At 45.3% G+C, this 67,140-nt stretch overlaps 4 protein-coding genes across 4 annotated transcripts; all 4 read left to right on the forward strand.

Moving 5' to 3' along the window:
• Positions 1-5,735: 5,735 nt before the first annotated feature.
• Positions 5,736-7,263, forward strand: F5J12DRAFT_899130 (uncharacterized protein; the record flags this gene model as incomplete). Its single annotated transcript, XM_051748152.1, has 4 exons — positions 5,736-6,080; positions 6,133-6,234; positions 6,695-6,825; positions 6,858-7,263. The coding sequence occupies 4 exons, from the start codon at positions 5,736-5,738 to the stop codon at positions 7,261-7,263; spliced, it is 984 nt and encodes a 327-aa protein (XP_051594274.1).
• Positions 7,264-20,039: 12,776 nt separating this feature from the next.
• Positions 20,040-21,821, forward strand: F5J12DRAFT_899133 (uncharacterized protein; the record flags this gene model as incomplete). Its single annotated transcript, XM_051748153.1, has 5 exons — positions 20,040-20,238; positions 20,876-21,027; positions 21,083-21,301; positions 21,366-21,554; positions 21,621-21,821. 5 exons carry the CDS (start codon positions 20,040-20,042, stop codon positions 21,819-21,821), a joined length of 960 nt encoding a protein of 319 aa, XP_051594275.1.
• Positions 21,822-38,522: 16,701 nt separating this feature from the next.
• On the forward strand, positions 38,523-40,392 carry F5J12DRAFT_787486 (uncharacterized protein; the record flags this gene model as incomplete). The annotated part of the gene is made up of 7 exons (XM_051743652.1): positions 38,523-38,558; positions 38,599-38,648; positions 38,821-39,003; positions 39,058-39,345; positions 39,386-39,611; positions 39,972-40,016; positions 40,180-40,392. The coding sequence occupies 7 exons, from the start codon at positions 38,523-38,525 to the stop codon at positions 40,390-40,392; spliced, it is 1,041 nt and encodes a 346-aa protein (XP_051594276.1).
• Positions 40,393-60,099: 19,707 nt separating this feature from the next.
• F5J12DRAFT_899139 (uncharacterized protein) lies at positions 60,100-60,681 on the forward strand (the record flags this gene model as incomplete). The annotated part of the gene is made up of 1 exon (XM_051748154.1): positions 60,100-60,681. The coding sequence occupies one exon, from the start codon at positions 60,100-60,102 to the stop codon at positions 60,679-60,681; it is 582 nt and encodes a 193-aa protein (XP_051594277.1).
• Between the last annotated feature and the right edge of the window lie 6,459 nt (positions 60,682-67,140).

A 67,140-nucleotide genomic window follows, 5' to 3' on the forward strand; every position in this document is an offset into this window, starting at 1 on the left:
TGGTTGTTTTGGTCTCCCTGGTTGATGAAGCATATGGATCATTCCTCCCTGCTCCCTGCACCATCTTTATTCCAATCTTGTCCATCATTCTTCCCACATTGCGACAGCTGCAGCATAGTCTATTGTTCTCCAGCCTCCCTGATCACATTCATGACAAGTATGACATGCATCTTGCCTTCTTACTGCAAGATCCAGCAGAAGACATCCCCCCTTCTCCTCTGTCAGAGCCTCATTCATGAAGCTTTTGTTAACTTCACTGAGAGGATGAAAGGGTGGGAGATGCAATTGCTTATGCTCCCATTGCCACACAGACCCCCAATGCCCTAGCCCCTTTGATGCCTGACTCATGCCCTTCAATTCTGGAATTAATACTTCCCTATCTGGAAACACTGTCCATCTGTCATGCCATCTTCAGATCTAGAGATGTCTCCACTGAGATCTGACTTGCATTGCCACCCCCTAATGTGATATCAGTGTGCTTACTTGGTTTCTGACTCCATTTGACTCATTCTATGATATTTTGACTATCCTTGACTTGTTTATTGCCAATACTTACCAATCTTCTTTGCTTGCTTACTTTTCATTTCTTGCTTACTCATCATGATTACTCAGTCCTTACTCATTACTTACCAAGTGTTTGTGCCATGTTTGTCACAAGCTGTGCTCCCCCCACAGTATATAAACCCCCCATGTACTTAGCTACAACCCCCAAGCAATTCACAAGCAATCAAGAAGCAGTCCAGAAGTCAGTTCAGTGCATATCTTGTTGTCAACAGTTGAGGCTCATTCGGAAGAGTCTAACCATCCCCATTCATCATCCTAGGTAGTTGAGGCTCCATAAAGGGTCTATCTACCTTCATTCACTATCTGAAGTATCATCTGTGCTTTGTCAGCACACCTGCTTAGTCATCCATCCACTCCTGCATAACTCAATGTTGACTTGTGCCAGGAGCACATCCTAAAGATCATCATGCCAGAGTACTTTTGGCCAAACACCTTCAGTCTGTTCAGCATCCCCCATTTAGTCATCACTCATTCATCTGCTCTTGTGTAACTCATCATCAACTTGTGCTAGGAGCACCTGCCATTGAAATTCCCCCACACTAGATCTCTTCTGCTCTCCAGGTTCCACAGAGGTACACCACCACTTGCCCATTATTTGTCTTTGGTGTTGGTTTTGGTTGGTTTATACCACCTTTCCACACTTTGACTCACAGCAGGCAGTGGTCTGCAAATTGTACCAAGGCCAAATACAGGAGAAGCTTGCAAAAATGTAAGTAGAAGAAGGCAATACCCATGGAAGCAAGCAGATCCAACAGTATCAGAATGCATTGATGGTGTTTATTCAGGGTGACCTGACAGAGGAACAATTGGCTGCAGCTGAAGATATAGCAGAAAGGTGGAATGGGTGGGAAGGCCCCATGCCAGAGACAAAAGCAAGGTGTGATTGTATGAGGTCAACTTCCCAGTCTTCAATTTATCCTGGTTCCCAGGAATGCAGCCAAGTATGGGTACAAGTATGTCTGAAACTTTGTGATGGAGATGTGGAGGTATTGTGGAATGTGCATAGTGTGTATGGCTGGGTGGAAAAATGAGGAGGGAACTATACAGGCATGCATGTGAGTCCACCATATTCTCCTCTAGGCCTAGGTAAGACTCATGCCATGCCAGTATGGACTTCAATAATGAAATCATGGATGGGAGCCCCTTCAATGATGTCCACACACTGGAAGGAAGCTGAGGAGAGTACCTTGGGGAAACATTTGAGGAACCAGGAACACTGCCCAAGCATGATGTCAAGTCAAGTCCCAAATGTGCTCAGAAAAAGATAGCAGCCAAAGCAATGAGGATGGGCATGGTTGACTCCATGAAATTGGTGAAATATGCCAATGGAAAGATTTGGATAGGAGAAATTGTGGGCCTTAGCCAGGACCAACTACAAAAAATGGTTCATGGATTTGTGACTGCACACTACCATGAGTGGCCAGAGTATTTAGTGTCCTCAATCTCTGACAAGTGCTATCAGGATTAGCATGTGGGAATCCCTTGTCAGCAGTGCTGTTCAAGAATTTTGGTCATTGTCAAGCAGAAATGATAGCAGCCTGCCATCTTCCTGAAGGATTTACCTTCAACCATGACCCAAGTCACATGTGGATGACAACAGCTACCCAGCTGCTGTCCTTTTGGCACAAGTGACAGGAATCCCATCCAAATGATGTTTTTGGATTTCAGAAATGGATCAATTGATCTGGTGAGCTGCAGCCACCAGTGGATAGAACTTTGGTACCCCTCCAGGTCATGAGGCAGCAGAAATACCAAAAGGAACCAGCCCCCAAATGCAAAAAGAATCCTGGAAGGGAAAATGTCAAGGGCAAGGATAAAGCACAGGAAGAGGGAGTAGCAGATGACAGTGTGGATGATAGTGCAGATGATAGTGCAGATGACAGTGTGGATGACAGTTCAGATGATCACAGCAAGGCTGAGGTGAGTGATGTTGGAACAGATGATCCCTCCCCTAAAAAGGTGCACCATGTGTGATATTCATGTGTGACAGATCAGTGCTAGTGCAATTCCAGTCTTCAGGTATCTGGTGGGAGGCAAAACCATGCCAAGACACCATTCCCTTCTCATTCCCACTCAAATCCCCCACCAGCTGATGGTTCCAATAGTAAGCAGCTCTCTGCACCTCCAGCCCATGCAAAGACCCCAGTGCAGCATCCATGAAATAAAGCACTAACTGACAATAATGGGAGGGAAAGCAATGGCCATGATTCTGATGATGAAGCTGATGAAGATGCTTATTTGCCCACCCTATCCAATTCAAAGAAATCAGCAACATCCCTGAATAGTGAGCTTCCTGCTGTAACTTGTATCTGCAGCAAACCCTGATCTGCACTCAGGGAGTGAGTACACAAGTGAACTATGGGACCACTCAGAATATGCAGATGAAGATGGATTGGAGAGCATTCCTTTCACTGACCACCCAACTGAGGGGTTAATGAGCAGAAAAAAAGGCAGAAAGCTGAAATCCACCCTGAAGTGCACACACAAGGCAAGTTCAGACATGTTGAATCAGCTGTTATGGCTAACAAGTTTGTGCTGTGTGTTAAGCAGGCTCTGTTGGATTCGAGTGAGCCAGAAATGAATCAACATTGACCTGGGGCCAAATACTCATCCAAGTCCAACAATAACGGATCCATGACCACCAATGCAGCATCTGCAAATGTGAAACAGGGTGTCCCTTCGGGCACCTGGAAGTCACCTCATGTCAGAAAGGCCCCTGCAAGGCCAGATGCAGATGTTCCATCTCCTGATGCAATGAGATCATGGAAGCAAACAGGCAGCAATTGGAAGCAGGAGTAGTTGTTGAATCCCTCAAACAGTCAGAGTGGAAATATTTTTTGGAACTCATGTATGGTCTATAGAGGGCTTGGCCTAGTTTTACACTTACAATACAAGTGTATGGCATGTATGGTAGCTCATGACACCATGATGGTTGTGAGAGGCATCTTTGATATCAGGAGAGGGATAGTTAAGTGGGAGGGTTGAGTGGGACAATTGAGCAGAGAGCTGAGTGGGACAGGTGTACATATTGGCCATGTGGAAGTGACTGGTAGCTATCTACGTAGGGAGATATTGCTGCTCATCTCCTGTGTATTGCTGTTACCCAAAATTTGGCTATGTCTGCCATTGTCCAACCTTGCTTCCCACGGTGTGAATGATATTCTCACCATTGTTCCTACAAGTTTAAATCTTGATTGATCATCAAGCTATCAGTGAACCCATTGTCATCAAATATGTCCACTGAACAGTCCCACCAAGTTCATTTCTGCTGTCAAGGTGAGGTTGTCTTCATTGTTGGATCCAGCAACCTAAGCCATCCACAGCAAATGTAAGACCAATTGAGCCAAGGCAATCTAGCTCCCATGTGAAATGGTCCAAAAATCTGGAGGAGATGCTAGTACAACTGCATGAGTTGCATGAGCCAACCCCTCCACCAATTGTCTCAAGTGGAAAGGCAGATATGGTGGGGTCAAACATGGATATCACAGCTGGTGAGTGGGCATGATTTCTCTCCAAGCTCAACCACAAACATATTTTTGCTATAGATTCATGCAAAAGCTTGCTGGATCAGTTCCTGCTGGAAAGGGAGCCAACTGCTCTGGCAGAGGACAGAATCATGGGTGGTGAGTTGGCATGATTTCCCTTCAAGCTAACAAACAAACAAATTTTCTATTAATAGATCAACATGACAACTTGGTGAATTGGTTCCTGAATGAACAGGAACCAACTGCTCCCCCAGTGGATGGTATGAATGTGGATCTACTTGCACAATTGCTGAATGCATGGGAACCATCATCACTGCCAGTCACAGATGAGAAATTAAATAGGATGGATGGGTCTTCAACACCTGCACAAGACATTACTATGCAGGTCAATTTTCTGGCAGACTTGCACAATGCATGGGAACCATCTCCTCTGCCCATCACCTGCGAATCATCAAATCCAAGGGACCAATCTCCTTGACCTGATTCTCCAACTAACCTGCTTGTTCAATTGCAGGATATGAGGGAACCAACACCTCCCCCACTCATTCCAAATGTACCTGTTGAATCTTTTGACTTGGCAGTGGATGAAGACAACAGGGTAAATCCTTTGACTTTTGGCATGCCTGAGAAATCAGAGATGAGGGATCCCTTGGAAGAAATATGCAATGGCAAGTATTTATTTCATGTGTTCCATTCATGTGATCAGTGATATCCATCAATTACAGTGGCTCACAAAATTGTCCCAATGTTTGCATGTTTTTCATTAATCATGGTGTAGCAGTGAAATATCATTATTGAGTCCAAGGTGTTGGTGGATGGATCAAAGCAGCTGGTCATGGCTCTCTGATGAGCCATTACATAATATTTGGATAGAAACTGATGACAGAATACCCAAATGAAAATGAGAGCTCATTGGGACAATTATGTAACTTTGTGATATACTGGGGATGTAGTCCTTGGGAACACATATAAAACATGGTGAGATGCTCACCAATGCTTACATAATGTATCATATGGTCTACTGAATGATTTTTCAACAAACAAACAATGCCAAACAGTGATTTTGCACCACTAAGCCTCCTTGTTGTAACACAAGTCAAGAAATCACCATTCTGGCTCATCAGGGACATTCCCTCAGGGCAACCTCAGCAAATTCTGTTGTACACTATAGTATAATCAATAGAATATGCTATCAGCACCATTGATCAATTCAGAAACCTGCTGGCAGTCATCTCCTGCACTGTTTCCCCACCAATGCTCCATGTGTCCTGGAACTAATCAGTACTGTGAAAGCTGAAAATGATGTGGAGGTCCAATCTGGCATTCATCCTATCATGAACAAGCCAATTATTATGTAATATGGCTCATCAGAGAGCCATGACCAGCTGCTTTGATCCATCCACCAACACCTTGGACTCAATAATGATAGTTCACTTGCTACACCATGATTAATGAAAAACATGCAAACATTGGGACAATTTTGTGAGCCACTGTATGTAGGTGAACTTCCATCCAAACAGCAATCTCTTCAAATGGAACAGTGGGGATTGGCACCTGTTCCACATTGCAATCAAGGTATGGGCATGAGCTTACTCTGATACACCATTGACATTGATAATTTTAGTCCTGCTGTGCACCTTACATGCTGCAGTATCTTGCTACCATGGAAATGCTGCTCCCAGCACCATGCTGTTTGATCCCACCCTCAATAGGCACCTTGTGTGGGCTGTGAATGCCATTGCAAGAGAATTGGGCACAGCTGCAAGGGACCAGTATGGTGCTGCCTCTCAGGGCCTTCAACTTGTCAATATGCTCGATTTGATGGAAGTCATTCGATATCCACATTCCACCTTTGAAAATTGTCCTGAGCCATTCATTGCCAGCCAATCACACCCATCTTGCCAGTCTGTGGTAGAGATGGGTATCCTCTACTTGGCATACCAGATTGAGGTGGCCTCTGTACATCTGAAGCAGACTGCCAATATCACAGGATGGCCTGCACATTGGTTTGCAAACCTAGCAATGGACTTGGTAGGTTTTACATCAATTTTTCACAATGCAGGACTGATACATATTCCTTCAGAATCAGCTTAATAGCTTGATTCTGGTGACAGTGTCACATGCCAGTTATACTCCTCCCCTCCCAGTGTGCTACCATGCATACCTCAGACACCAAGATGATGAGGTTAGCTTCCATGATCAAATGCAGCTAATTCCCCTTAGTGCATTTTGCATAATCTAACAATATCAGTGCCATTGTCCCACTGTAGGGAATGCAAACCTTTTCTCTATGAGAAGTCACACTTCTGTTGGGTCAAAGGGAAGGTTTGAGGGTGAAGAGTGTAAGAGAGAGTCAAGGAGGATTCAGGCTTAGGGGTTGTGGCTGAAAAGGATTTGGTGTTCAAAAATAGAGAGCTGACTAAGCATGTAGGGTGGTCACAGCACATGCCATGTACACTTAGAAACTATGGTACAGCACAGACAAGAATACAGTGCTAGTCATCACCATCTACTCTGTGTCTTGCTTTGGAGAGCAAAATTCACTACTTCAGCTCCTTTCTGCCAAGGTTCTTCTTTAGAGTCAAGAAATATTTTGTCAGGCAAGTTCCCTTTGCATTCATCTAAAGTACTTACCCTGCATCCAGACTGAGGCCCCTTCAGGGTCAACCCAACTTGAGCAGAACCTACCTCTTCCAGAGTTGGAGTTCTTGGCCATCAGAAAACACTTTCTTACACTTGGAGCCCACCATGAGGGGCTTCAACAGACAAACAGGAAGTAAAGTACAACCTTAGGTGAACAGCAGCTAGGGTTGCCCACAAGGACAGACATAAGAAAGTGAAAGAGGTGCTCAAAGCAAGGAAGAAAGCAACACCTCCCCATTTAGCTAAGTCATCTCTTGGGAAGCTCCCCACTGAAGTTCCTCTTCCAGAATCCCCAGAACCGGAAGAGCCAAAACAGAACCAAGAACCCAGCTTTACAGAATACCAAACACTGGTGCCAGTTATCAGATCAAACTCAGAAACATCCTTCAGTTCAACAGAAGAAGCCATGAAACTCCTACAAGAACCACCTTCACTGCTCACAGAATTACCCCTCACAGTATTCATAGAGGAGCCCAAAGACATTCCATTTTCCATTCCTATGTTTACAGGAGTGAAAGTCGACACTACTGGCTTAGAAGACATGTATGAAGTGATCTGGGACAATGGGTGACCAGCAAGCTTGTCGAAGTTTGTGATGCCTAAGAAGGAAAAGGAAGAAGCATTACTGCTGCTTACAACTTACTGGGACAAAGGAAAGGAAAGGGCGACAGAGCAGCCACCAGATAGAATCTATGTCAATGACCCAAATGTTGCAGTCCACCAAGGGTGGACTAGAGAAAGGTCACCCTTGAGGACAAGGACGAGGGTGAGGTCAAGACATAGGTTGGGACATAGGGAGAGGTTGTCCTCAAGGTCGAGGTCCAGACATAGGTCAGGATGTAGGGAGAGGTCATCCTTGAGGTCAAGGTTGAGACATAGGTTGGGACATGGGGAGAGGTCATCCTCAAGGTCAAGGTCAAGACACAAGCACAGGTACAGATCAACTTCCAGGTCAAGTTACAGAACAAGGCACAGGTCAAAGTCCTGTCACCATGGACATAGAAGATCAGACAAGTTGAGAAGTAGACACCATAGGAGGTCCTACTCCACGGACAGTTCATTGAGTGACTGGAGCGAGGAAGAGGAAAGAAGAAGGTATTACAGGTGCAAGGAGAAAAGGCATGAGAAAGAATGTCACTCGAGGTATAGATCTCCATCTATGGAAGTATGGGAGCCAAGGAGGAGAGTGGCCCAGCCAGAAGAACTATTTGAAGGGCAACATATCCTTAGGCTTCTTGGACAAGGTGCCCTCTCATCTGACAAACCCAAGCCACTTGAGAAAATGCACTCTAGGTCTTTGGACAAATTTCCCAAGTTCTCCAGGAAAACAGCTGATCTGGTTCATTATCTGGAAGAAATTCATCACCTGTGTAAGAAGGCAGGGTGTATGGACAAGTATGAGTGGCCAAAGTGGGCTATATGGTACTTGGACAATGATATGGCAAACTTGTGGACACAACTTGTGGAAGAGACAACAGGTAGATGGGACAAGTTTGTGGAAGTACTGGTGAATGTGTACCCAGGTGCAGGAGAATGAGAGAAGAGATACATTAAAGTGGACCTGGTTGATCTCAGTTTGAGCACAGTCCAGGAAGATTATACCGATGGAAGAGGACCTTGGAGAGTACCTTTGGCAGTATGAGACCATTGCAGGCTATCTCAACAGATGCTACAAGCTCACCCAAGAAGACTACAACAGTTACTTCTGGGAGGGCTTAGACCTGGAACTTCAGAAAGATACACTTGAGAATTTGAAATTTAGAAATGGTTTATGTGATTCAGATGACCCCTGGCCTATGAACAAGGTCATATGAGAAATAAAAGAGTTGCTGAGGCACAGGTACCATATGATGAGAAGCCATGCTGCAAGGAGGGGCATCATTCAGTTATTGCCCAGGAAGGAAGCCAGGAGGATAGCAGTGCAAGTTAGTCCAGAGGCAGCCTCAGGTTCAGGTGGATGCACAGGCCCAATGAAGGGCAATGCCTGTACCAGCCAGAAATGTTGTCAAAGGAGCACATGAGCTGCCTCAAGAAATAATCTGCTTTGTATGTTTCCTTCAAGGACACTGCACAAGGACTTGTTGCATGTTGGATAGGTATCACACAGCTAACAGGTGTATCATCTAAGATGATAGGGCAAAGTTCAACGATGGCACACATGTTCCTCAAATGAATGAGCCAATGTACCAGCTGATAGATGAGTGGATGGCAAGAGACAGGAGGAGGAGAGAAGAGCAGCAAGCACCCATTGTTCATATCAAGTGTGAAGAAGAACCTCCAACAAATGCAAATATGTTCATAGCAGTGCACAATGCCTTCCAATACATCGAGAGAGCTAGGATTGAAGAGTATGCTTCAGAAGAAGAGGACATGGCTGAAGAGGTCATTTTGGAAACAGAGTATGAAGCACAAATGGCTGAAGTGGAGCAAGTGTTTGCAATAGCATGAAGGGAAGAAAATAAGCTGCAGCAAAAGGCCCCAAAGTTTGATGGAGTAGCTGTACCTGGAAAAGAGAGACGTACAGCAACCATGACAGCAGAGCAGGCAGTACCTAGTCAGTCTGGTTCAACAGATGCTCCCAAAGCAAGTTCGAAGGATAAAGGAAAGCAACTGGACAGAAGTGCTGGTGGGTCACAAGGACCTACCTCCATACCAAAGTCCCAACAGCATGGCACAGAAGATCATGACATGGGAAAGAAAGGTTACTGGTACACAAGCCTGTTTGAAGACCCTGCAGTGGCAGTGAGGGCATTCAACAGGTACCTGGACCTATTGGTCACTGTTTCAGGAAGGGAACTACTCACCATAAGGCCCAGACATACAGAGGGAGTTCAAAGACCAAGCAATGACGAAACGAGTAGTGCTTGGTGTTACCTTCTCAGGCATGTTGGGAATGCTGGAAGGGTCAGCACAGTCAAATGATGTGAGGGCTTTAGAGTGTGGTATAGGAGAAGAGAGGTTCATGCAGACAGATTCGATGCCACTTACGATGGTAGAGGTCAAGCTGGCCAGGAAGGTCATGCTAGAAGGGATCCTTGACAGTGGTTCGCAGATAGTGGTTTTGCAACAGGAAATAGCTGAAGTTCTGCATCTTCCCATCAAGAGAGATAGCCAAATCATTATGGAAGCCATGAACCAGTTGAAGGACAAAATGCTGGGCCTGGTGCAAGATGCTTTGCTCAGGATTGGTCCAGCAGAAGTGCAAGTGCTGATTCAAGTAGTCAAGTCAGCCCCCTTTGATATCCTCCTGGGCAGGCCATTCCTATGCATGATTCAGGCTAGGATGGCAGCAGACTCTTGAGTTTATGGATCCAGAGACAGACAAGAGAATCCAAATCTCACTGAGACCTAGAAGGTCCCTCACACAGTTCCCTCAGTTTAGGGATGCAGTTTTGCAGAAGGAGTATGTTCATTTAGATCGAGCACGAATAATGCACTGACTTTTCCTGCAGGTATAAAAATTGAATCACAAGATGTTTGTCATAGAGACACAGGACAGTATCAAGGAGATGAACCTTTTCATAAGGGACATGAAGAAGGAGGAATGGATTGAAGCATCAAGGAAGAAGGTTGAAGTGAAGAAACAGAGATTGAATGCCCAGGGGCAAAACCAAAAGGTTACAAGATGATATTCACAATGACAGAGGAGGACTTCAAGTCCTTGGGTTTACATTTTGAATCTTATTTGGTAGAGAGTCTGACCACCAAGCTACAGGATGAGGAAGAATGGATACAGCAAGTGATGAAGTACAAACCCATGGTGAAGAAGGTTTGGTTGGTAGTGACAGAGACACCAGCAGAGTTTAGAGTTGAGAGGAGGGAAGTGGGGGACCCATTGGCTAACCTCCCCCAGATACCAGTTAACCCCCCAGAGTTCACACCTGGGAAACGTCTTACCCAGGAGTGAGCAGACAAGTTTGAATGGAACCCAGGTGGATTTTTATGGCCCAAAGAACTTAAACTAGTCAAGTGGCTAGTGTGAATCCATGAGAAGGCTTTTGCTTGGGACACAAGTGAAAGGGGGATGTTCAGAGAGGATATGTTCCCACCTCTTAAGATTCCAACAGTCCTGCACAAACCACAGGTATATTGGAATATTCCCATTCCACTGGTAATCTATGGGGATGTCATGCAAATAATCAAGGAGAAGATCATGGCAGGAGTTTATGAACTGTTGACTTCATCTTATCAATCGAGATGGTTTTGTACAGTGAAGAAGGATGGGAAATCGCTGCAGCTGGTCCATGACTTACAGCCACTCAATGCAGTCTCAATTCAGGATTCAGGAGTTCCCCCACACATAGACAGTATTGCCGAAGAATTTGCAGGACATGCAGTATATAGCATGTACAACCTTATGGTTGGTTATGACCACCGAGTGATCCATGAAGACTATTGCAACCTTATGACCTTTCAAATGCCAATCAGCATGTTCAGGTTGACCAAACTCCCCATGGGCTATATGAGCACAGTACAAGTGTTCCATGGGGATGTGTCATTTACACTCAGGGAGGAAATGCCAGAAGTAACCATGCCATTTATTGACAACATACCAGTAAAAGGACCACGATTGAGGCACATGCAAGAAGATGGAACATATGAAACAATTGAAGGGAATTCAGGAATCAGGAGGTTTGTATGGGAGCACCTTGTCAATACTAATTGAGTTCTACAGTGCCTTGAGCATGTCAGAGTGACTGTCTCTGCAAAGAAATTTGCAGTGGCAGTCCCATCTATCACTGTAGTGGGACACAAGGTTTCATACAAAGGCCAAATACCTGATGAATCCAAAGTACAGAAGATTCGAGATTGGCCCTACTGCAAGAACATCACAGAAGTGTGAGGCTTATTAGGCCTCTGCAGCTACTGTCACATCTTCATCTGAGACTATGCAAAAAGGGTGAAACCATTGATTGAATTGACCAAGAAGGGAGTAGTCTTCAGATTCAACAAGGTACACAAAGCAGCGACAGATGACTTGAAGGAAGTGCTTGCCAACTTGCCAGTGTTAAAACCAATAGGTTACAAGTTGGGATGGCAAGTGGTTCTGGCTGTTGATACCTTGCACATGGCAGTAGGCTACCTGCTTTTACAGGTTGGAGAAGATTCAAAGCATTATCCATCAAGGTTTGGATTGATTGCATTCAATGAAAGGGAAAGTCATTATAGCCAGGTGAAGCTAGAGTTGTTCGGGCTATTTCATGCACTTCAGGATGTATGCAACTACATATTTGGAGTTAAAGATTTAGCTGTGGAAGTTGACACCAAGTACATCAAGGGTATGATCAATAACCCTGACCTGCAACTGAATGCAACCATCAATCAATGAATTGCTGGTATACTCCTCTTCAAGTTTGAACTGATACACATACTGGCAGAGAAGCATAGAGGCCCAGATGGGTTATTGAGGAGACCTCAAGTGAATGAGGATCTGGAACTGGAAGATGATTATGAAGATTGGATCAATGAGGTAGGATTGTTCGCAGTTGAGCTCCTCAACCCTCAGCAAGGCAAACGAGAAGAAGCTTTCTTCTGAAGTCAAAAGGTAGTCAGGCTGAAACAGGGATGGATCCCCTATGTTGGAGACCAGAGATCAGAGAGGTCAAGCAAAGCGACCAAGACCCAGGTTGTTTTATCACAGGTGTCAGGGATGGATGCTACTGCTGATATAGAAATCCCTAGGACAGAAAAAGGGAAGTGGCAAGATGAACAGTTGGAGGTATTTCATAAGTTCCTTGAAGATCAGCAGCAACTGCATGGAATGTCAGACTTAGATCTGAACTTGTTAATCAAATATGCAGCAAGATTCTCCTTGAAGAATGGAGAACTGTGGCACCAGGAACTGAGGGGACAGCATCAAGTAGCACCCATGTACAAGAGACACCTGGAGTTGATGAAGCATGTGCATGATGATTTGGGCCACAAGGGAGTGTTTCCCACTAAGTTGAGATTACTGATCTGCTTTTGGTGGCCATCACTAGAATGAGACATACAATGGTTCCTCTGTACCTGCCATGAGTGTCAAATTTGACATATGGACAAGATCCATATCCCACCTGTCATAGCCATGCCTGAGCCTCTGTTTTACAAGGCATACATGGATTCAATGGTGATGCCAAAGTCAAATGGATTCCAGTACATAGTACAAGCGAGGTGTTCTCTGACTTTGTATCCTGAATGGCAGATGCTGCGTGCAGAAACAGGACAAACCTTAGGATGATTCATATTTGAACAGATCTTGTGTCGGTGGGGTGCCATAAGAGAGATTGTCACAGACAATGGCTCTGTGTTCAAACAGGCCCTCACCTACCTCACAAAGAAGTATGATATCAGGCATATAAAGATTTTGGCATACAATTCTCAGGCCAATAGAGTTGTCGACAGAAGACATCTAACTGTTCGAGAAGCCCTCGTCAAGACTTGTAAAGGCAAAGTAGGCAAATGGTCATCATACACACTGTCAGTGTTCTGGGCCAAAAGGGTGATGACACAAAAGTTGATGAAACTTTTGCCATATCAGATAGTCCATGGGATCAAGCCAAGATTGCTGTTTGACTTTGCCAAAGCAACTTTTCTGATGAATTGGGACAAGGATAAGTATTTGATTGAAGAACTGATATTGTATAGGTGCCACCAGCTGCAGCAAAGACAGGAAGACTTACAGCAGGTTTGTCAACAGGTATACAAGGCACAGTGCCAGACAGCAAAGGAGTTTCAGCAGAGGGTGAAGGGGTCAATATGAAGCTATGAGTTTGAACCTGGAGCACTAGTCTTAGCTCGCAATATGAGAATTGAGACAGATCTTGACCACAAGACAAAGCCAAGATACTTAGGCCCTATGGTAGTCATCAGGTGAACTGAAGGGGGTTCATACCTATTAGCAGAGCTTGATGGCTTGATTTCCCAACCTCAATATGCTGCTTTTTGCTTACTCCCTTATTATTCTAGGGAATGAATCTCAATAGTGATAGAGGAACTCATGAACCAAAGTGAAGAAGAGCTGTGTAGGCTCGAAGAGGAATCGATAGAGGATGAATCGATCTCCAAAGCCAAAGACATCTTATGAGAAGAGGCTGTCGAAGAGAGTGAGTCAGGTGAGAGTATCTGAGACCTCCAGTTGTAGATATTGGTGTGCTCATTCAACTGAGGCACTTCGACTATTGGCTCAAATTCGAGCATAATTTGGTGCGACTTGTACACTGACTTGTACATTCTGATCAAAGAAAAAAAAAAGTGGATCAACAGAGGACAAATGTCCAAGGTCAAGCAAGGGCCCAAATTCACACCCATTGGGGTCGAAGACCTATCTTCAAAGCAGAATTGAGAGGCTACAAGTTCAAGGTGAAGTGTTCTATTGTTGTTTGAATGTATACTACATTGAAATGTTGTGTTTTCAGCATTGAAAAAGGTGGAAAGTGGTGTTGGAGGAAGAGGGGGTTGAGTGTGGGGTAGAAGGTGACATGAGGTACAGCAAGTGAGGGGAAGGCTAGGAGGGTCAGAGGGTAAGGGTGCGAAGGAGAGGTTGGCAAGGGTGGGTACAAAGCTGAGGACATCTATGCAAGGAAGGGGGATGACCAAGGATGGTTGGCATCTAAACCCCCCCTCAGATGTAGGGAATGTGAACCTTTTCCCTACAAGAAGTCACACTTCTGTTGGGTCAAAGGGAAGGCTTGAGGGTGAAGAGTGTAAGAGAGAGTTGAGGAGGATTCAGGCTTAGGGGTTGTGGCTGAAAAGGACTTTGTGTCAAAAAATAGAGAGCTGACTAAGTGCACAGGTGGTCATGGCATGTGCCACATCACTTAGAAACTTTGGTACAGCATGGATTAAACAGTCAACCTCCACCCATGGTGCTCCTGTCCTCTTTGTTAAAAAGAAAGAAGGCTCACTCTGCCTCTGTGTGGATTACTGAGGACTCAACAAAATCACCAAGAAAGACTGCTACCCACTCCCTCTCATCTCTGACTTGCTCAATTCTCCAAGCCATGCTAAAATCTATAGTAAAATTGACCTCCACCAGGCCTACCACTTAGTCTGAATCAGTGCCAGTGACAAATGGAAAACCACCTTTCACACTTGCTATGGTTCCTATGAATGGTTGGTTATGCCCTTTGGTCTTACTAATGCATCAGCAGCTTTCCAGCAGTTTATTAACAGCATCTTCACTGACATGCTCGATGGCTGTGTTGTTGTTTACCTTGATGACATCCTCATCTACTCCCACAATGAGGAGTTGCACCACCAACACATAAAAGAGGTCCTCTGCCAGCATAACCTCTTTGCTAAGCTGGAAAAGTGTGAGTTCCACCAAGACTCTGTCAAGTACCTCAGCTATGTCCTCTCCCCATCTGGTCTGACCATGTCCACTGGTAAAGTCCAGTCCATTCATGATTGGCCTGAACTGCACAAGGTTAAAGACATCCAATCCTTTCTTGGGTTTGTGAACTTCTACTGTCAGTTCATTGGTAACTACTCTGACATAGTTGTTCCACTCACCTGCCTCACTCAGAAGGGTGCTCCTTGGAGCTTCTCTGAAGAGTGCTGCTCCACTTTCCTCTGCCTTAAGACTGCCTTCACCTCTGCTCTGATCCTTACTCACTGGGTGCCTGATGCCCCTGTCACAGTTGAGACCAATGCATCAGACTATGCCATCATAGGTATCCTCTCAATTACCTGCTCTGATGGTGAACTCCACCCTGTTGCTTTTTACTCCCACACACTCACTGCTCCAGAGCTCAACTATGACACTCATGATAAGGAGTTGTTGGCAATTTTTGAGGGCTTCTGCCACTGGCAACATTACTTGGAAGGCTCTGCTAACCCACCATCAGGCTTGTTGGTCAGAGTACCTCTCCCAGTTCAATCTGGCCATCCGCTTCCACCCTGGCCACCTTGGAGCCAAGCCTGATGCACTTGCCTGCCACTGGGATGTTTACCCAAAAGCAGGGGATAAGGACTACACACAGGTAAACCCTCATAACCTCTGCCCTGTGTTTACCCAGGAACAGTTCACTTCATCCCTCCATACTACCCACCTCTTGGCCCCTGTGCTCCAAGCTGCCATGATCTTTGATGTTGAGCAGCTCCAGGCCAACATCATCTCTGCACTGCCCTCCAACCCCATCTCCACTTCCCATCTCCCAACTCTGACAGACCTCTGCTGGTCATTAGACCATGAGGGTCTCCTCCACCTCGATGGCCACATCTTTGTCCCTGACATTGATGGCCTCTGCCTCTGAGTGCTTTGGTTTGAACATGACCATCTGCTTGCAGGTCACTTTGGGCAGAGCTGCACTGTAGAGCTTGTTCGCTGCAAGTACATATGGCCTAACCTCCACACTGATGTAAAGAACTATGTCAGGTCCTGCACCACTTGTGGTCACAGCAAGGTCCCACATCACCACCCCTTCAGCCTACTGAAGCAGCTTCCCATCCCTGAGAAGCCATGGAACTCCATCTCCATGGATTTCATCAAGCATCTCCCCAACTCTGCAGGCTACTCCACCATCTTGGTTGTTGTAGACTGCCTTTCTAAACAGACCATGTTCATTCCAACCCATGACTCCATCACCTCCACTGACCTAGCAAAACTCTTCCTTACCCATGTCTTTTCCAAGCATGGAGTGCCTGCTCATGTCACCTCCAACAGGGGTCCAGAATTCATGTCACACCTCTTCCACTCCCTTGGAAGGGCCTTAGACATGCGCCTTCATTTTACATCAGGCTACCACACAGAAGGTGATGGCCAAACAGAGCACATGAATCAGACCCTTGAGCAGTACCTCCACACCTACTGCAACTATCAGCAAGATGATTGGTCAGAGTTACTCCCACTAGTGGAGTTCACTTGTAATAATGTGCTGAGTGCTATGTCACAAAAAGTTTTGGCATCATTGTAATGAAGCCAAATGATAACGTGATGTCCCTGAATTATTATGTGCATTGAAAGAGTCATTATGATGGTGTGCGAAACCTGATTATGGCATGCTAATGTAATCGGGAAGTGCCGCCAGAAACCTTGCTTGTCCAGCCATGCACAATGCACACATGTGATTTCAACAAGCCCCTCAGACCCTTAAAGAACATTCACTATATTTGTATGCATTTGCTTTGCATGGCCTGAGATGCTGTCACCACTCGCAATGTTGTGGCTTTGAAGAATTGTTGGGTGAGTCTGGCGGCCCTGGTCCATAAGTCGTTTTGTCGCCATCTTGCATTGCTGCAAATATGCTGACCTTTTGCAGTCAGGTGCGCTGCTTCCACTCATTGCAAGTCGATGTTGCCGCTGCCAATAGTGCTGTTCACCTCACCATTTCATTTTCCAGCCCTACCACTAGCTTCCTCAACCTTGACACTTGCCACGAAGTCCTCGCTTCTGCCTATCACCTCAACCATTCCTCAAAGGCAATCTTTATGTTCTGCATGTCCTGGGCTTCGATCAGCGTGTTTCGCAGTGTGTGCACATCGTTTCCATCAATGTTAATGTGTTTCTGTCCTTCGGGGTGCTTGGCCATTTCAATTTCGAGCTCTAAAGGTGAGTTTTGGGTCCTTGGCTTGTTCTGACTTTTCTGCTGGCATTTTTAGCAGTTTTCAGGTTGTTCCCATTGCTCTGCACGTCCATCCGTGCAGCTGACACATCCGCATGTTTCCCCAAGCCATCCACTTTGCCAGCTCTTTGTGCCAATGAGTGAGTTGGGCAGTTTCGGCTCGTTCTGACATCTTTGGGTTCTTGCAGCCATTTTCGCATCGATTTGAGCGCACTGTGCCTGTGTGTGTGTGCCCGATGCATCCATGTGGTTCCTGTGCCTGTGTGGCACCTCTAGGTGTGGTTCTGGGGCTGATGTGTTCTGATTTGTTTTCAGGCCTTCGTGGGTCACTCACAATGCTCTGCATGCGTGCATGCGTTCCATGCATCCATTCAGTTTTTGAGCCTTTCTGGCTCCCCTATGCATGATACTGTGCCTCTGGCAGGTACGTCGGGGGTTGCTAACGAGTTTGCAGCTGTTCACGAGTCATTTTCAATGCTCTGTGTGTGTGTGCACGCATCCGATGCATCCGTTTGACTTCTCAGCCTTTCTGGCTCGCCCGTGTGCAGTTTTGTGCCTCTGGCAGGTAACCCCAGGGCTTCTGACACTTTGCAGATTTGCATCGCTGTGTGGGTATATGCGCATGGTTAGTAACCTGGCCCTTCCACCATCTCCCTGTTCTACAACACTGTTGAGTGTGCTCATGGATGCCCACTTGCTGGCTGCCCTCTACCATGACGGTTGCAGCATTGGGAGTCGCAACCATAAATTCATTTCTGCCTGCCAAGGTGCTAACCATATCCTTTCATTACCTGTTGTGAAGGGGTAAGCTACTTGGTTACAATACTCATTGGATTCTGCAAGATCATCTGGAATAACAATGTCATATGCTCACTGTGCTTGTCCTCCAACAACTGACATGGAATTTGTTTGGATTTAACCATTTAATATGCAGGGAATTGCTCGTATTGGTGTGATGAGCTTCATCGAGAAGGACGCTGATTTGTTAGATGCTGCTTTCGTCTCGCTTTTGTGTCATTCCTCGGACTAATTCATTTTCAAGCTGGTTTTGGGACCATCGATTGCCACTGAGAAACACTCAAAGGACAACTCATTTATGGTACAAGCACAAGTATGCTCACGACCACTTCGTGATCCCACTCTCATCCTTTCTCCCAATGACTCGCTTCCCTCTGGCGACGATTACCACCCACACCACACGTCAAGATGTAGGTCTGGTCTTTACTCATACCTGACATCGTTGTGCGCAGGAGCATCGAGTATGTTGCCAACTATTCCCAAAGTGACCTCTGCGAACAATATGTGCCTGCTAGTGTGGATCGGATGCAGAACACATTCGACAATGTGCCACATCGAATGGGTGGCAAGAAAGCGCTGAATAAATGATCGGACACTGGTCTATTTGGCTTTCGTATGCCATGTGGAAATCGGTCGAGGATGAATTGAGGTGGTCGCAAGGGAGCAATGCAGACTGGCACCTGATGGCGTTGACAACGACAATGAGAGCATGGTTGGTGATGCCAGGACAGATCACACCCATCAAGATGCAGGACCTGATACTGAGAGCAGGGATAATCTACTTATTGCATGTGTGGATTGCACTCACCTAGAACCTCTGTGTCACCACCCACCCCCACCCCCACCCCCTCCCCTCCCCGCTGGCATCAAGGACCTCTCGGCTAAGATTGTTGTCGCTGGGCTACCCTGAGCTTTCCGCAAGCAAAAGCAAGATGTTCGCATTCGCATCACCAGCGGTTTGGTGATTTATGTACACATGCTCCTTGTAAAAGCTAGAGTCCTCAATGAAGGAACATTATACGGCGAGCCTGATCAATCGCATGACACATTTCATACTTTATGTGAATAATTTTACTGACTATCATGCGTCTGAAATTGCATACTAGCCGCAAGTATTGCTTGTAAAGTTGTTTAACTTCAACTCCTATTTTCTTGTGCGTTGAACATTTCCCACACTCACTTTCATTGCTCACTCTCATCACTCATTCTCATACAGAAAGCCACTCTACTCTACAAGTATCTGTGAGTCACTCAGGATGTTTTTTATTTGCATAACTAATGTAATTCTTAGTAAATGGCCAGGAAACATGTGCAGAGGAAGAGGAAGAGTAGGAAATCATGTAGGGCGGTGAATATCAGCTCCACTGGAGTTGGAGGGTCGAGTGGGCTGGACGGTATGTCATTTTCATCCCTTAACATGTGCTGTGGAGATGAATGACAAGGAAGGACCTTCTGCAGTCACGGTCAACTGCAACAGTGTTGGTACCGGCCATGTGGTAATTGGAGGATCACCCAGGACAAACGGTGTGTATGGTATTTACATTTCTCTGCATGTACTAACGTCGCCTTCTATATTACTAGTCTGCTATGTACAAATCAGCGACAATGTAGAGTCGTGAGTGTTGGAAATGGAGGAATTTTTTATGCCCTTGTTCACCGTTTTTATTCTCAAGACTTTCTTCTCGCTCAGTTTATCCGTTGTTTTCTGGTGTTTCCAAGTTTGCATGTCGTACCCGCAGTGTTTTCGAAATGTGTTGCTTTGACTTTTTAAACTTCTTTTGAAATTTTGACTATTGTAACTATTATGATTTTAGCCACCATTTCAGCTTTGAAAACCATCCAATTATTATGCTCATTCCATGGACTCCTAGTGTATTACTGATTAGTAGCTCGATGCTAATACTGTAATCAGCGCGTGCATATGTCATTGGTATTATTAGTAATCAATGATAATCGAAGACTGTCTATTAATTTATGCTAACATTGTTTCTCAAGAACCTGAATCATGGGACTCTCACGCAATTCTCGAGGCAAGTACAACTACTCCGAGGAAACACTTTCTACCCTCCATATATGCTGGTTTTGCAGCAAACAGTTCAAGGTACAGGGTATCAAAAGGCACAAAACCGGCTGCAAAAAACAACAAGAATTACAGAAAGAACAAGCCGAACGTGGGAAGGAGTTTGAAAGAGAAAGATGCAAGGGTGAGTTCACAGCTTTTAAATTCCTTCTAATGCTTGAATTGATCTATTGTGTGTCTGCAGCTTGAAAAATGGCTCGACTACTAGATGATCATGCTTTAATCAGTGCATCTGTTGCACCATGGCAGCATCTATCTCAATCAGACACTGGTTCTTCCCATGCTGTTTGTGAACATGTAGATGGTGATATCTATGGGGATGATGGCAATGGCTGTGAGTTTCCATTCATATTAGCTTGATATTCTTCACTTATCATAAAATAGTTGATCCTTTGGTTGATAGCAATCAATTGAACCATGATGACTACAGCAGGAACAGTAATGATCCTAGTAAGTACCTCTTCAGCATATAGTGTTATCAGATTGATCATTTAACTGTGATATTTTTCTAGCAACTGTGGACACATCTGTGGAAAGCACTTCCAATATATCTACCAAATTGCCATCATGATCATGCCTACTATCTACTGCTTCCCTCCAACTGCCCACTGAATTTAAAACAGAGTGCCATCCACACAGTCATTGGTCTGTTTTGCACCAGCCATATGAAGAATTTGGAATCAACAATGCTGCTTCACCCACTACAGTTGACTCCATGCCATGGAAACCATTCAAAACTTGAGGTGATTATCTTTTTGCAGAGATCGCCCTTGATGCTGGATTGAACAAGACTCAAGTCAATGGATTATTGGAACTTTTCCTTCTTGTAACCAAAGGTATGGAGCAGGCGATGATGAAGAATGATGCTGAGTTGCAGAAGGCATGTGATAATGCAGGAGCTGAATTAACACCTGTGTGTATTAGTTGTGCTGTGCTGTGAATGCTATTTATCAATATTGATCCTTTAGTTCACCAAGCATGTCATCTCTGTGCCATACAAGGGCAAGGAGATGGAGTTTGAGGTTCATACTTGGCCAGTCTGGGACTGGGCTCTTGACCTGCTTGCTAACCCACAATTAGCCCCACACTTTGTCTGGGACACTGAATGGGTTTACAAACACAATGGGGAAGAATATGAATGCTTTTATGGTGAGCCTTGGACATGTGATCGCTGGTGGGACATACAGGTAAGTATGTGCAAGCACAGTTCTTGTCCCTGGACTGATTATAACATTGCCATCCCCTTAACAGTCTCAGCTTCCTGCTGATGTTGAAAATGCCATACCATTCTGTTTTATATTGTATGCTGACAAGACGAGGCTTTCATCTCACAGCACTGTGAAAGAATACCCTGTAGTTGTTTGGTGTGCTAATCTCCCTGTAGACATCCAGAATTCTGAGTCCATTGGAGGAGGTTGTGTTGTCAGCTGGCTTCCGATTGTAAGTTCCACATTATAATATGGTCTGCTCACAATATTGACATCTAATGCGATCTAATCCTTCAAGGTCCCAGAGGATGCAGCTGAGGAAGGTAAACTTGGCTATACAACTTTGAAATGCGTTGTTTGGCATGAAAGTGCCATCAAATTATTTGAGGCCATGGTTCACTTCTCGGCAACTGGCTTTCAGCATAGGTGTTGGGACAAGATTATATGGTATCTTTTCCCATTGTTTTTGATACTATCTGTGGACTATGAGGAACAGTGACTGCCCTCAGCCTTGGCAGACAATGATGACAACCACTCCAGTTTTAGCTTCACCCAATGATGGAACAATGCCTCCTCTCTGCCCAACAACAACACCACTCTTGCCTAGTCACAATATTGCTTGGTAGCAATGTCACATTGGGCTACAACAACATTGATTCAGTAGTTGGTACCACCATGTGTGCATTTGCATATGTTCTACATTTTCATGTGGCTCTCAAGCCCATCTGGTTCCCCCTACCTCCAGATCTCTTCAGTGATTGTGACAAGATTTTAGGTGCACTCATTGTGCCATTGCAAATTGCTTGGAAACCTCAACTTCATTGATGCCCCCTTTGCCTATGACACCCTCAACCTTGAGACCTATCTCCAGTACCCACAGTCCCCCTATGGCATCTCCTCCATGTCTTGTAAGTCTGAATCAGATCCTCCATCATTGTTGTAGCTTACATCACCTTATGGCAGTGCCTGGCCCCTCTTCATCTTCCCCCCATCTCGACTTTGACTCACTGAACCTGACCAACACCATTGGCAAGTACTCTTACATGTCCTCATACATCACTACCTCCCCTGGTTGTCCTTACATGCCCCTGGAGAATGGGATCTCTCCCTGGCTGTCTACAACCTCTCTGCAGGTGAGCTGTCTTCAGATGGCCTTACCTCTGGAAGCCACAGCCACAGCAGTGGTACCCACTCGCCTGTGTCAGCCCTTGGAATGGTCGTTGCAGCCTCTTGGCCAAGTGTCACTTGGTGCTATCATGTTCTGTCTTGCATCGATTCCATTGGTTACGGGTATCATCACTGCTGCTATCTTCATGTGGTCCTTCTATTGTCAGTATGCAGCATCCCTTACACTCCCAATGATGATGGCCATTCCAAGTCCCAGCATATCAACACCACCTCTAACCTCATCTGGCAACAACAAGGACAGCAGCATCCCAGCCCTGAGTTTTCATAATGACAACATTCTCCTTGACCCACCTCATGCATTAGATCATATTATAGTGCTGATTTTGTGTATATTAGCATGTAATATGATTTCTGTAATTGCTATATGGTATAGAAACCAGGCAATATTAGCTTGATGTCAATGGATTGTGTGCCATCAAAATGTCAAACACTCGCATTGTCATGTCATCGAGATGTCATCCAATGAAATATGATGATTATCATTGTCTGGTCATAATTGCCATAACAAGTAGTGATAATGATGCCAGTGCTCCATTATCATGACATTATCACCCAATGACAATGCCATATTCCATAGGGTTCATGCCACATTGTCATGATATGCTTATGTCACAGAATTTCCATTATTAGGCAATAATAATGTGCATTGGGGTAATGACAATAGGGTCTGGGCTGTGTTGTCATGACATGATCAAGTAATTGTTCACCATTTGCATGCATTATAATGAATCCACCAGTAACCACCATTGAAATGTCTTTATAATGCATTGTCATGTGCCCAAGAAATTTGGGACATACTAATGGGGTCTCTCCCTTTTTTGCTAATAAGGGATACCACCCAAACTTGTCAGTTTACTCTAACTGCAATCTCACCTCTCCAAAGGCCCATAACTATGTTGTGGAGCTTTCTGCCCTGCACAACTTCCTCCACACTGAGATGGCTGCTGCTCAACTCTGCTATCAAGGTCCAGCTGATGCTAGATGCATTCTGCCACCAGAGTTCAAAGTTGGTGACCAGGCTTATGTCAAGGCCAAGTACTTCTGCTCCACCTGCCCTTTGGCCAAACTTGCAGAGAAGAACTTGGGCCCCTATGCTATCATAGCTAGGCCTGGTACACACTCTGTCAGCCTCTGCTTACCTGATGTGATGCAGGCCATCCACCCTGTCTTTCATGTGTCACAGTTAGAGCCTGCTACTCTGAACCCCTTCCCTGATCAGTACCAACCTCTGCCTCCACCTGTGGAGGTGGATGGTGACCTTGAGTATGAGATTTCAGAGATCCTTGACTCAAAGGTGGATCACTGCCACCACCATTGTCAGTTACTGTATCTAGTCCACTGGGCAGGCTAAGAGAACACTGGTGACAAGACCTCTTGGGTGCTGGCAATGGAGTTAGAACATGCCTCTGAGTTATTGGCTGCTTACCATGCTTGCTATCCTCACAAACCTGGACCTTACTCACTTCCATTGTAGCTTTGCTATGGCCTTCAGGGGTTCAGGCCTTAAGGGGGGGATACTGTCATGACCATGACACTGACATAAGCCCTAACACCTACTCTGCCCTCTTCTGACATGTTCCTGCACTTCTCCACCCTCTTCCAATGCATTCCCATGCTCCTCCAACCCTCCTGACACCTCTCCAAGGTCCCCTGTCCCATGTTCCAACCAACTCCACTCGACTCTGCCCCCAGCCTGGTCACATGGAGGCCAGACCTTCATCTGTGCCTCCTCCAAGGCCTTGTCAGCCCAGTGGGCTGTTGGACTTGTGGCCCTGCATTGCAGATAGGGTTCCACCCTCATGTCAGTTTTTTCTCCATTCTTCCACTCCTTCAGTATTTACCCTCTCTTCCTCATTGTAGTAGTTTCCTTGTCTCAGTTAAGGTCCCTGTCACCCCTTGTGTCAGAGGGACTGCTAACCTGTTATACACTTATTGGTTTGCATTCTGCATTGCACTGCCCTTGACCTACATTGTATATAGGGCCATGTAGTACTCTGATGTAATCAGTATGCATATTGAATAAAGTCCCCACCTTCAACTCCCTCTCAGTTCCCTCCAGAGTTTCACCTTCACTCCCTCTGAGTCTGCTCCACCTCTGAAATATGAGGGCTGAGCTTGCACAAGGGGGCAGCACACTAGCTGAACCCAATGCCCTCTCATCCGACCTCTGACCTCTGACCTCCAACTCCAACTCTGACCTCTGTCTCCAAAACTTTCCTCCACACCCCTCTGCCTCTGCTCACTGTTCATTGAATATCTTGCCACCCAGTGGTCAGATTCACTTTGGACTTTGACTGCTGTACTCTGCAGCCCAACCCACTCCTACTCCATCCTAAGAGGAAGTCAGGGGTGTTGTGCAACCTTGACACTGGGGGTGATTCAGGATACAGCAGAATTGAATCAAGTGACTGAGGGGGTGACTGTGAAGTTGATGGGGGTGGAGCAAAGACTGTAGGTGAAATGTGATGAGGGGTACTGACTGCTACATCTCTCATAGGTTCATTGGCTTCTTGCTGAGAATGGACAGGCTCTAGAGTTGCCACAAGTGTATCTGCAACAGACCCAAGCTGGCCTTCAGTAACACACACCTCCAGGGGGTGATCTGAATCAGCTCCAAAGACATCATAGGTTCTGGACTCTCTTTCAACAATGCTAACTGAGTTTCCAAGAGCCCAAGGACAACCAAGGAGGAGATCAAAGCCTGCATTAGTGTCAGGGGCAATGAATAGATTGGTCCAAGTCATGGCAGCACCACAGAAGAGGGGGACATCTTGTACCAGACCTTTCAGAGTAGAGATACCTCCTTTTGCATCTCACATATTGATGGTCTGTGACATATCAATTGGCATGTAAATGACTGACTGGGCTATACCAGTGCAAATGACATTGAGGGTGGATCCAGAGTCAATGACACCTGTTACACATCAACCATTGCATGTCAGATTGATGGTGATTAGGGGGCTAGATGTCAGGGCCAAGTAGGAGGCTACTGGAAGAGTTCCTTCAACAGCAGTAACAGATTTGACAGGCTGAACCAGGGGCTGTCTCTTGAATCACATAAGCTCCTGAAGGTGCTGAGAAACATCCCTAGATGATCCAATGACCTCCCCAACAGGTACAGTCAAGGGAGTAGACAGAATGTGCTCTACAATGGCTTTAGAGTTGGCAGACTGCAAAAGTGATGAAGACAGGGAAGTGGTAGCAGGGGGCTTGGATTTCTTAGACCTGTCTGCAGAATCAGTGGCATGTCCAGATGGCTTTGGGACAGAGGCATCTTCCATGATAGTGTCATCTCTAGTTCCATCAAAGACAGTGGGATGAACATCAATGGGCACAAAGGCAGGAGCAAGTGGTGCTTCCTGTGGAGCAGGGATAGATGCAGAGGATGAGGGCTTTGGATCTTGAATCTCTTTCTCCTTGCCATGCAAACAAGGTGGGATGAGGACACTGTCAAAGACAGCCTTTCTCTTCTCTTTGGTAACCTTGTTGGAGTGATCCACAGCAGTGACAAGAGGTTCTTCTTCCAACTCATAAATCTTGGCACTAGATTCTTCTTTGGCCTCTTCATGGATAACAAAGCAAACTGCATTGGCAGGCTGAGCAGCAGCTTTAGTGTGCTCATAGGCTTGCAGGATAGTCTCTTCTCCATTCTGATAAATGTGCTGTCCATTGGGGTAGATGACTTGATGGTTTTCATCACATGTGTCATATCCATGACTCTCGGACTCAATCCCAGTCCAGTGTGGACCCATAGCCCCTAACTCTGGTCAAGCCTGGTCCAACTCAGCCTGGAAAACCCAACTCCAGCCTGAGTAACTCAAGTCTGGTCTTTTACCCCTATCTCTGGTCCATTCCAGCCTCCTGGCCTTGTGCTGCTCCACCCCAGTCCTCCCAGGTCCATGTCCAGGTCACCCAGACATAACTCCAGTCTGTTTTCCTTTGTTTGTACTATATTTAGTCTAGTCCTTTCATCTGACCTTTGCTTACTATACAAATCCTGTGTCTGACTCTGGTCATGCCAGTCACCTGGACTTTGGCTATTAGTCTCAGCACAGCCTCTGTGGCTGTCTGCCCCTTGGTAATCATCTTCCTAATGGCTGACTAACAAGTCCAGCTTCATGTTCATTACTCTGGACTGGCCTCATGTATTTAACCCCTGTGCATACTTCATAGCACTCCAGTCAGAATATCAATTTAGTATTACCCTCAACTCCATACTACACCCCAAGTCTACTCTATAGCTAAGGCCAAACCTTAAGCTATCCCTGACCCCTGTCCTGGACCTCTCCCTGGCTTGCATAAGGGTACAGCACATAAGCTGAGACCAAGGGAGGTAGATCCAACCCCAGACCAGCTTCCCCCTGTGCACACTCCAAGACCAGTCAGTTTCCCATGCTACCAGCCTTGTTCCCATGCACCCGGCCTTAAGTTCAGTCCTCCAGACTTAGCCCCAGACCTCTGGCCTTAACTCCAGTCCAACTGGACTTGGCCCCTGTCTCCTGGCCTTGACTTTGGCCACCTGGACTTAGCCCCTGTCACCCAACCTTGAAGCCTGGTCACCCAAGGGTAAACCTGTACTTGACAACATGCCAAAGAACCCTTCTGAATGAGATCATTAATGGCTTGACAACTCTCAACACCATGGCCTTCAACACCACAACCATAACAAGTGATGGTCCTCCTAGTAGGACAGGTCTGGGATGATGAAGTAGCAGCAGGGGCAGTGGATGCAGGAGTAGATGCAGAAGCAGGACAAAGGGAAGGGGCATGAAGCACCTTTGTAGCATCAGGATCCATCTTGATAGCATGATAGTAAAGGAGGGAGTAGTCTGGGTCATTGAGTGACATGTGAGAGAGAGACTTGATTACAGTCTCAACCTCATCTTGCTTGCAAGCAGTAGGGCCTTCTTTCTCCAAGTTTTCAAGGTTTCTTCTGACTTCATGGGAAGGAAGCAGAGGGTGAACACTGTCATCTCTTCCATCTGAGTGATGAGAAGCATTAGGCTGGGCCTGAGGAGCAGGGACAGCATGAGGGCCAAGGAAGTCAAGATCATCTGCATCAAAGCAATCACAGCCTTCACCAGACTGGCATACATCATCATAGGGGAATGGCCTGCTGATGTCAAGGTTGGGATCTTTTGTCCTGAGACAAGTTTCAACCAAGCCATGAAAGACTGGGGACAAACCAGCCCAAAAATAGCAGTTATATTCATCAACTGATATCCTTCCTTTGTTCTTCAACCAATGTCCAATGTGAATGAAGCCATGGTTGTAAGCCCTAAAGTCTTGAAGTGTCATAATGGGCTGCATCCTAGACTCCAAAGCAAAGCTCTTGAGATGCCTTTCAAAGAACCTTTCATCTGATAGATCAGCATCAAAGTACTTGAGGAGATCAGCCTTCAAGTTAGCCCAATCAGGAGTATAGTAGTGAGCCATTCCTTTAATAATCTCCCTAACACAAGCATTGCAGTACTGGAGGATTGACTGAACCATTTCCTGGTCAGAAGTGACATTGTGGTAGGCACAGAGGTGTTCATAGTGGTCCAAGAAGGAGCAAACATGGGTATGGTCTCCTTAGAAGAGTTCAGGGGCAGACTTCATGCCAAGCAAGGGCATAGTGAGAACAGAGTGAGCAGGGGGAGCAGCCATAGCTACTGGAACTGCTGATGATGCAGGAGGATAGATAGTGGGGATGGTGGATGACATAGTAATGAGATTTCAAGTGGGTACAAGTTTCAATAGGATGAGTGAGCAGGGTTCTACTTGATCCAGGAATAACCAACCCTTGTGGTGGGCTCCAGATGTGAGTCAAAGTGTGGAAGGGTGGTATAAACCAAACAAATCCAACACCAAAGACAAAATGTGTGCAAGTCATGGTTTACCTCCATGGAACCTGGAGGGCAGAAAAATCTAATGTGGGGGGGATTTCAAAGGTAGGTGCTCCTGGCACAAGTTGTCATTGAGTTACACAGGACAAGGGGAATGAATGATGAGAGGGTGAAGGTGGCTGAACAGAGTGAAGGTATTCAGCCAAAAGTACTCCTGGCACAAGTCAATGTTGAGTTGTGCAGAAGTGGATGAATAGATGATGACTGCAGGAGGGATGCTGACTGCAGTAAGGAACTTGGATAGAATGAGCTCCTAGTGCAAGTTGATGTTGAGTTATGCAGGAGCAAGAGGATGACTAAGCAAGAGTTGTTGACTAAGCATGAATGACATTGCTGACAATGACTAGAGGTACATAGACCCTTCTGAATGAGCCTCAACTGTTGACAACAAGTTAGGACTGAGATGAACTGACTGATTACTGGGTGACTTCTTCTTATTGCTTGTGGATTGCTTGGGGGTTGTAGCTAAGTACACAGGGGTTTATATACTGTGGGGGGAGCACAGCTTGTGACAAACAAGGCACAAATGCTTGGTAAGTAATGAGTAAGGACTGAGTAATCATGATGAGTAAGCAAGAAATGAAAAGTAAGCAAGCAAAGAAGATTGGTAAGTATTGGCAATAAATGAGTCAAGGATAGTCAAAATATCATAGAATGAGTCAAATGGAGTCAGAAACTGAGTAAGTGCACTGATATCACATTGGGGGGTGGCAATGCAAGTCAGATCTCGGTGGAGACATCTCTAGATCCAAAGATGGCATGACAGATGGATGGTGTTTCCAGATAGGGAGTTATTAATTCCAGAACTGAAGGGCATGAGTCAGGCATCAAAGGGGCTAGGGCATTGGGGGTCTGTGGGGCAATAGGAGCATAAGTGATTGCATCTCCCACCCTTTCATCCTCTCAGTGAAGTTAACAAAAGCTTCATGAACAGGGCTCTGACAGAGGAGGAGGAGGAGGGGGGATGTCTTCTGCTGGATCTTGCAGTAAAAAGGCAAGATGCACATCATACTTGTCATGAATGTGATCAGGGAGGCTGGAGAACAGTAGACTATGCTGCAGTGGTCACAATGCAGGAAGAATGGTGGATGAGATTGGAATAAAGACAGTGCAGGGAGCAGGGAGGAATGATCCATATGCTTCATCAACTGGGAAGACCAAAACAACCACATAAGACCTTTCTAACTGAGTGATGGACCTGAGGCAACCAAAGAATGTCCTTCTGGAAGTCATACTGACAAGGAGAACACACTGGCCAAGCTGCATGGGATGAGATGGGGCTGACAACATTAGAATGAACCAGGGGGCTTCAGGACAGAAGCTGGTGGGAATGCCTGGCAGATATACATAGCCACTGTCTCTGGCAAATGAGACAAGTGAGATGATTGACAATGAGGTGGCCATGATTGATGGACTTAGTGAAATGAGCATCTGATGGATGGAGTGCTGTAGAAATGTGTAGGGTGTGAAGATCCTCTCCAAATTTGGAAGGCAGAACTGTGTGGCTGAGCACTTTAAGTGAGTGTGAGAATGGAGTTGATATCTTTGGAAATTGTGGAGATATGACAAAAACCAGAATGCCATACACCTTTAATGTGTGCTTAACTTGCTTCCTCTTTTCTCTTTAGCACTGATGACTCATTCTTGTGCAAAGGATGACTGCTCACATCCAGCAGTCTTTCTATGCATGAGGCCTTTAGTCTTCATCTGCATGGCATAGGCAATGCACACAACTCATTGATGAGTTAGGCAGAGTCAGCTGTAACCATATCCACAACACCTTTGGTGTGTGACACTGCCAAGATCTAACTTGCATCACCACCCCCTAATGTGATGTCAGTGCACTTCCTCAGTTTCTGACTCCATTTGACTCATTCTATGATATTTTGACTGTCCTTGACTCATTCATTGCCAATACTTACCAATCTTCTTTGCTTGCTTACTTTTCATTTCTTGCTTACTCACCATGATTACTCAGTCCTTACTCATTATTTACCAAATGTTTGTGCCTTGTTTGTCACAAGCTGTGCTCCCCCCACAGTATATAAACCCCCATGTATTTAGCTACAACCCCCAAGCAATCCACAAGCAATCAAGAAGCAGTCCAGAAGTCAGTTCAGTGCATATCTCATCATTGACAGTTGAGGCTCATTCAGAAGAGTCTAACTGTCCCCATTCATCATCCTAGGTAGTTGAGGCTCCATTAAGGGTCTATCTACCTTCATTCATTATCTGAAGTATCATCTGTGCTTTGTCAGCACACCTGCTTAGTCATCCATCCACTCCTGCATAACTCAACATTGACTTGTGCTAGGAGTCCTTTCAGCTGAACACCCTTGCTCCATTCAGCATCCCCTTCTCAATCAGCATTCATTCATCTTCTCCTGTGTAACTTGTCATTGACTTGCACCAGGAGCACTCCACTTGAAGTCCCCCCCCCACATTTAGATTTTTTCTGCATTCCAGGTTCTGCAGAGGCAAACCACCACTTGCCCATTATTTGTCTTTGGTGTTGGTTTTGGTTGGTTTATACTACCTTTCCACACTTTGACTCACACTGTCTTTATGTTTCATCAGAGGAACATCTTACTGTGGATGGGCCCATCCATGTGTTGTGACAATATAAATAATATTACTGAAAATGCAAAATTTAAGAGGACTGAGAACTTGTCCCATGCTGCTCCCAACAAGATATGGGACTTTGTGACCAAAGTCAAGGCAAAAGCAGAAGAACTTGGACATCAACACAGCAAGTCTCCTCATGACATCCTTGTTGCTGCTGGGCTCAGTGTCAAACCATCTCACATGAAGCTCAACAAGGCCAATCTCTTCCACTCATGGTATTGGGCCACCCAACCAAAACCTGATGGCAGTATGTGTGCCCTTGTCACAGAATTTCTTTTATAACATTCTTCCCAGCCAACCAAAACACAGTCAACAATATCATTATGGTGTAGTACAACCAACTCATGAAAGATATCCCCAAAGATGACACTGCAGCAAGAAAGGAGTCTTCATGTATCATAGCTGTACAAGCTCAGAGAGGGAAAGGTGTGGGATTGGTGGCTGTATGATACATATGAGCAGGAGTGGGCAAAGGCATGAAGTGCCTTCCAGCCATGATGAGAGGGTGATCTAAGACAAGCATCAGCTGTGGATCCTGGGTTTTAGGAGGGCCTTGTCTGACATGATGGGCTGATGCTCAGATCCCCAACAGATAGGAGGACAATGGTGTTTACTTACGATACATGTTTGTGGGCTCAGTGGACTGGTGGCATGGCGATGTGTACAAACTCAGTAGCCATTTCTGTAGGCATGGCTTGTATGTATGGTGCGAGGATTTGGTTGTGTTTCTGTAGATAGAGTTGAAATGCATCGCTTGCCCACCTCCCTTTGACTTTCATAACTTTGAAGGGAACTCCTTGGAGTAGATATTCCAGCATGGCTCCTATCCTCAGTCTGTGTCCATGTAGGTGGTCATGCCCTGCTGCTTTGGCTAGCTTCTTCATTCATGAGATGAAGGCATGGCAGGTTAGTGGTCAATGTTTGCCTCCCTTTTTGTATGCAAATAAGGGGCCATTCTCAGGTGGGCTGTTGATTAGTAGGTGCCAGGAGAATGCTGCATGGGGGTTGGATGGGCCTGATTGTTTTGCCCAGTTCACCTCTTCTCCCCAGGGGTTAGATTTTGTACTTGGCAGTAGGAACACCATTGTGCTGAGGCCATTTTGGTTGATGTCTTCGCATACTCCTTTGGGGGTGATGTGGAGTGCTGGGTTGAAGGAGTCAAGGTGTTTGACAGTGAACTCTCCTACTCTGGTGGCTGTGTAGAATATGGTGGTTAGGCAGGTGAAGACTGCTATGTCCATGGGGTCCTCACTCTGTAGCTGCCTGTGAAAATCACATATCATCTGTACTGTGATTGGTCTCCAGAGGTTCTGTTTGGAAGAGGAGGGGGCTATCTTGGCTGTGCCTTTTAACATTGTTGCTATCTGGTCCTCGTGTATTATCCAGGGCAGACCATTGAGAGTGTGCCAGGCATGCACACTGTAGATGTAGCCATGTATCATCTTGCCTGAGTAGGAGCCGGCTAGGGATGATATAAAGGTGGAGATCAAAACAGTGTCTGTGGGAGCTCTTTCCTCCTCTGGGATGTCCCGGCTATTGCAGAAAATGTGGTATACTAGAAGCCCAGCCCCATACAATGCTCTGGTGCTCTTGTTCCATCCCCTGAGGGTGACATCTCGAACCCTATCCCAGAAGTCCAGTGGGATGTTCAGAGACTGTATGATGCTGGGATGTGGTTGCCATTGCTTGAATCTGTCTTTTGCTGGGCATAATGGCCACAGTTTGGATGGTTTGGGTGTCAGGTTTGTTGGGTAGGGGAGAATGATGGTAGGTGTCTGTGAAGAGCATGATTGCTGGGCAGCCAGTGTGAGTCAAAGTGAGGTTTAGTGGTGAAAACCAACCAAAACCAACACAAAAGACAATGAAAGCGAGTGGTGGTGTGCCTATGCGGTACCTAGATGGTAGAACCTGTTCTTTGGGAGGGTTTTTTGTGAGCTACAACACTCAAAGATGAGTGCTGAGGGTTGGGGGTGCTCCTGATGAAGAGGGAGCAAGAATGTGATAGAAAGCGATAGGGTAGACTGCTGTCAGCCTACAGAAGGATGGATGGTGACTTAATTTGATGTCCTAAGCTGTACCGAGCTCAGGGAGGGCTTGGAGCGAAGTATATGGATGGTAGATGATGATAAGCGAAGTAGATGATAGCTAGACCCTTAATAAAGTCTCAACTATTGAAGCTGATGAATGATTTACTGAGAGATGATAAATTGCGAGCAAGAGGGGCTCTCTGATGTCTTCTTTTTTTTGCTACCTAAGTACAGTGACTTATATACAGTACAGGGGCACTGCCTATGGAAAACAAGGTGCAAACACTTGGTAAGTGATTGGTAACTGATGAGTAAGGAATGTAAGCGATGGGTAATTGTCTTGGAAAGCATTGGTAAGCATTGGTAAGGATAAGTAAGCCAAAAAGTGAAGAATCAGTAAGCAAAGTCAAAAGATTGGTAAGTATTGGCAATAGGTGTGTCAAAGACAGTCAGAATGTCACAGTATGAGTCAAGCAATGTCAGGAACTGGGAAAGTGCACTGGAATTGCATTAGGGGGAGGCTGTGCATGTCACATCTTGAAGAGATCACTTCTAGGCCAAAGTGGGATGACAGAGAGGCAGCACTGACCTGATGCCGATATAGTACATCCAAAAGTGGACAGGGTGAGTCAGATGTCAACAGGGGTCAAGCTTTGGGGGTCTGTGGGGTGACAGGAGCATAGGGGATTGCAACTTTCCCCCCCAAACCATCCTCTCAGTGAAGCAAATAAAAACTTCATGAACAAGGCTCTGTTGGAAGAGAGGATGAAGGGGGAGTGTCTTCTGCTGTATCTTGCAACAAGGAGGCAAGATGTGCATCATACTCATCATGGATGCGATCAGGGAGAGTGGAGAACAGTAGATTATACTGTAGCCACTGCAATTTTGGAAGAATGATGGACAAGACTGGTATGAAGACGTTGCAGGGGGCAGGGAGGAAGGATCCATATGCTTCTTGGACTGGAGAGACTGAAATGACCACATAAGACCTTTCCAAGCGAATGACAGACCTGAGGTGACCAAAGAATGTCCTCCTGGAGGTCATACTGACAAAAAGAACATGCTGTCCAAGCTGGATGGGCTGAGAGGGGGCAGATGAGAGTGGGATGTACCAGGACACTTCAGGATGGAAGCTGGTAGGAACTCCTGGTAGATATATGTAGCCATGGTCCCTAGCAAAGGGGACAAGTGAAATGACTGATGTGGAGGCAGCCATATCAGAAGAATTAGTGAAATGAGCATCTTTTGGAGGGAGTGCTGTAGAAACGTGTGGAGTGCACAAATCCTTTCCAATCTTGGAAGGTAGGATTGCGTGGCTGAGCACTACAAGCGAGTGTGGGAATGGTTTCGGTGTCTGCAGAATTGGTGGAGATACGTCGAAAACCGGAATGCCATACACAGGTGCTTAAGAACTTTATTGGCACTTAACTTGCCTCCTCCTTTTTCTTTGGCACTGACAACCTGTTCTTGTGCAAGGGATGACTGCTGACATTGCTGGCTGTCCTTCTTCACATGAGGGCTATGGTCTTCACCTCCATTCATCAGCTACATCCATGTCCACCTCACCAAACACCTTTGGTGTGTGACACCGGTGTCACGATGGTGTTAAGGAAATTTATGTTGGACTGTGAAATCACTGGAACATGGGTCATCAAAATTGAATATGAGGTGTGTGATGGGGTCTGGGATTGGGATGGGGGGGAGAGAAAATTTGGAGGGGGGATAGATGCCCTGAGAAGGTTTGTCTGCTGGGTTGTCTTCACTCAGGACATAGTCTGCGAAAATTCTGCATGGGGGAGAGGTGTGTAGAGCATGGATCCTCTGAAAGGTTTCATTTGTGGGCCTGTTGTTGCTTCGTCATTTCTTCCAAGCCTTGACAACTCCCTCGTTGTCCCTGAAGATGTGTAGAGGTTCAGGGGAGGGACAGATGATGAGGAGGTAACGTACAAGGAATTCAAAAGCCACACTCTCTGCCCAACCAATGTCCCTCTCATCTCCCTTCCAGTTTGTGTGCAACTTCCAGGCTCTCCATCATTCCCTGATGATGATTGCCAGACCAATGCTGGAGCTGGCATCTGAAAATGCATGGAGGTCTATTGCTGATGGGTGGATGAGGATGGGGATGGGGAGAGATTGTTGTAGGGTGTTTTTCCACCAGCATAGTTCATTTTGTAAACCTCAAGGCAGAGTGTGGGGCATGAATGGTTTTTTGCTGAAAATGGTAAGCATAGCTTGTAGGGATGTTAGGTAAGCACTTCCCCCTGCGATTACTAGCACTGCATGGGCAAGTCTCCTGTGGAGTTTCTGTACCTCTTCTAGGTTATGCACTTTCTTTTTCAGCCATTTGTCTATAGATGTAGTGTTTTTCTCTCTTTTGTTTGCTGTGAGACCTACTGTTTTATCATCTAGATTCCATAGGAAGCCCATGAATGTTGGTGACTGGGAAAATGGGGTGTCCTTGGAGGGTTCCCAGGGTATTCCAAGTTGATCTGCTACCATGTTGATGTATTTGAAGGAGTAGGTGTAAGTGTCATTGTGTGAGGCAAATTCATTGGTGTCCTTGAAGGCTTTTAGGGGATGGAGGCAATCTTCTGCAAGTTCTTCATGGTCCCTGTTGGCTAATTTTGTGCCTTTGTACCATAGCCATCCACTGTCTATCTTTGTTCCTCCATTTTGTGAGATTGTTTTGGCTTTCTGGGCCCTGGCAAGGTTGTATTTGAGTACTCAGGATCTGGGTTAGTGTATGAAGAAATGGTCATCTACCCATGCTATTATGGGGCCAATTCCCTCAGCTTGCATGATATCTAAACTTGTGTCCCTGAGTCCCCCATAGACTCCTGCTGATGGTCCATACCCAAAACACAGCACTGTGTCAACTGCAAAGGTTGGTGGTGTTTCTGAGAGGTGTGCTACCAGACCTGGCCACTGGGATGGGTGGATGGGTATTGTCCTATAGGCTTCTGCTACATCTCTTGTTGCTCCTTGGCATCCTGGGGGGAGCGATGCTATTAAAGCACATGTTGTGAGGAATGTTCCCCATGTGCATGGGAATAAAGAAGAATCAACATGAGAGTTGATTGAAGCAGTGGCACCATGTCTAGGTATGATAGGGTAAGATAGGTTTTGTATTAGTCAATACTTTCCTGGCTTTCCAGGTTTTGGTATGATACTAAGGATGGAGGATTGGAAGGGTCCTATGTACTGTTTGAGGAGGTGGGGAGGGAAAGGGCCTAGATAGTGACTCTGTGAAAACTCTCTGTTGACTACCTCCTGGAAAGCATGATGGTGTTGGGCTATGGATGGGCTGTTTGGGGGGGTGTATGTTTGGGGTATGTTAGGTATGTGGACATAAAAGCCATAGGTGAGTTGGTAGATTAGTGATGGGTATTTAGAAGTGAGATGGTGATGTGCAAGTAGTCTCTCCTAGGCTTGAGGGTGGTATGGGGTTTGGGTGACTCCTCTCTGTCTTGATTCAAGTGGGTTTGTGGTGGGGACAGTCCTGAGCTCCATGCTTTGAGTCTCCACAGCCCAAACACTCATGGCAGTGCAGTTTGCTTGTGCAGCCACAGGGGCATTGGAAATCCCAGCAGAGGATGCAGCTGCTCTTGTTGACAAGGTGGCCTTGGTGGTCCCACATGCAATAGTCTGGGGTTGATTTGTCCCATCGCATGGGCTCATTGCAGAAAGGTCAGTCCTCATGTCATCCCAGGCACTTCAGGCATACAATGTAGGTTCTGGGGTGAAAGTCATGACAGCCCCTCCTCTCTCTGCTGGGGCTTCGTCATGGGGATCTGGAGCATTTGCATGGTGACTGTGACCTGAGGTGGCAGGATCTAGATCTCTGATGGTGCTGCCTTGTCTTCTGGCCCTGATTATATCTGGGGGAGGGGGAGGGGGAGGGCTTGTGCCTCTGGAAGCATTAGGGCTGATGACCTCTCTCTGTCATTTCAGGCCAGGTGAAGCAGCTGTGCTGAAGCTATTGCACAGGTTTTTTTTTTTTTTGAATTTAGTATAAATATTGTATAAATATTTTGGTGCATGGGCAGCAGCAGCAGTTTGTTAAAAGGTTCATCCAGTGTGATGGGGAGAAGCAGAAAGGGGGGGGGAGGGGCTGTTATTTTGGCAGCAGCAGGGTGGGCAGGGCATGATGTGCAGCAGTGATGGGAAGAAAGGATTGGCTGGTGTGGGTGGGAGTATGTGGGGGGTTGACAGGGGAGAAGGGGATGGGTTGTCAGTTTGATGTTCTTCCATCTAGGAAAACTGGGAGGGGACTGACCTGATCAAGCCCTGATTGCATGTCCCTTGTGTCTAGGTCACATCCTATGTCTGCTAAAAGGTCTTCATTGATAACTCCGATGTTGTATGCTTGGTTTCATGCCACCTTGTCATGCCAGTCTTGTCAAACCTTGGATGTGTAGTGCAGCAGAGTTCGTTCCCTGCAATCTCCTCAGTCTCAAAGTTGGTGGTTGTCTATCCTGTGGAAAAACCAATTGAAAGTGTTGACCAGCTGGTTGCCCCATCCTGCATTCTTGATACAGGTCAGGAAGTGGTTTTGGCATACATATACTCGGTGAAGGTTAGTCCATGGTCTGGCTTCACATTCCTGGAGGTGGTAAGGGAGTTTGCAGTCCATAGCATTACATTTCCTTCACCAGCCTGGGTAATAGCTAGAGTATCATTCTCCTCCAGTTGCCTGACTGACTGCACTGCCTCTCATAGTCCCTCCCTCATGAAGTACCACATATGGACAAATTTGAAAGCTTCAATTTTTTTGAGGGTGCACTTGGCTGGTCACATCAGTAGGTTGGAGGATACTATCATGTCTGCATCGAAGATGGGGGGGTTGGTTTCAGGGGGTCGTTGGGGAAGATGTTCAGGGTTGACAGGTGGTGGTTGTACTGGAGGGGGAGGGGGTCTGTGTTCTGCTTCCCAGCATGGTTGGTCCCCTTGTTGGTGATCACCTTGTGGGTTGTCCTGGATCCAGCACTGTTCCAGAGCTTCGATGGCTTCCTCCCAGGACAGTTCTGCCCTGGCCATTACAAGTTCAACTACACCCTGGAAGCCCAGTAGGGCAAAGTCAGGGAATTGCAGCTGTTGGGGTTGCTGTGCATCCATAGTTGCAGCTCTGGCTGCCTATGATTGCCTGCAATCTGGGGTGGGATTGGGGCGATCCTCAGAAAAAGGTGAAAAAGGAGTGTGTTAGTTAGAAGAAAACTCAAGGAGCGATGAGAAAGAATGAAAAACTGAATGATGAGAAGCCCATGCTGTGGGCTGGGTTCTGCTGATGATGGAAAGAAGGAAAACTGAGGTGTGCAGCTACACAGCCACTTGTGTGAAGACAATTTTCTATTACTTGTTGTACCTCCTACATACTAGAATCTCTAAAGTTGAAGGCCATTTATGAGTGGAGTGAGAGCTGCTCAGCAGTGCCTGCTAACAAATCAGCCAGGTCCATCACAGTCAGAGTCCACAATGCAAAGATGCAGTTCTCCAGATTGGCAAGTGGTTGTAAGTGGGTGGGTGGGTGGCAGATCTTACTGTTGAGCAGGCTGAAGCATGGTCAACTCTTGAAGATATTGAAATTGCTGGAGTTGTGATGTATGTTGGACAAGACCCTGCAGGATGCCAGACCTCTGGGATATTTTGTGGTTCCAATATCATACAAAAGTACATCAATGAGCATGCCATTGATGTTCAGGGACTTATGGACAAGTACACCACAATATTTAAGTGATGTTACACATATCTTACTCAGACTCATTGCAATTAGGTGTCTCAGGGATGGTAATGGTACTGAGGCTGGATTATTAGGGACAAGTGCTTCTGCCAGTTCAGCTGCAGCATTGGAGTTGCATTGTCAAATGAAGAAGATAACAAGAGATCACAACCACCAGGTATTTGGATCTATGATGAAGGAGAAGTTGATAATGGTGCTCAAAGGTCTTTGCAGTAGGTATTTCTGGTATTCCATATATTCTCTTATTGTCTTTCCATAAGTGGTGCACAGGGTTGAAGTTGGTGATCCCCAGAAAATCATCTGGCAGTGGCTTCTTGAGTTCATTAGGAGGAACTCTCTCATCATAATCAACTGGCCACTTGGGGTGCCTCCACCAGGCCCTGGTTTTGAGTACAAGAAACTCAAAGCTGATGCTCTCTGCCAACTTGTGGTACCTTATCTGCAGAGAAAACTAGGCTCGATGTGCAATGGACAATCTGATGACAATGATGACAAGAAAAATAATTGTCTGGATGGTGTGCTGGAGGTCAAAATCAAACCCTGGAATGAAGGTATTGTGTACTCTTTTTGTCTGACTGATCACTGACCATTTTTGCAGATGTCATGAGCAAAGAGATGCACACCCATTAAAGGGAGAGATTGCACTGGTCAAGGCTCCTGATGGCATGGTTTTGTGCAAGGTGTCTGATGATCCTGAGTGGCAGAAGTCTCATGAGGAAGAGGATCCAGGTATGGTGGCACCTCATGCACAGAGTGGAATCCAATTTCCATTGCACAAGCAGGCTCATGTGGATGTGACAGATAATGATTCAGTTCCTTGTGAGGTGAGTCAATTCACTCAACCTCTGGTGTCCACTAATGTTCCCCAAGGCTTCATGTTCTAACCACCAAATGCCCCTGCATGACAAAGGCAGGGATGCATGCTCCATCACTGGCAACTGCAGTGTAGTGATTTATCCTGCTGCATTTTGGTCAAAACTAACAGGTGACATGCACAGGATGCACTTCATGACCCACCAGCATGCACAAGCCATGAGAACACCTGAGAACCCAGTCAATCTGAGTGCCCCTTGCTGGCTCAGTGCTATGGGGTGAGGTCCAGACATATCAGTTGATTAAAAGACTAATGGAGGACTGCACAGGATCTGCATTGTGATGCTGCCCCAAGCTGCTTGCACCTGCAGGACCCTGGCCCTTCTCAGCAGTTTCCACCATCTTGGCATTATGAGGTGAGTATCCCAGGCATTCTGCTTCTTTAAGGAGACCAATAGAATGTCCTGCAGGACCCTCATTATGACTGTGCCAATTATACTGATCCTGGCCCCTCCAATGTTCCCTACCATGTTCATGGCTTGATCATTCAATGTCACATTTTGTTTCACTTCTCTATAGGTATTACCACCTGCCCACTGTGGTTTGGGGCATTTCCCTCTGTCCTGTCAGATGTATCACATACCATCTCACCCTGACCATCATGTTTACCATGATGCTCCATACATCTCTGACTACTACCCCCCAGCCCTGCCTACAGCACAGCAATGGGTTGACAGAGGTAGTGCTGCAAAGTATGAGGACAAATTTCCTGAAGATTACTTAGATTATTAATCTCCTCAGTATTTTCTTTTGAAATACATGTTTATTTTTCTGTGATAGGGTGAGCAGTGAGTGAATCAAATCTCAGTTCTCTGTTGTTTTGAATGCAAGAGCATTTGTGTCTGCTTGAGTGTTATTTTGTTATCCCCTGTGGCCACACTGCCATAGCACTGCTCACTTGATCTACCAATGAATTTTCTACTGATTGACATTCTACAGGGAAGATGCATATTGTCATGACCATGACACTGACATAAGCCCATAACACCTACTCCACCCTCTTCTGACATGTTCCCACACTTCTCCACCCTCTTCTGACACATTCCTATGCTTCTCCACCCTCCTCTGATGTATTCCCATGCTCCTCCAACCCTCCAAACACATCTCCACACCTCTCCAAGGTCCCCTGTCCATGTTCCAACCAACTCCACTCAACTCTGCCCTCAGGCTGGTCATGTGGAGGCCAGACCTTCATCTGTGCCTCCTCTGAGGCCTTGGTTGGCTCAGTGGGCTGTTGGAATTGTGGCCCTGCATTCCAGATAGGGTTCTGTCCTTGTGTTGGTTTTTCTCCATTCTTCTGCTCCTTCAGTGTTTACCCTCTCTTCCTCATTGTAGTAGTTTCCTTGTCTCAGTTAAGGTCTCCATCATCCCTACCCTCTATCCCTTGTGTCAGAGGGACTGCTAACCTGTTATACACTTGTTGGTTTGCATTCTACACTGCACTGCCCTTGACCTACATCATATATAAGGCCATGTAGTACTCCAATGTAATCAATATGAATATCACATAAAGTCCCCACCTTTGACTCCCTCTCAGTTCCCTCTGGAGTTTTATCTACACTCCCTCTGAGTCCACTCCACCTCTGAAATACAAGGGCTGAGCTCACACAAGGGGGCAGCACACTAGCTGAACCCAATGCCCTCTCATCTGACCTCCAACTCTGACCTCTGACTCTGACTCCAACCTCTGTCTCTGAAACTTTCCTCCATACCCCTCCACTCACTGTTTGTTGAATATCTCGCCAACCAGTGGTCAGATTCACTTTGGACTTTGACTGCTGTACTCTGCAGCCCAACCTGCTCCTACTCTGCCCTAAGAGGAAGTCAGGGGTGTTGTGTGACTCTGACACATATACTCAAAATACTGTACTCTTGTTTGAAGAGTTTGAGGTGCAGAGAGTTGGGTCAGAGAACATTTGAGGTGAAGCTTGGAGGTCACACCCACAGATAAAGGAGCCTCCAGCAATGAGGAGGGGATATGGTGACATTAAGCAAGTGTTGATGTGATGATCACTGACTGACAACTCTCCTAGTGTCAACTGTGTCCAATGGCCAGGGGCTCTGGTGAGTTCTGTTGCCTGGTTGCCTGCATACCTTATCTATATTTTATTACTGTGATCAATTGTTTTTCCCTGGTGAGTTGAGGCAACTGAGTGGAATACAAATGGAATTGACATGATTATCTTGAAATAATGGGTAGATGGCCTGAATTTTAAGGGGACTAAAAACACTCAAAACTCAATTTCTTTCAAGTTTGACAGATAGGGTTTTTCCACATGGTGAGGGGGGTGGCAAGGTTGGAAAGCAAGGATTGAAAGTGGTGTTGAGGCAAGGTTAGCAGTACCTCAGACTAAAGGGACTTGGGGGGCAACATCTTTTGCTTACTAATCAGGTGTTGTTATCATCATCAGGATACTACAGTTCTATGTTACATGCAAGCACTGTAGAGCTGCAGAGGCTGACTTCTGAATTTATTTTGGTCTTGTCTGGGTTCTCTCATTGACTTTGCCCCATAAACATTGTTGTTCAATGCTTTTCTAAGAGCCTATTTTTGTGTTGAGAATTAATCTACCTGCATTGCTACTAAAACAGGTCTATCTTTTATCAGGTCCACCATGCTGTTATCATTTGCAGTTGTACAATTTGCCCCCATTTAATCTGCTACATTGACCCTTCACTGTGCTCTATGAGTTAGTATAAAAAGTAGATAATGTTACCTATGCAATAAGTCAATACAGACTTGCATGGTGGATCTGTTTGTCTTGAAGCTGCCACAAAATTGATTTGAGAGAATTTTGGTGTTCTGACATATAGTACATGGACATCCTACTGGCCTCTATGGCGAGGGGTGGAATCTCCAACTGGCCTGCAGGGGGAGGGTGGGATATCCCACAGTAGCCTCTGAAGCTATCATGGGACATCCCACTATCTATGGAAAGGGGCCTGGGATGTCCCACAGTAGCCTCTGAAGTTATCATGGGACATCCCACTGGCCTCCAGAGAGGGGGTGGGATATCCCACAGTAGCCTCCAAAGCTATCATGGGACCTCCCATCATTGCCTCTTGGTTGTTCTACATAGATGACCTTGATGAACATGTGACTAAAGGTGGGATTGAACCAGCAGTCTCCCAGGTGTTGACCTTGTGGTCAAATTACTGAGCTATATGGTTTGTGTACTAATGTCAGTTGCTTGGGGGTTAGATCATCACTTTGGGAATAATTATCCATGCAGAGTAATACACAGAATGCACCATCTCCAACAGACATCAGTGGTCTTTAGCAACACAAGTCCACCCTTCCTTTGAGAATTAACAAAGTTCAGTTTTCTGCCCATCCTGGCTGGATTGGTATTTGAAGCACATGGTGGTCCACTGGAGGGCCTTACAGCCCAGGGTAATAATGGGACATTCAACCCCACAGCAATCAGATTACATAACCCCTTTGGACAGTGGGGTTCCCACATGCTTGTGCCCCTCAATAGTGTCATGTATTGTGCTACAATCTATTCCTTGGCTGGGAAGGTCTTCCACTCATCCTCATTCAATGCATTTAGTATGATCTTATTAATGTGTACTCCTTCTATAAGCAATGGAACTTAGCAATGGGACAGTGATGAATCCATTAAAATTTATCACAGTGATGCAAGGCTCACTTCCATAAGTATTGTATGATTCTGGAGATGACACCTCACAATCACACTGACTTCCCACTTCAAATCTGTGCATAATAAGTGTACCAAATGGTTTTGGAAAGTTGGTGGTTGCCACATAAATAGCCCTCTACTTTGCCAGGTATTCTCATCATCCTGGATGATTGTGACAATTATGGTTTCTTGGTCAGAAGTGGGATTTCAGTGAATATGAGCTGAACTTTTGTAGCTGAAGACCCCTGACACCTAAGGCAGTCATGGGACAGCCCACAATATATTACCAAAGGGCTGGGATTATGGGACATCCCAGGTCCTGCAAACTGTAAATAGCCCTGGGACATGGCCAGATGTCCCTGAGATGACCTGGTCTGAGTGGCTTTTAGCTTGGATGATTTGGAGAAAAACTTCAGCCTAAATGCTTATGAAAATGGGTTACCTGAAGTCACTCATTCTTGTGTGAAGGATGACTGCTCATGTCCAGCAGTCTTTCTACACATGAGGCCTCTAGTCTCCATCTGCATGGCATGGGGATTGTGTGCAACTCATCAACAAGTTAAGCAGAGTCAGCTGAAACCATGTCCACAACACCTTTTGTGTGTGACACCACATGTTCTAGGTGTGCTTCTTTCTGCCATGAGTTCTTGGAAGAAAGGTAGGCTTTCCATTTGATTAAAAAGGCATGTCCATGGCCAGACCTTTTATGGCTGACTATTGCCTCAACCTTGTAATCTTCCTCCTCATTGACAAGGTCAGGTGGTGGAGCCAGGAAGTTTGGTCCATGGACATCATTTTCACAATAGGGTGATAAGAGGGAGGCATGGAAGACATTGTGGATTTTCCATCATGTGGGAATCACAAGGCAATAAGTGATTGGAGATAGGACATTGGAGATGGTAAGGGTCCTTCTCTTTTCAGGGCAAGTTTCCAGTTTTCATAGGAACATTTTAAGTTCCAAGCTTCTAGCCAAACCTTATCCCCTTTGTGGAATGGGGTGAAGGGTCATGACAAGTGGTCTTTCATTGCTTTGCTGGCCAGGTCATGTGCTGCAAGGGCCTCTTCTCTGGCTTTTCAGAGTTCTTCAAGTCTAGACTCACTGGTGGGAAGGTGGGTTTCTGCAATCAGGGACAGAAGCAGTTTCAGTTCATAGCCATACATGAGGTAGAATGGCAATTGGTGAGTGACAGAATGAGGATGGTGGTTGTGCACAAATCCAGCCATTGGCAGGTTGTCTACCCAGAGGGTGGGGTCATTTTGGCAGAAGATACAAAGATATGTTTCAATCTCCTGGTTAACATGTTCTGTTTCTCCATCAGTCTGAGGGTGATACACTGTTGACAAGGCAAGGGAGTATCCAAGTAGGGATGCCAGTTCTTTTGCAAATGTTGAGGCAAACTGATGACCTCAATCAGATATGATTTTGTCATACAACCCAAAATGGGAGTAGACTTTCTTGAAAAAGAGGACTGCAATATCAGCAGCAGAGGCAGTTTTCTTTGTGGGTGATAAAGTTACCCCCTTTGTAAGCCCATGGTCTACCACAACCAAGAGGGAATCATAGCCCCTAGAAAGGGGTAAGTCAGTGATTAGATCACAGGAGATCTGTTGGAAGGGGTGGGTCAAGGGCAAGGGGATGGGTGTAAGGGGTGGTGTCATTGGGTGTGTGAAACTCAGAAGAGATGAGCTGCCAGGTCTTTAAGACACCAGGGTGTCCTGCAGAGGGGTGATCATGGTGGTTGGACATGATGGTCCATTGGAGAGTTGGATCATCAGGGATGTACACCTGGTCTTTATAGAGTAACACTCCCTTATCAAATCTCCAGTCTGAGAGATGGGATTTGAACAGGAGTGGCATGTCAACATTTTCTATGGTGTGAAGAGCTGTTTGGACAACAGGGTCCTGCATGGAGGAGGAGGAGACTTTCTGGGTAAGGTTTGTGTCAATGAGGTTTTTTTTTTGATTCTGAATTAAAGTGCATGAGGGTGGTTTACCCTATGTTGCACTATTCTACTGTAGTTTATGTGCTAGCAATAGGCCCCCTGTGGCCTACCAGCCCCTGCAGGCAAATGAATGCCCTGATGGCAGGACCTTTTCATCCCCCATCAGTCTGCCATTCCCATCTCTATCTACACTGTCCTGGCAGCCATAAGGCCAGCTGGTATGGAAGGGAATGAGGTTTTCTATGTCCGAGTTGGTGCATCTGTCATGAGATTTGGTCTGTGCATGGTGGTGGAGTGTGTTCAGGGGACATAGAGCCCCATTTGTGGCTCATAGCTGGGGTATATGGTTTAAATTCTAGTTATGGTTTGTTTACATCATGTGAGAGTTGGGTGAATGGGGGGGTATGGCATGTGGATGTCAGTCTGGGTTTGTAGTGGTGATGCATGTTTGGGATCATCAGGGGTTCACGAGGTATGTGTGTGCAGGGAGTGCCCTAAGTTTTTCATTATGTTGGTGGTTGTTTCTGTGTTTTGTAGATGTCTAGTGGCTGCTATAAATTTGAGGAGGTGGGGTCAAGCTTTTGTGTTGGAGAGGAGGAACACCTTGGAGGTGGCATCCCTACCCAGTGCATTCTGCAGTACATGTCTTTCCCTGTTGTATCTAGTACATTGGAATAGGTAGTGGTGCACGTTCTCCAGATAGTTTCCTTCACACTGCATACATGTGGGGAAGTCACTTCATTTGAAATGGTGAAGGTGGCTGTTTAGTGAGATGTGTCCTGTGCATAGTTGGATGAGAAGGCTTGTCTGCTTCTTGGGGAGGGACATGGTTAGCTTGATGAAGGAGTTGCCTGGTTGGAATGGGTCTATTGATGCTAGTTTGCTGTATCATGGCAACCTTTTCCAGGTTTTGTTCCACATGGCTTTCAGTTTTGTGTTGTAGGTTTGTTTGAGGGCAGACATGCTGAGGGGCACTTGATTTGATTACCACTTGGTTATCCACTAGAATTGTTGCTGGGTAGGTGACCTTGTCTCTGGTGCTGAGGAGATGTGCCACTAGTGGTAGTGCCACTGCTTTGGCTTCAAATACCATGTGTTGTGATGCACTGCCTAGACGATAGTGTAGGGTCCCAATGTGTTGGTAATCCACATATAGTATTGCTGCTGCACCTATGCTGTCTTCAATGCAGGAACTGTCTGTGAAGATCATTGTGTGTTCCTTGAGTCTTTCAAATTCCTTGATTACATCTTTTTTATTTTGGGCTACTGCAGTTGTGTGTGAGGAGGCAGCATTAGGCAGGGTTGGGCATGGGTGGATAGTTTTGATTTGCTCTGGGTTGACATTGAGCTCATGTAGGAGGTGATGGAGTGATGACCTGTGGCATTTGCTGTTGGTCTTCCCTATCCTCTTTATGTGTGTGTGGAGTGGGTGGGTGCTAGGTAGTGAGGAGAGGTGGAGGGATGCTCTATAGAGTGTTTGTTGTACAAGTAGAGGTGCCAGCCATATATTAGCATGTGCTAACAGGGTGTCAGTGGGGGTCATCCTCATAGTGCCTGTGGCTGCCATAGCTGCTGTTCTCTGGATTGTCAGGATGCACTTCACTATGCCTTGTGAGCCTCTGGTTCTAGCTGTGAGGTCTCCAGAGTAGGCCAGATGGATCCATACCAGTGCTGCATACATTACCTTCAGGACTACTAGCATTTGGTAGAGTTGTCACATGAGCTTCATGGGTATGCCTCATGATGTTGCAGATATTCTCCTTAGGAGGAGCACTTGTTTTGTTCCTTTCACTATTGCTTGTGCTGCTTGCTCAGGCATGCCAAAAGTCAAATGGTTTGTGCCATTGTCCTCATCCACTGCCAAGTCAAAAGATTTGATGGGTACATTTGAAATGAGTGGGGGAGGCATTGGTTCCCTCATATCCTGCAATTGAGCAAGCAGGTTAGTCAGAGAATCAGGTTGAGGAGATTGGTCCCTCAGATTTGATGATTCAGGGGTGATGGGCAGAGGAGATGGTTCCTGCACATTCTGCAAGTCTGCCAGAAAATCAACCTGCATAGTAACATCTTGTGCAGGTGATGAAGACCTGTCCATCCTGTTTAATTTCTTGTGTGTGACTGGAAGTGCCAATGGTTCCCATGCATTCAGCAATTGCTTGAGTAGATCCACATTCATACCATCCACTGGGGGAGCAGTTGGTTCCCATTCATTCAGGAACTGATTCATCAAGTTGTTGTGTGGATCCATTACTAGAAAATTAGTTTGTTCATTAGCTTGAAGGGCAATCATGCCAACTTACCAGCTGCAATTCTGCCCTCTGCCAGAGCAGTTGGCTCCCTTTCCTGCAGGAACTGATCCAGCAAGCTTTCACATGAATCTATAGTGAAAGAATGTTTGTTGTTTAGCTTGGAGAGAAATCATGTTCACTCACTGGCTGTGATATCCATGTTCAACCCCACCATATCCACCCTTCCACTTGAGACAATTGGTGGAGGGGTTGGCTCTCACAACTCATGCAGTTGTACTAGCATCTTCTCCAGATTTTTGGACTGCTTCACATGGGAGCTAGATTGCCTTGGCTTGATTGGTCTTACATTAGCTGTGGATGGCTTAGGTCACTGGATCCAACAATGAAGACAACCTCACCTTGACAATGGAAACAAACTTGGTGGGACTGTTTGGCAGACATATTTGATGATGATGGGTTCACTGATAGGTCAATGATCAATCAAGATTTAAACTTGTAGGAACAATGGTGAGAATATCATTCACACCATGGGAAGCAAGGTTGGACAATGGTGGATGGAGCCAAATTTTGGGTAACAGCAATACATGGGAGATGAGCAGCAATATCTCCCTACATAGATAGCTACCAGTCACTTCCACATGGCCAATATGTAGACCTGTCCCACTCAGCTCTCTGCTCAATTGTCCTGCTCAACTGTCCCACTTAACTATCCCTCCCTCTGATATCAAAGACACCTCTCACAACCACCATGGTGTCATGAGCTACTGTACATGCCATACACTTGTATTCTAATGTGTCACACTAGGCTAAGCCCTGTATAGACTGCACACAAGTTCCAAAAAAGGTTTCTGCTCTGACTGTTTGAGGGATTCAACAACTACTTCCACTTCTGATTGCTGCCTGTTTTCTTGCACAATCTCTTTGCATCAGGAGATGGAACATCTGCATCTGGCCTTGCAGGGGCCTTTCTGACATGAGGTGACTTCCAGGTGCTCCCAGGGATGCCCTGTTTCACATTCACAGATGCTGCAGTGGTGGTCACAGATCCATTATAGTTGGACTTCAACAAGTATTTGGCCCCAGGTTGATGTCAATTCATGTCTGGCTCACTTGATTCTGACAGAGCCTGCTTAATATACAGCACAAACTTGTTAGCCATAACAGCTGATTCAACATGACCAAACTTGCCTGGTGTGCACTTCAGGGTGGATTTCAGCTTTCCACCTTTTTTTCTGCTTGTTGACCCCTCCTCAGTTGGGTGGTGAGTGAAAGGAATGTTCTCCAATCCATCTTCATCTGCATATTCTGAATGGTCCTGTAGTTCAGTTGTGTACTCCTTCCCTGAGTGCAGATCAGGGTTTGCTATGAATACAAGTTACAGCAGGAAGCTCACTGTTGATGTTGCCATTTTCTTTGAATTGGATAGGGTGGGCAAATAAGGGTCTTCATCAGCTTCATCATTGGAATCATGGCCATTGCTTTCCCACCCATTATAGTCAGTTAGTGCTTTATTTTGTGGACAATGCACCAGGGTCTTTGCATGGGCTGGAGGTGCAGAGAGCTTGACAAGGGATTTCTGCATGCTAATCCTGATAGCACTCATCAGAGATTGAGGACACTAAATACTCTGGCCACTCATGGTAGTGAGCAGTCACAAATCCATGAACCATTTTTTGTAGTTGGTCCCAGCTAAGGCCCATGATTTCTCCTATCCAAATCTCTCCATTGGCATTTTTCACCAATTTCACAGAGTCAACCTTGCCAGTCCTTGTTGCTTTGGCTGCTGTCTTTTTCTGAGCACATTTGGGACTTGACTCGCCATCATTCTCAGGTGGTGTTCCTGGTTCCTCAAATGTTTCCCAAAGGTACTCTAGCCAGCTTCCTTCCAGTGTGTGGACATCATTGAAGGGGATTCCATCCATGATTTTGTTATTGAAGTCCATACTGTCATTGCATGAGTCTTACCTAGGCCTAGAGGAGAGTATGGTGGACTCACATGCATGCCTGTATAGTTCCCTCCTCATTTTTCCACCCAGCCATACACACTATGCACATTCTGCAATACCTCCACATCTCCATCACAAAGTGTCAGACATACTTGTACCCATACTTGGCTGTATTCCTGGGAACCAGGATAAATTGAAGACTGGGAAGTTGACCTCATACAATTGCACCTTGCTTTTGTCTCTGGCACAGGGCCTTCCCACCCATTCCACCTTTCTGCTATATCTTCAGCTGCAGCCAATTGTCCCTCCATCAGGTTGTCCTGAATAAAAGCCATCAATGCATTCTGATACTGTTGGATCTGCTTGCTTCCATGGGTATTGCCTTCTTCTACTTTCATTTTTGCAAGCTTCTCCTGTATTTGCTCTTGGTACAATTTGCAGACCACTGCCTGCATAGAGTGTCTGTAACTGGATCTAAGGGTAATGCAGGGCTTCCTTGAATGGAGAGGCTTTTTCAACCAATCTTGTATTAGCTACAAGGGTGCTTTGAATTGTGAGCATCCAAATCAAAACTTTTAGAGCATACCATGCACTTGGTCTGGACTTTGCTCCCTCTCAACTCCTTGTTCCTGTCCAATTGCTGCATCTCCTCCCATATGGATAGCAGAACTGCAGGCTTCTTCTTCTTCCCTGCTTGCCTCCATTCCTGGTGGCAGCACCCAAGGATCTCCAACTCTTCCACTTCAAACCTTTCTTCCTCCCTTTCCCCCACATCTGATGGTTCTATGTCTTGCTCACCATCAGCATCATCTCTTTCCATCTGATCCCAGGCATCTGATTCATACTGGGACTCCATGGAGTATGATGTGGTATGATGTATAATGGTGTATAATAGATGGTTGGCTACTATGTTTTTTCATGCCCTTGTTTGGTCTCAATGCATTTCAGTACTAGTGCAGTCATGCCAAGGAATTTGTTTGGACCTCCATGAAGTGACTGAAATATCCAATCAGGCTGATCTCTTTGACAGGATCCTGCCCAAAGGTGGATTAGCTCCCAGTTTGCATCCAGGCTGTCAGTTGGCTTGCCCAATCATATCCATACTTATATTGATACTGAACATCTTGTTTCACCTTCATCAGCTAATATAGCATCCAAATTCACCATCATAATCCAGGCAAAGCACCCAGGTAATGTTGCAGCAGGAAGGGAATGTGTGGGCAGGGATTGAGCAGTAATAAGAAGGCAGCACCATGCATTGTGCAAGGCCAGTGTAGTTGCATTTGTATTTATGCCCTGACATGTGATAAGGTACTGACATTGATAGAGCTAACAGATAAAGTGACTTGCACTAGCGGTAGCATTTCTAACAACTGACTTCATACTGTGAAATCAGCAACCTCCAGATGGCAAAGGGAAGCACTCAAAAGGGTATGAGAATGCTTGGTCCTACCCTGGGCCATCGTGTAAAGCAGCTGGAAGTCAAGGCTTGGAGAACTGGAGGTAGATATAGATTGCAATTGGTAGAAGTCACACTCAAACAGCCAGATCCAGCAACCCCTGTCCATTCTCCCCAATCCTCACCATCCAAGCATTCAAGGTCTCGCTCCCACAAGTACTTTGATGCATGGGCAGATTCAGCCTTTGACAGACATGAAAGCATGAGCCCACTGGTCCAGCAACTGATGTTAACATGGAAAAAGGTATGCAGCAGTTTGCCAACCCAAAAGTGGACTTCACATGGTGTGTCAGATGCAGAATGATTACATCTGCAAATGGGTTCCATGGAAGGGTGAGTTCTTGAAGATACTCCTGGAGCTGGAAGCCTCCCCAGAGCCAAGGAACTGCACCTGGTGTGGCAACGACAGGGTATACAGATGTCCAGATTGCTTGCATCAGCCCCTATTCTGCACAGAATGTTGCTGGAAGAGTCATGAGAGCCTGCCTTTCCACAGGATCCAACAGTGGACAGGGGACTTCTACAAGGAATCTGCCCTCCACATGGTGAGAGATCAGTTGGTTGCCCAGAATTACATTCACATCAAGACCCACAGACTGGCATTCAGTTGCACCTAGGACATGGCAGAGCACCCTGTCCCCATGTGATCACACAAGCCCAGCAAGCAGCAGGTGACCCTCTGCCCATGGATGATCAAGAATGGGAAGATGTGGAAGATATCAAAGAAAACCCAAAGTGCCTCCATCCTCCAGTGGGGTCAAGATATCTCACCATTGTGGATGTCACAGGTGTTCATTTCATTGTAGTGAATTGGTGTGAATGTGAGACTTCAGAAACCTGATACATACAGTTACTCAGAGCCAAACTATTTCCCTCAACATTCAAGAAGCCAAGCACTGCATCCACATTCATGGTTCTGGAATGGGATGACCTCACCACACTGCCAAGAACTGCTGGATTTCCAGATGAATGATTCCAACTTCATGAAGATGATTCAGATTGGTTAGTCTGAGGATCCACTTGCAGTGCACTCTCTGACATCCAAGATTAAGCAGATAGCCTATCACAGAAGCTCAAAGCAGCTCAAGCAGCAGTGCCATTGGCAAGGCAGGCATATATCAAGCTAGATGAAGCTTTGTCTGCAGAACAGCAAAACAACTGGTGAATGCAAGAGATTCATGCACTGCATGATCATGTCAATGACCCATCTGTTGTGGACATCTTCAAAGTTCAATTAAGGGCAGGTATGGCATCTGCCTTTTTGGATAAATGCAAAATACTTACAGTACATATCACAAGAAGCACTAACAGTGCATGCCATCAAACTAGCATTATTGGAGGAACCCAGACCCAGCAGAAGCCTACATGGAGCAGCTAGTTGGCTAGTGCACAGTTTATGCTTAGAAGAGGCCATAACCTCATTTCACATGGACAGAAAGGATGTCAGGGAACAGGCATCAGAATTGAAAAAATTGGCTATGGCATGCCATACTGATTGCATTGCATCTGAACACTCAGGTTTTATTGTGGATGCCACAATTTACTTGAAGCTTCACCTTGAAGTTGGCTCCAACACTTCCACCAGTGAATCTGTACAGCAGACTGTGTTTCTTGATGCAAATTCAGAGCAGGATTATGCTTCAGATGATGGTTGGCTGGACAATGTGGGGGATGAGTTGCCCACCTCAGATGGAACCCTGGCAGGACTGCAGGACAAATTGCCACTTCCATCCACTCTTGGCATTGATGCATGTTGAGCTTGAGGGCTTCAAAATCTTGCAGAAATGGAGCTGAAGGTTTACTCAGGTCAAGCTAATGATGGATTACATGGCCTCTGTCTTACATTGGCAGACAAGGTGGCTGTCTTTTGGGGGGTGGTGCACACAGCTAAGAGCTATTCTATGAAAACTCAGGCCTGGGATATGATCCATGCTATCAATGTCTCAGTAAAAAAACAGGCCATGATTTATAATCAATGCAGAGATGCCATGGTTGTACTTGGCATAGGTGCAGATATCTTAGGACATTATCAAGAGCTTCATAAAGAAGACCTGGCTGTGCAGACAGCAGCCTTCTCCCAAAATGCACAGGAGCACCATGGAACCCATGTTCCATGGTTTTGGTCAATCAACATCCCATGGGACACAGAATCAAAGAGTTGAATGTCTGAATGTATGTCAACCTTACCATTCAACAGTGCTTCAAGGTTGATGAACTTTCTTCAATTAGTTTATTGCATTCATTGGCTGCAAGCAAAATCTGTCAAAGATTGTTGGGAAGAAGAGGAAGAGCTTGTAATATCAGAATTTCAATGGGCTATAAGTTTCTTCAGATTTCAAGCAAAAGAATGGCATAAGATACAGATGGGGAGCAGTGCTATTGGAGCTCCTGGGGTGCAGTGTTATGCAGTGAGGCAGAGGATGATGTATTTGAGGTTGGCTGAGCATGCCAAACACAAATGGCAGGCCATGAATGCAACTGATATTCAGTTTGTTCTGGAGACAGATTTGTAGTTAAATGTTAGCTTAATGTGAACCTGCAGTTTCTGTTCCCCACCCTTGCATTCCACCCTGTAGCTGATGGGTGGGTCAGCAGATACATCACAGGAGATGTCCAGTGGCAAGCTAGCCCATTCATTCACCTTTTGCATGTTTTATTTCCATTGTGGATTTGTCTGGTATGACATGAGTTTGTATATCATTTGTCTTGAAAGGCTCATGTGTCTGCAGGCTGAGATGAATGGCAACAAACCATTGTTGGGAAACAGAATACACTACAGAGGGTGAATTGGTCACTAGTGACTGGCTGAATGCCCTTGGTTGTATTTCCATCTGCAGAGAAATATTTATCTGCTCATTTGCCAAGCTTCTGCCTATTGAAATACATTGGCTCCTGCAATAGCAGAATGCAATGTTTTCCCTGAATTGAACCTTGCAAATCTCACAATCTGCTCATTTGCACATGTCCCACCTGTGGGCATACCTTGGATCCTATGTTAGCACCATGAGAATATTGCTTTGCATTTGCATCTGATGACCAATTGCTCTCAGCCTTGCATCTTGCACAGTCCACTCATTTTGAAGGGTTCTGTCCATCAGGATCCATCAAATGCCATGTTAGCAGGTCGAGACAGTCCATATCAACCTTGCATATTGCACAGGCCACTCATTTGGAAGGGTTCTGTCTATTGGGATCCACAGAATGCTGTTTTCACAGGCTGACATCTTTCTTTGCATCATTATTCTATTATTAGCTGTTATCTTGTTTTGTAACTCTCAAGTGAACACTGTAAATAGCATAGCCCACTCATTCACCAGGTGTCTGTCTATTCAGATTCATCAGTGGCCATATTAGCAGACTCAGATGTGTTGGCCAAATCAGACTATTAATTGCATTTGTGTCAAATGGCAGGTTGCTATCTCATATTGCACAGTCCATTCATTTGCAAAGGTTCCATCTATCAGGTTCCATCAGCTCTGGTTTTAGCAGATTGAGACCATCCTGTGATCTCATTTCTTATGTTTCAAGTTAACTATTCTAAGTCACAAAGCCATGCATTTGCTAAGCTTCCACCTATCAGGATAGATTAGCAGTTGTTTTAGTAGAATGAGATTATCCTTTGCAATTCTGTTGGCTGTCTAGCCATTATTGTCTTTTTCTCACTCTTAAATAAAGGTTGAATATACAATGTGGCACGAGTGGTCAATTAAAATGGAAATACAAAATGACATTGTATGTACTGTGGAGGAGTAAAATGATAGATGGCCTCGTTCACCCTGCTGTCCTATCTGCCCTTGTCTCATCTGCCAGAGGCCCTAAGAGATCAATGAGATCATCACCCAATGATTGTCCATATACCCATATATGCAGAGCCTCCAGCTTGCAAGCCATCCTGTCCAGTGTCTGCATGGTTTCATCCTGTTGTATTTGGAAATCATACATTTGATCCTTGTAGTATTGGCAGTGGGCCTCAGCATCATGGAGTTGACATTCCAAATCTTCAATTCACTCTTCAATTGTGTTGGATGTTTGCAACACCTTGGCAATTGGGGCACAGATGGGTAATGGTGCACTGGGCATTGCAGTGGTTGCAAGTTGGACAGGTGCTGCTGTTGTCAATGGGTGGGTGTCAGCTTTGAATACAAGGGTTAACTGCAATAAGTAGCATAAATGTAGAGTGATTAAATGTACCTGCTACCATAGATCCCTCTACCTCCTGCACAACAGATGGGCCAGCCTTGACAATTGAATCTGCTCATACAGTGGCTGGGATTGGGCAGGAATCCCTGCATTTGAATGCAGGAATACAAATCTCTGAATAAAATTTGAGTCAGTGTAAATACATGAAATTGTGAACATACTGAGTGAAGATCCCTCAGGGATCATCTCTCCCTGGTTGGAGGGCCCAACCCCAGCATTGATGGCTTTGGAAGCCATCGAAATGTGTTGCTTTGGGGGATGTTCCTTTGGACTTTGGGATTCTTGGGCCTCCCTTGTTGGGGACAGAGTTTGAGCTCACTTTTTTCCCCTGGCTCGCAATGGATTCTGTCAAGTTGGAGTGGAAATCCCACCTTTGGCATGGCTATATCAAATTTTGTGACTGTTGTGTGGGAAGCAGGACTTCCCAGGGTTCTTGTAGCATCAGACCTTGCATCTGTGGCATGAGTCACAGGAATGGGGGTCAGGGGAAGGCATCCTTCTGGCAGCTATGGCAGTGTGACTGTATAGTCCATCCAACAGTGGACAAGGCTTGCATTTTGATTGGCCTTGAGTGGGAACATCTTTGTCATCATTGGTTTCTGCTGTTGCCTTCCTAGAGCAGGATTGATGTCTGGATCGATGGGATGTCATTGTCAGGGCAGCTTTGCACTTCTGCCTCCCTTGCACTGGTTCTTCCTCATTGTCCTCCTTCTCTGGCACCTCATCTTCACCCTCATCATCCACCTCCATCCTGTGCAAGCTATCCACTATCATTTTCTCCACCTCTGCCTTGGTTGCTTTCTATTTTCCTTTGTCACTCATAGGCATTTCAGTCTCTTGAACAGGTGGTGTTGGTGTTGGCACCACATGGGGCATAGGGAGGCCAAACCAGTGGTAGTTGTATTGACACTCAACAATGTCAAGCCACTTGTGGTTGGTGACATCAGTTTCTGAAGGGGATAGGGCAGTCTTCCACTCAGGCCACAGGTGCTCGATCAAGCCAAGGTCTTCATGCCACTTTTAGAACATGTCAATGCTGATGAGGGTCATCAGAATCTCATCTGTCCTAGCAATGAGGCCATGTACAGCATCCTGAATGCATCAGTTAGTGAAAAAAATGTGATGATGCTATGACACACTGGTTCGTTGTGTATTGCCTTGATGGCACCTCTCCACTTTGCAATCTTGTCTGCCTTTCCCAGCTTGCTGCTTTCTGTGATATCCTTGAAGTAAATTTGAAGGGTGCAGTTGGCCACAGCATCAAGCTCAGGCAATTTCTTGAAGAGCTTGTGAGATGATGACAATGACATGTTTCTGATGACAAGACAATGGAGTAGTTTGACAGTGAGAGTGGTGATGGTGATTGGAGAGTGGAAGAGTCAGAGGTTAAAGACAGACAATGAGATATGTGGATGTCACATTTTTTATCCTGCCTATGAATGATTCCCATGGCATGACAGAAATACTGGTACAAGTCAAAAATCTTGAATGCATATATGAAGCAGAAGCTCAGATAAAAATATGATGCATTGTTCTGCAATAGCATTGCTGTTTGCTTTGTGTGTTTCCTGTCTGCTCCAATGGCAGAGCCTGGCTCACAGCTACATAGACCAGTGCCTGAGATTCCAACTAAATAGGCAAATCATCCAACATGAAACACAATTTATAGTGGGAAATTCAGATACTCTATAGTGTGAGAGGTTCCACTTTCTTCATTTCTTGTCTTCCTGGGCCTGTCTTATATTGTGACAGGGGGATAACCCAATTATGGATAGGCCTGTCCATTTGTGGTGAGCTATCTATGATATGATGGATTGGCCCATCTTATGCAGTACCAAGGGTTTGTAATCCTGTGATGGACAGATCAGCCTGTCTTATGTTGTAACACTGGTTTTTGTTTTCCCTTATCTGCTGCCTGAGAATACCATGGATGGGCCTGTCCTTGTGTAGATCCCTTTGATCTCCCTTTCTGCTGCCTGAGAATGCCTTACATGGACTGTCCTTATGTAGATAGCTTAAATCTCCCTTTCTGCTGCCTAAGTATACCATACACAAACTCATCCTTATGTTGTGACAGGGGTGCATCTTGCTAGATGGGCCCATCCATTTGTTGTGATGATATACATGATACTACTGAAGGGCCTGTCCTTATGTTGTGATGCTATTAGATGATATTACTGATGGGCCCATCCATATGTTGCAACAATATAAACAATACTACTGAAGGGCCTGTCCTTATGTTGTGATGCTATTAAACAGCATTACTGATGGGCCCATCTTTATGTTTCAACAGGGTACATCTTACTGGGGCCAGGCCCACCCATATGTTGTGACAATATAAATAATACTACTGATGGGCCCATCCATATGTTGTGATGCTATACATGAGATTACTGATGGGCCTGTCTTTATGTTGCGACAATCTAAATAATATTACTGAAGGGTCCATTCATATGTTGTGACTCTATTCAATGATATTAGTGATGGGCCCATCTTTATGTTTCAACAGGGTACATCTTACTGGGGCCAGGCACACCCATATGTTGTGATGATATAAATAATACTACTGAAGGGCCCACCCATATGTTGTGATGCTATACATGAGATTACTGACAGGCCTGTCTTTATGTCTTGTCAGAGGTACATCTTACTGTGGACAGGCCCATCCATATGTTGCATAATACTACTGACAGGCCTGACCTTATGTTGTGACTCTATTAAATGATACTAGTGACAGACCCATCTATATGTTGTGACATTATGAAATGACATTACTGATGGGCCCATCTTTATGTTGCAACAGGGGTACAGATTATTATGAACAGGCCTGTCTAGATGTTGTAACACCATAAATGATATTACTCCCAGGCCTGTCCATATGTTGTGACCCTCTCCATGTTATGATAGGCAGGCCCACCTTGATGTTGCAACAGGGGTGCAACCTACCAGGACAGGCCCATCCATGTCTTACAGCAACTCAGTATACTTGATTGGTCATGGGCCCATCTAAATGTTTCAACATCCTCACCCACTGTGGGCCCTCCCATATGTTGTGGTAATGCACTTACAGGCCCATACATATGTTGCTCTCACTTTAGTCCCTCAGGCCTGTCCATGTGTACTGGCTAATCTATTTAGGCAGGCCTGTCTTGGGGTCTATACAAGTGTTGGTGTTTTGGTGCACAGGCTGCCCATGTGTTGTGACTAAATGTGACTACACTATTTGGCACTCAAGTACTACATACTGATGACTCTAGTGTTACAAACTGAGTACACAAGATTGCTGCAATCACAGGATATGAAGAATGGGGTGACTGATGTGCTGTGTGTGAAGCACTGTGGTCATGAGCAATGGTGACTGCAGCAAGGATGACATCAGCAGTGTCTCGAGCAACAGCGAAGATGATGACAATGACTTTACTTAGCACAGATCAACAGCCATATGAGATAGGGAGAGGCATTCTATGGAGACAAGGCACAAGGAGCATGGGTACTGAGCTCAATGGCTCGAAGGTTCATTTTGGTTTTGAAACATTTTACTTATGTCTGCATTATTCTAGGGAAGCTGGCTATCTACGATGAATGGCGACTGTGATACAAGAGATGATGATGATGTTCAACACAGACCAATGGCTGCATGACACAAGAATGGCCACTCCATGGACGCAGAGTGCGATGGAGGCTACCGAGCTTGAATGCTTGAGGTTTTGTTTTGGTTTCACAGTGCTTTACTCACAGCTACCGCATTTTAGGAAATACCAAGTGCTACAGAATATCATACAGAAGCTACTGCGATTACGAGTGGTGGCAATGACAAAAGTGTGACCAATGACGACGATGATGGTTGCATGGAGTGTGGGTCAATGGCCAGGCAAGATCAGATGTGTTGTTCTATGGAGACAAGGCACAAGGATTGCAGGCACTGAGCCCAACAGCTCAAGGGTTCGTCTTGATTTCGAAATGTTTTACTTATGACTATCCTACTCTAGGGAAAATGGACATATGCAACATGGCTTGACAGAGGTCCTCGTGATCACAATTTGAGGGTCAACAATGGACTACAAACAAGTGATGGCAACAGCGAGAAGAGAAATGATGATGATGACAAGGCTTGACATGGACAGAAGACCATGCAAGGCTAAGATGGCCATCTGATGGAGATGGGGTGTGAGGAGCACAGACACTGAGCTCAACAGCTCATTGGTTGGTTTTGATTTCAGAATGTTTTACTTACAACTACCTTGTTCGAGGAAAAGTGGATGTGTGAGACAATGCTCAAATGACATCTGAGCAGCAGCGATTCAAGGAACTATGATGATCTGCCAGGAAAGACAGTGGATTGTCAGAGGGAAGCTACATGACAAGATACAATTGTGCTACTACAAATGGGGCAAGCAGTCAGGGCAAGCCAAAGGCACAAAGGAAAGTGAGTATCTATGACGAATGGAGATCGCAATGTGAGAATCTATGAAGGACTATGAATGAAGGTGTTGAACATTTTACATGTGATACTTTCTGCTTAATCTGGCATGTCATGTGATTGAGCACATCATCCTGATGTTATTCTTGCTCATATATTCTATTATGTTCCATGACTGTTCTTTTACTTAGTATAGCAAGAGAAAACCCCTTATGGTAGTTTTACTGTACTCTGATGCACTTGGTCCATGCACTGGTTTTCATGTATATATACTTCAGCACTGAGGTGCTACACCCTCAGTTTGAAATCCACTCATATTTCAACCTCTGTTCTCACAAGAACTACTCACTACCAAACCTTCTTCAAGCCTATCACCCAATTGCTAAAAGGCAAGTGTTCTGTCTTGCCTATCCCTGTGATTAGTCCTCTGCACAATTGGTTATGAGCCCTGACTTCTAGTTGGATATCTCATTTGTCTAGAGGGTCATTGGTTTCACTGGTGACAACTATAAACCATGCCTCTGGACAGCCTAGAAGCACTCAGTTGGGTGATGGCAACTTTTGTGGTGTTGCTTCTATGCAGGTTTATCCTGCAGTGTATTTCACTTGGTTCAGTCTTGTTACTGATTTCCAATCTGCCTTTTATGCTTCTGCCCTTTATTGGGCAACAGCACTTGGTGTTCCTACATGGTACCAAATCTATCAAAATTGGCTTCCTTGCCATATTCAACAGCTCCAAGAAGAGCAACAACATTTAGCTGAGGTTTTAGAACTTATTGGCATGTATCAACATGTACAAGGACTCCAATGCTTACTTCCTCCAGCTCCCAAGATTCCCAAGCAAATCATGGAGCTTCCAAATGAAGTTCCAGATCTAGAAAGGCATGAGGTTCCTGCAATGTTCCTAAATCCACCAGAACAGCCTCCACATTACCTCCTTCTTGCTATTCCTGATCAAGATGATGAAGCAGATCTTGATCTGGTTCTGTGGTATACAGAACAAGAGGAACCTATAGCTCTGCCTCCTCCTGTGCATATGCCCACTCCTGAACCAGAAATGGTTCAGGAAGTGTATGATGCTCTTGCCACTGCAGAAGCAGTTGCTGCTGAGATCAATCTCGCTGATTTAAATGCTGCAGAGTTCGAACTGTTATTTTAACCTTGTGTCTGTTCCTCTTTCTCAGATCTTGCTTTCTTACCTTTTGTCTCTCTTCTCAGAATGCCTTTCCCTCTTGCTCGTGTCACTGAGCTCTGTCTCACTGAGTCTTTTGATGAACAATTGATTCATAAATGGAGAAAGAATTTTGTAGTAAAAGCAGTTGGTTTTGTAGATGTGATTCACATTGAGGATTTTTGGGTATGGTCTCAAGCCTATCCTACATTGGTTTCCTTTACCATGCAGCTGCCTATGTCCCACTAACATGTTCCCATGTCTGTGGTCACCCACACATGATCTGACTTTCCCACATGGCCATGCATCCTTGATGATGGTGATTATGACCCTTTCTTCTATCTGCCTATTCATGTCCAGTTCCACAGACACTTTGTTGACTTCTCTCTGAAGCTTCCCTGGAACTCCACTCCCCATGCAATAGCTCATTTTAATGGCTGTGACTTACCTTCATTACAGTATGAAGATTTTGCCCTCTATACCATCCCAGCATTATCTATCACCCACAATTCCTACATCTGCATCACCACCCATGCTCATCCCTATTACATGGAAGGAAACTTCTGAGGGCTCATCCCTCCTCTCCACCTTTGGAACAAGTATCTTGAATATTGTTTCCAAAGAGCTTGGGATTCACATGCTGTTGACATCTGAGTTGTTCCCAGCACTCTCTGCATTAGAAAAAGAAGAGGAGATAGCATTGATGTGGATACACTATGCAAAGTGGGAGAGATTAAGGAGTGAGGAGATCTGGATGACTCATATTACAGATATGAAAACACTTTGGGTCATCTTTGGTGCACTGATGCCACCAATCTCCAACAATTCACTTACTGGCCCAGTTCAGCATTGGTTTTGGCTGAACTTGCACATCAGATGGAAAAGCCTAGTGAGTTGGTTGGAAAGGTATCAACTAGGGGACTATGGCATCAGAATATGTAAAGGCATATGTGGGCTAACTTGGTCAAAGAAAGTTTATCTGCTCCCAGGAATATTTCCTGCTCTGTATGCATCCAGAGGCTGAGGGTGAGAGAAACCTGATGTAGTAGAGCCACAATGGCCTTTTGGACTTGAACCATTTGTAGTTCTAGCAGCTCCTTTTAACCCAGTTAGGGAAAGAAAAGCTCCACCTTTCATGTATTCCTGTGAACATCCTTATCTTGGCTTTGTCCTTGATAGACCTCTTCATGACATCACATGGGAGCTTCTTTCTTATCATTACTTTCCCACACTCGATTTCGCCACTTTCGAAGCCATCAATTTACATGATTGGTACCCATGTTTCAAAAGGCCCAGATCTTTGCTGGAAAAACACCAAAAATACCACTATCAAAAACCACTGTGGAAGACACAGCGAAAGTTGCAGAAGGCTAGAACTGCTGCTTGCCATCAACAACTTAAAGGAGATGCCCTTATGAATCCTTCACTCATTCTTCCTGATCAAACCTTTCTATATGATCACTTACTTCTTGATTTTTACTAGATGTCTTCCAAGTCTGGCCTTGGCAAAAACATCCTGCATCTCAATGGTCTTAATTACACTACTTGGAGCATAATGATGAAAGTGTATTTCCAAACACTTGGAATTTGGGCATATGTTGGCACTGATAATCCTATCCCAAAGCCTGTGGCCAGTGTTGCTGGTGCTGATGCTGCTGCCATGCAAGCTTGGGAAACTTGCAACAATTGAGCCCAGGGTATAATCACCCTTTACTCTGATGGAATGATTGCCTTGGCCATTAAATCTAAAGATACTGCTGCTGCAAAGTGGGCGGATCTTAAAACCAAATATGGATCTCCATCAGCAATGATGACTTTTATGGAATTCCAGCATCTTATTCACATCCAAATTAAACCAAAAGATGACTTCAATGTGAAGATCACCAAAATCAATATGATATTCCAGGCTATTCATGGCCAGGGATTTACTTTGGAGAACAAGATGAAAGCACTTATTCTTGTTCACATGATGACTGCTGCTTGGGACCACGGTCCCATGAATATTTTATCCTCCATTGATCCTTAACAGTTGTCTCCTGACACTGTTATTCCTTGGATGAAAGAACTTTGGGCTCACAAATCCAGTGCAACATCTCTCCCACAAACAATGGGAGAGTCTTCTACTTCTGGAACTCAAATTAAACAAGAATTGAATTCACTCCTTAATCATATGAATAAGCTGCCTTTCTGCCAAATCTGCAGAGGGCACCATAACACTCAGGATCACTGTGGTGGTGGTTCATCTCATGGAAGAGGTGGTCATGGTCAAGGATGAGGACAGCAATGAGGGGGAGCTCCTTATCCTCCTCAAGGGCAGCAGAACCAAGGACAGTCATCCTCTGGTTGTGGTCATGGTCAAAACTGTCACTATGGCAAGGGCAAAGCCTGAGCCAACACTGCTGAGGTTGATGGCCAGGAGGCTGAGGCCTTCTTAACTGAGATTCCTGAGGAGCAAGAACCTCAGGAAACTTACTATGAACTCAATGCTGTGGAGTATAATTATGCTCCTGGGGCCCAGATGCCAACTCTGGATCTTACCAATAATCAAGAAGAGTGTTATCAGAATGCTCTTGCTGCTCGTCTTTCTGAGGGTGCTACCCTTAATTTATCTCATGTTCTCATGCTGACTCCTGAGGGACCAGATGATAAATATACTATCAACCCACATCTTGCTCCTGTTGATAACAACAGAGACATTCTCAACTGGTATCTCAATGCTGTCAAAAATTCTGCTGCAATGGCAGTTGAGTCAGTTACTCCTGCTGTTAATCCACCACATGCTGATTCTCCGTGTCTCTGCTCTATTTGTATTTGTTCCTCAGGGACGATTATTCAGCAAGTGGACTCATCCCCACTGTGACCCTCGAAATGGACAAGTCCATTGTCTAGTCTCAGGCTGGTTTCTGGATGGCAGGAACTGGATTCATGTCACTCCAGAGAACCCAAGGCTTGAGTGGGAGGTGCCACAGTGGCTGAGCAGAGAGTGGGAGGGCAGGTTTCTACTATTCAGAAACCTTCAACAAATTCAAGAAAGGGGAATTGTTGCAACTGTATCACAGTTTCACTGAGATTTCCATAATTCTATTCCAGAAGTTGTAAATCCAACTTTTAGGCGTAGATATTATCCAAGGACTGCTAGCCCAGATCCTTTGTATGACCCTAACAACTCTGCTGCAGGGTATTACCCTGGCGAGTTTGACCATAATGCCAGTGACACTTTTGACTTGTATGCCATGGGTCCAGGAGATCTTCTAGAAAAAGTCATTGAACAAGTTTCTGGACAAACAATCTGGATGTTGGATTCAGGTTGCACTGATCATGTCACTCCTTTTAAGACTGATCTGTTGACCTTTACTCCTTTTTCTCAAAACACTACTGCATCTACTGCCAGTAAAACTCCTGTTGTTTTACATGGGTATGGCACCACTGTTCTTCACTTGCAAACTGGTGGTACTTTAACCTTGCAACATGTTATCTGGAGTCCACAGTTTTCCAAATGCCTGTGCTCCAGAAATGTGCTCTTAAAAGATGGGTACAAGAGCGAAGCAACCAACTCCTCAGAAGTTATTTGAACACCATCAGGCTGGGTTTTACTGACAGCTCAAAAACTGTTCAGTCATTCACTGTTACTTTGGTTTGTGGGCATACTTCTTCCACCCTCCAAGCAGTTTTCAGCCCTTTGCCCTTCAGTCAAGGAAATTCCTTTGTCTACTTTGTGGCATAATCGCTTGGCTCATCCAGTGAATAATATTTTGCACCACTTATGCCATCTTGGTCTTCCAGAGTTGATCTCTGATCCTCCTTCTGCCTGTAAAGGTTGTGCACAAGGAAAAATGGCCTCTGATTCTTTCAAGCCATCATTTAAACATGCTACTACACCTCTTGGTCTTGTTCACACCAACCTTTTGGACCCACCGGTGGAATCTTATTTCCACTCTCACTATGTCCTCACTCTTTTGGATGATTACTCTTCCTTTGGCTTTTGCCTTTACCTTCACAATAAATCTGATGCTGCTGCTCACTTCTCTGCCTGGTTAACTGGCATTGAACATCAGACTGGTGTTTTGATGAAGGCACTCTGTTCAGATCAAGGGGGAGAGTTTTTGGCTGCCACCTTCAAGATGATCCTTTCTTCATGTGGCATCACTCATCAGCTCTCTATTGCTGATCATCCTCAACAAAACAGTTGCGACGAACACTTTAATCGCACAATCTCAGAGAAATCTGGAACCATACGTCACCACGCTCACATTCCTAAATGGTTCTGGAATTTTGCATTTGACTGTGCTTCACACATCTATAATCGCACTCCATTCAAACACATTCTCTTCAAGACTCCAGTTGAGTTATTCTTAGGAAAGACTCCCAATATTACTTATTTCCACACTTTTGGGTGTAAAGCCTACGTCTGGATCCCAAAGGATCAGCAAGGTGATAAACTCGATCCCCATGTGGAAGAGATGGTCTTTCTTGGTTATGAACCAGAAACAAAAGGCTATCATTTCTTGAAGCAACAAAAAATTGTTATTGCAAAAACTGCAAAATTTGTAGAAGACCAATTTCCTTTTTGTTCAAATTTGAAGGAAAAACCTGATAACTTTGGCCCTCAAAATACCAATTCTTCAAATGACCCTTTTTCAAATCCTCCATATCAACCCAGGACTGATCATCCTGATGAGGAACCTATTCCAGTTCTGCCACCAGTGCAATTACCACCTATTCCTAACCCACAACAGGGAGGTCAGGACCACTTGCCACAACAACGACCTCAAAGGCAACCTGTTGCTGGACCACCTCCAGTTGACCCTCATCTAGTAGAGCATCCCCATCAACCTTGGGCAGCTCCTAGAAGAGAACCTCATCCTCAATGAAATATTAATCCACCTGCGCATCCTGGGAATATCTATGGTGACCACAGAAATCCTGTGGAAATTGAAAGAGAAATTCAGGAAAATTATGATAGAGCTCAACAGTGGATTCACAATGTGGAACATAATATTCACAAGTGACAAGATGCTCTATGGAGATGGGAAGAGGAAAGGTGACCTCTGTCGCCACAATTACCTGCACATTTGCAACCTCCTCCAGTACCTTGTGAATGGACTCAGCATTGTGCTTCGACTCCACCATCACCTCTTACTCTGGTACCTCCCTCTCCAATTCCTGATGTTAAACAACATCCAGACATGAACCCTTTTGACATTTTACTTGCTGCACATGTCAAGGAGTCTCCAGAGCATTACAAGGATGTTTTAAAGCTCCCTAAGGAACTCCAACAAAAGTGATTCTCTGCAATGAAGGACGAGTTAAAATCCATTGAAGAAAGAAAAGTATGGATATTGGTGGATCCTCCTAAAGATCAGAAAACAGTAAAGTGTTGATGGGTATTTGCTATCAAAAGTGATGGTCATTATAAAGCCCAGCTTGTTGCCAAGGGTTTCACACAAGAATTTGGTACAAACTTTGAAGATACCTTCTCTCCGGTCACTCATTTTGAGACCATGAGAATACTCTTCACTCATGCAGCACAGAAGAATTGGGAAATGGAAGCCCTTGATGTCAAAACAGCTTTCCTTTATGGAAATTTAGACAAGGAAATTTATATGGAGCAACCTGAAGGTTTCAAGGTACCTGGCCAAGAACACAAGGTTTATTGGTTTCTGCGAGCTCTTTATGGCTTAAAGCAAGCAGCATTGGCATGGAACAAAGCCCTTCATTCATCTCTTCTCAAGATGGGCTATATTTGCTCCAAAGTCAATGCTGGTATTTTTATTTACAAAACAAAAGCAGACATCATTGTTTTCTTGGTATATGTCGATGATGGACTTTTCCTTGGGTCCAATATTAAACTTCTCAAAGCAATGAAAGCTGAATTTATGAAGACCTGGGAATCATGAGATTTAGGGGAGGTCAAAGAGTATCTTGGAATTCAAATCCATTGAAATCACTCTTATTGTGAACTCTACCTTGACCAAATTCCTTACATCTGCAAGGTTGTCAAATGGTTTAATATGGAGAACACACACAACATTCGTACTCCATTACCTTCCAGATATATTCCTTTCAAAGCCCCTGAATCCTATAATGTGACTTCACAACTTTGGTCACAATACCAGTCTATAATTGGTTCACTTCTATACATGGCTCTTGGGACTCATCCTGATATTGCTTTTGTGGTTATTTGCATGAGCCAGTATACGGCCAATCCAACTGAAGATCATAAACAAAAGGCATTGCACATAGTTCGCTATGTTGCATCAACTCCAAAACTTGCCTTGTACTATTCTGGCAATGAAAATCATCTATATGGATTCACAGATTCAGATTGGGCATCAAACAAGGACACTCATCATTCCACTACAGGTTATGCTTTCTTTCTTGGCACATCCCTCATCTCTTGGTGTTCATGCAGACAAAAGACAATCACACTTTCTTCTACTGAAGCCA

The sequence above is a fragment of the Pisolithus orientalis genome, assembly GCF_024613125.1.
Source record: "Pisolithus orientalis strain OTSU chromosome Unknown F5J12scaffold_115, whole genome shotgun sequence".
NCBI classification, from domain to species: Eukaryota; Fungi; Basidiomycota; class Agaricomycetes; order Boletales; family Pisolithaceae; genus Pisolithus; species Pisolithus orientalis.